Consider the following 72,089-nt stretch of genomic DNA (forward strand, 5'->3'; position numbering starts at 1 on the left):
AAAAGCCAAAGAGAGAAAGTGAAACCAATAGGAACTGTAGTATGGCCACCACAGAGCCAACTCAATTATAGAGTTCACTTTGTCCCCCAGTCTCCCGAATCCTCCATCATCTGATTCAATAGCACTGGAAATTCCATTAGGCTGTGTCCGTCCCCCAAATAAAAAGAAAGCCTTCATCTTTCTCCTCTCCCCATCTTCTTTTCTCTCTTTGCAGTGCTGAAAAGGTCAGAAGCAGCTGCAGAATTTGAATGAGAGAAAAGTTTGTGTCATTACACGCCTTTACTAGGCTGTGGGTGTTTGTGGTTAATGAAAATAGAATGTAAGCCTTGTGTATAATGAGAGTTCGATGTTGGCTTAGCATTAGCGAGCCTGAAAGAAATTAAACAAAGATTCTTTCGAGCAAGGAATTGGTGTTGTGTTACAATGGTCCGCCCGTCAGATTATTTAACAGAATGAATGTGCAGAGAACTTCATACAACTTTATTTGAATGCAAAGGTACAAAACAAAACAAGGCAAGGGCAGTGCAGGCACAGAACAAGGAGACAAGGAGAACACACTCAACAATACACACTGTGAACACAAGGGGAAGCTACACTGTCATTTACATTTTCAGCATATGCTTTTATTCAAAGCGACTTACAGTTCTGTGACAGAATATTGTCTTCAATACAATTGAGGGTTAAGGGTCCAACAGTGGCAACCTGGCAGTGGTGGGGCTCGAACCAGCGACCTTTCCATTACGCGTCCAGTACCTTAACCACTAGGCTACAACTGGCGTTTTTTTACATTTAAATCCAAAGGAACTTACAGTTATCACTAATTACAGTTTGAGCAATTGAGGGTTGAGGGCCTTGCTCAGGGGCCCAACATTGGCAACTTGGTGATGCTGGGGCTTGAACCGCCAACCTAATGTTTACTCGTGCAGTACCTTAACCACTGAACTACCACTGCTATCAATTTCATTGATGTCTATCAACATGAATGACTAGGCTAACAGCTATGCTAACACTACATGCTAACTAATACATGAATACATTCAGAATCAACCCCATAACTAATAATAATTCTTAACTAAACCACACAAGAAATGCTAAATCCAGAGCTAAAGCTAAGTGCTTAACTGAACAGGTGGGCAAGACAACATAGGGCTTCAAAGACAAGGATTAGAACAAGGACAAAACTAGGACCAAAATAAGACTAGGACTAAACTGACTCCTATCTTACTTAGACTTAATCGTTTGGTTGATTAATGGCAGTGGTAGCTCAGTGGTTATGGTACTGAACTACTGATCAGAAGGTAGCTGGTTTAAGCCCCACCACCAGGACACCGTTGGGCCCCTGTGCAAGGCTCCTTTTCCTCCTGTCAGCAATTTTTGCTGGATTAAGGTACAAGGTTCACATTTGGTATTAAAGTAAGTCTTTGAAATGAAATAGATTTACTCTTCTTCAGCTCTAACACAGTATGAAATTACACCAACCAGTTAAAGACTAAAGGTTTTGGGCCGCTCAGGTGGCACAGCAGTAAGAACACACGCTGGAACCAGAGCTGGGATCTCGAATACATCGTATCGAGTCTCAGCTCTGCCTACCGGTTGGGCTGAGCGGCCACATGAACAACGATTGGCCTGTTCTTCAGATAGGGGCAGGATATTAAAGCCGGACAGGGACTCTTTCATAACTAATGAAATTACGACCTCTGCTGGCTGATTGATGGTGCCTGCACAGAGACGAGAAAAGAGTGCTGTCAGGGTGTGTCTCTCCATACACAGTGCTGATCCGCATTGTACTCGTCAAAGTGTAGGTGACAAAATGCATGCGGCATGCTGCCCATGTGTCGGAGGGGGCATGGGTTAGCTTCGTTCTCCTCAAATCAGAGCAGGGATCGGCGTTGGTGGAGAGGAAAAAGACTAAAGGTTTTGTATTTTTATGTAGAAAATATACATTGTTCTGCTAGCTGTCTTAGACGTAATCATCTTGTTGATTCATGGCAGTGGTAGCTCAGTGGTTAGGGTACTGGACTAGTGATCAGAAGGTAGCTGGTTTAAGCCCCTACCACAAGGACACTGTTGAGCCCCTGTGTCCTCAGCACAAGGCCCTCAGCTCTCAATGCTTGTATTATATATGCACAGAACTGGAAGTAAAACTGTTAAGGGTGTAAATGCAGTGTGTGTTAGCATATATGGAAAACCTATATATAACTGACAGACAGGTTCAACACCTCAGTAAGGGTGAGAGATAGAATCTCAGAATCTCATCCGTATAGGCAGCAGCATTAATCAGATAAATGAACTGGGTTAAATGAGCACATCTCAAACTCATACATTTTAACCAGCTCTCCTTCACATCACTTGAGCTTCCATCTCACCCTCATTTCCTCCATTTATTACCTAAGGGCCTTATTCCATCTGCCATCATCAGGCAGCCGACAGGATGCACATATACACAAGTGCACACCGGCACACGTCTGGGTTAATCAGAGCCGTTAATGGAGGACGGTGCTCTCAGAGGGATGCCTATTACCAGGTGAAGAAAGGCTCACTGAGAGGCAAACGCTACCGTCAGGTAGAATTTCAATCAGCCACCTTACAGCCATCCCACCTCTCTGCCTCTTCACAGCTCCTTTTCTTCCTGCCAGCAATTTTTGCCGGATTAAGGTACAAGGTTCATTTGGTATTAAAGTAAGTCTTTGAAATGCGATAGATAGTCTTCGGCAGCTCTCACACAGTATGAAATTACACCAACCAGTTAAAGACTGAAGGTTTTGCAAAGGTTTTTATGGAGTAGCTTGTTCTGTATATTTATTCATTCATTAGGATTTTAACATCATGTTTTACACACTTTGGTTACATTTATGACAGGACAGGTAATTACTGGTTACCCAAGATTCATCAGTTCAAGTTTTTAATGTCAAACACAGTCATGGACAATTTTTGTATTTCCAATTCACCTCACTTGTTTGCCTTTGGTCTGTAGGAAAAAAACAGAGCTCCCGGGGGAAACCCATGCAGACATGGGAAGAACATGCAAACTCCACAGAGAAAGGACCTGGACCGCTCCACCTGGGACTCATCGAGCCACCCAGATTGTTCTGCAACATCTGGAGAACTAGTTTAAAGAAATATGGCAAATTTCTTGCTGCACCTGTAGTCTAAGAGTGATTTTCAACACATCACTCTTTATCACGCTCTAAAACAGTGTTTAAATGTGTTTAATTGTGTTTACTGGGTTCTTTTAATTACTACAAAGTGAATGTATATGAATGGGTAAGTATGTGATGACCTGTGATGTACTGGCAGCCTGTCTAGTGTGCCAGTAGATCACCAGGGTTCACCAGCATTCCTACTTTGCGTCTGTTGATACCGGGTGATATCGGACACACCTCTGACCAGAATGAAGCTACTGCTGAATAAATAAATAAATGACTTGGTGAGTAGCACTGCCACCTCACAGCAAGAACGTTCTGGGTTTATTTCCCAGGGGGAGCAGTTTGGGTTTTGTCTGCGTGGGTTTCCTCTGGGAGCTCCGGTTTCCTCCCACAGTCCTAAGACATGCAGTCAGGTTGATAACAGATAATAAAGTCCCTCTAGGAGTGCGGATGTGAATATGTGTGTTTGCCCTGTGATGAACTGGTGACTTGTCCCAGTTTTTCCTACCTTTTGCCCAGTGAATTGCAACCTCTGTGACCCTTTTAAATAAATAAATAAATATATAAAACCCTGACTATCTTTAAAGGAAAAAATAAGTAATCAGATTATAGTTATTATAGTTTTTTCCCTGTTGTCAAGATGTTTTCTTATTTATGTTTCTTCCTATCCTCTTCATCCTTCTTTTCATCCTCTCTCAGTTCCTCAGTGGCTGTGGGTGGGTAGAACAGGGCAGGAATTATTTTTACTTCAGAAGAGGTGTAATCTGTGTGATCTGAGACCCGCTGAGTCTGAGTGGCTTCATGTTGGCATTGTAACCATGGCAGTCACTACCTCCGAACATAGCAAGGTCAATGTTCTACTACACACGGTCAGAGATTATTTCACCAGCCTCTTTGTTTACTTTTTTCTTAGATGCTGTGAGATCGTTTCAGAAAGTTATCAAAATGGTCTATGGCAGTTGTTCACCAGGGGTTTTCAACCTGTGGGCCATGAATACCTTTAGAGAAAGGGAAAGTGGGTATTACGTTCTCAGATTACCTACAAAAAAGAAAAAAAAGAAGCATGGAAATAGATTCGTCCATTCCAGGGTTCTGATATGCTAACTTTTATTTAATGCTAATATGCTAATGTTACACAAAACACACACAGCTCAGAATATAAACAGCACTGCAACAGCATGTCACAGCTTTAAATAAGTTAAACATGTTTGTGAGAACACACTTGAAAAAAAAAACAAGACATGACAAAGCAGTGTGAATACTTTAGATGCAAAGACAATCTTACTTACTGATCTGAGTCTTTTAGTGAATTACAAATCACTAATCATAATTCAGATTACAAGGAATCCTCAAAAAGTTTCCGCTCTTTTATATTTTGGTTGGAAACGGTGAGGGCGAGAGGAGTCGTAATCGGTCGTGTCTGAGAGACACTTATAGTCCGGATTTAGCACCATCTAAATTCCACCTCTTTGGAAGAAGATTTTCATGTGATGATGATGTAAAAGCAGTGGTGCATCAGTGGCTACACGCTTAACCAAAAACATTTTTTGCTGATGGCATTAAAAAGTAAACACTATGCTTACAAAATGTTGCCTTATGGAAAACAAAGCTCTTATTTTATTTAGGAAAAAAAAACAAGCTGCTTAATATGGTGCAATCAGTTATTAAGATGGCAGCTGTTTAGTAGAAGTTCAATAAATTAGATTACTTGAGCAAAATACTGTATATAAAATTTTTAGTTACATAATATGTTTTGTTTATGGTGGTGCAGTGGTTAACTTGTGCTAACCCATTATCACTGGGATCCAGGGTTCAAATTCCCAGTGGTGCCACTGGCTGGTAAGGCATCTTTATAAAGACATGATTGGCTTAATCTGAGGGTGGAGGCCCTGCGATGGATTGCCATTCTGTGCAGGGCGTGTTACTGCGATTGCACCCTTTGATTCCAGGGAAACAGAACCCATCCTGAGCCCAGCTAGGACAAAGTGGTGGTAAAAAGAAAAAAGATGAATGTCTTATTTATCATATATACATACTGTATACACGTGTACAGTACAACAAACTTCCATTTCCGTGTTTCCCAGTTTGTTTTGGAAGCTGGGGTTAGAGCACAGGGTCAGGCAACTCTGGAGCAGACAGGGTTAAGAGCCTTGCTCAATAGCCCAACAGTGGCTACATAGCGGAGCTTGGATTCGAACTGACAATCTTCCAATTGATAGCTCAAAGCTTCTTCCACTAGGCTACCACTGTCCCAAAACCATGAAAATCATATTTAAAAAATAAATACAAGGCGCCCAGGTGGCGCAGCGGGATATTCCGCTAGCACACCAGCGCCGAGATTCTGAACTCCTCGGTTCAAAACTCGGCGTTGCCACCGGCCGGGTGGGCGCCATCTATCGGGCATGATTGGCAGTGCCTGCAGGGAGGGATGACCGGAATATGTGGGTGGGGTCTTCAAACGCTGTGTAAGAACCCTGATTAGCAGATAGAGAGGCGCCTGTGCAGAGTGCATGGGTGGAAAAGGGTTCCCTTAAGGGCTGTACACGGGTCGGAGGAGGCGTGAGCAGCAATATATCCACTTCGACTGCAAAAAATCGGGGATCCCCAGCAGCGGAAGACAAATTGACTACACTCAATTTTGAGAAAATGGGAGAAAATGCATAAAATATATATAAAATAAATAAATAAATACAATTATTTTAGTCTGACAAACATGTAAAAACAGGGGTAGGTACTTTTTCTGTAGTAAAGGAAGGTTCAGTGTATTCCAGCTAGTAGGTTGCAGAAGAAAAAGAGAGAACGGCGACAGAATGATCAATCTTTCTCACTTCAGGGGAGCTATTAGCTGATAAATCCACAGGCAATCTATCTCTCTTAGAAAATCAGTTGGGTGTACAGAGAGAGGACTGGTAAAGCTGTTCATGATGTTTAAACCTTTGTTTTACCCTAATAAATTAATTGTACATATTTAAATAAGAGTATAAGAGTAGATATAGAGTAGATAAGCCAACCCGTGCACACAGAGAACATCTGTACTGACAGCAAGATCACGCCGTTTGGGCTGTGCAGAACCCACAATGCATTCTACAAAACCTTCTGGCTCCATTTATTATTTATTTGTTTATGTTTACTGACTGCTTTATCCTGGTCAGGGCAAGAATACATTTGGCTAGGGGGGCAGTCCATCACATGCTATCACTAGTACACACATTCACATCATATAACCAGAAAAATGAATTTGTAGCACTGTCGCCTCACAGCAAGAAGGTCCTGGGTTCACTTCCCAGTTGGAGCAGTCTGGGTCCTTACTGTGTGGAGTTTGCATGTTCTCCCTGTGTGTTTATGTGGGTTTCCTCCAGGAGCTCCGGTTTCCTCCCACAGTCCAAAGACATGCAGTTAGGTAAATAGAAAATGCCCTTAGATACAGTGTATCACAAAAGTGAGTACACCCCTCACATTTCTGCAAATATTTCATTATATCTTTTCATGGGACAACACTATAGACATGAAACTTGGATATAACTTAGAGTAGTCAGTGTACAACTTGTATAGCAGTGTAGATTTACTGTCTTCTGAAAATAACTCAACACACAGCCATTAATGTCTAAATGGCTGGCAACATAAGTGAGTACACCCCACAGTGAACATGTCCAAATTGTGCCCAAAGTGTCAATATTTTGTGTGACCACCATTATTATCCAGCACTGCCTTAACCCTCCTGGGCATGGAATTCACCAGAGCTGCACAGGTTGCTACTGGAATCCTCTTCCACTCCTCCATGATGACATCACGGAGCTGGTGGATGTTAGACACCTTGAACTCCTCCACCTTCCACTTGAGGATGCGCCACAGGTGCTCAATTGGGTTTAGTCCATCACCTTTACCTTCAGCTTCCTCAGCAAGGCAGTTGTCATCTTGGAGGATGTGTTTGGGGTCGTTATCCTGTTGGAAAACTGCCATGAGGCCCAGTTTTCGAAGGGAGGGGATCATGCTCTGTTTCAGAATGTCACAGTACATGTTGGAATTCATGTTTCCCTCAATGAACTGCAGCTCCCCAGTGCCAGCAACACTCATGCAGCCCAAGACCATGATGCTACCACCACCATGCTTGACTGTAGGCAAGATACAGTTGTCTTGGTACTTCTCACCAGGGCGCCGCCACACATGCTGGACACCATCTGAGCCAAACAAGTTTATCTTGGTCTCGTCAGACCACAGGGCATTCCAGTAATCCATGTTCTTGGACTGCTTGTCTTCAGCAAACTGTTTGCGGGCTTTCTTGTGCGTCAGCTTCCTTCTGGGATGACGACCATGCAGACCGAGTTGATGCAGTGTGCGGCGTATGGTCTGAGCACTGACAGGCTGACCTCCCACGTCTTCAACCTCTGCAGCAATGCTGGCAGCACTCATGTGTCTATTTTTTAAAGCCAACCTCTGGATATGACGCCGAACACGTGGACTCAACTTCTTTGGTCGACCCTGGCGAAGCCTGTTCCGAGTGGAACCTGTCCTGGAAAACCGCTGTATGACCTTGGCCACCATGCTGTAGCTCAGTTTCAGGGTGTTAGCAATCTTCTTATAGCCCAGGCCATCTTTGTGGAGAGCAACAATTCTATTTCTCACATCCTCAGAGAGTTCTTTGCCATGAGGTGCCATGTTGAATATCCAGTGGCCAGTATGAGAGAATTGTACCCAAAACACCAAATTTAACAGCCCTGCTCCCCATTTACACCTGGGACCTTGACACATGACACCAGGGAGGGACAACGACACATTTGGGCACAATTTGGACATGTTCACTGTGGGGTGTACTCACTTATGTTGCCAGCTATTTAGACATTAATGGCTGTGTGTTGAGTTATTTTCAGAAGACAGTAAATCTACACTGCTATACAAGTTGTACACTGACTACTCTAAGTTATATCCAAGTTTCATGTCTATAGTGTTGTCCCATGAAAAGATATAATGAAATATTTGCAGAAATGTGAGGGGTGTACTCACTTTTGTGATACACTGTATGTGTGTGTGGCTGTATTTGTGTGTATCTCTGCTCTGTGATGGACTAGTGCCCTGTCCAGGGTGTTTTTGTGTGCCTTGCGCCCATTGAGAGCTGGGATAAGTTCCAGTTTTTTGCTATTTTTATTTATGCATTTTCTTGAACTTTTCTCCCAATTTAGCTCATTTGTCTTCCGATCGCTTCCGAGGAGGGCATATTTGCCTGAAACACACTTCCTCCGAAGTGTGCGCAGTCCACCGACCCATTGTTATTCGCCCATATCTGCAAGATGCTTGTCTCGCACATGAAGTGCAACACACTGATAATCCACATTCATCTACTTTTGTTCAGGCTCCTCTGGCTACTAACCAGAGTCCCTACACAGCATTAAAGACATCCCCCCCTTTCCAGTGCAGTCTTTGCAAGAAGGTCCTGGGTTCGATCCCCAGGTGGGGCAGTCCGCGTCCTTTCTGTGTGGAGATTGCATGTTCTCCCCGTGTCTGCGCTGGTTTACTTCAGGTGCTCAGGTTTCCTCCCACAGTCCAAAGACATGCAAGTGAGGTGAATTGGAGACACTAAATTGTCCATGACTGTGTTTGATATAACCTTGTGAACTGATGAACCTTGTGTAATGAGTAACTACTGTTCCTGTCATTAATGTAACCAAAGTGTAAAACATGACGTTAAAATCCTAATAAACAAACAAACAGTGCAGTCTTTTCCCACCCAGCAGACTTTTATTTATTTATTAGGATTTTAACATCATGTTTTACCCACTTTGGTTACATTCATGACAGGGCAGGCAGTCATTAGTTACACAAGACTCATCAGTTCACATGTTTAATGTCAAACACAATCACGGACAATTTTTGTATCTCCAGTTTACCTCACTTGCACGTCTTTGGACTGTGGGAGGAAACCGGAGCTTCCGGAGGAAACCCACACAGACACGGGCAGAACAAGCAAACTCCAGACAGAAAGGACCCGGACCGCTCCACCTGGGAATCAAACCCAGGACCTTCTTTATGTGAAGCGACAGTGCTACCCACCGTGCCACCCCATCCTTAGCAGACTTTTGTGGCCAATTTTGTCTGCTGCAGGCACTACTAGGGGCGTCCAGCCGACCGGTGACAGAGCTGAGATTTGAGATCGGAGAGAATCCCAGTGCTGGTGTGCTAGAGAAATATCCCGCTGTGCCACCTGGGCATCTAAAAGCTGGTTTTTAACCAAACGACAGGTCTGGTCTGGAAAAAGACTTTAAGGTCACACCGTGTGACCGTCACTTTGATACAACTTCTGATATGCTTTTTCAGTCTCATTTATCAGCAGCAAGGTCACACTCTTCCTCTGAGATAAGGCTGAAATGCATTAGGCATCTTACACTTTACCCCAAAGTCCTGCCCTAGACACTTCACCTCATTTATAATTCTTATCACCAGGACCATCAGATCTGATACTGCCTTATCTGTTAGGCATCATGCCTTCCAGCACATCTACTCACCTGACATCTAAATCCCTTTATGGTGGTTGTGTAAAGAAGAGCAAGACAGCGCTATACTCGTGTGAGTCTCTTGTGTTTCGTGTGGTCAACTCTGTCTGTGTGCGTTATCTGACTCACCCAGCTGTGCTCCACTTCTCGCAGTGAATGAGAGCTTGGCTGGAACAATTTAGTTTGCAGTGTTTAAAATTAGCAACAGCATTCTTCATTTCTGTCTGCCGAGCTGCTCTCGTGCCAGCATGCTGCAACGGCCATCCGTCAGCCTGTGCCCATCTGTGCCTGAGAGACACATCATCAGTCAGCGCCATGACCCTGTAAGTACACAACAAGAGAGCAGGCCGGGGAGAGACGCCTTGCCGCAGGAACAAGTCGAAACACTAGTGAAACAAAATGCTAACACCAACACAGTGCAACACATGCGGCGACCCAGTAAAAAGGAATAAAATAAATACCTTTTTGTGGATGTAATGAAAGAAGACCACATTATTGTAGGGAAACTGAATCATTACAGTGTGGTGGGTTGATGGCTGTGTCCAGTCATCAGCTAAAGGATGTAGCAATATTTAAAATGCTCTTATCATGGCAACTAGCTAATCGTTTGCAATTAAACTATTGGCAGATGCTTTTTGCATCTAGGTGAAGATAGGAACAGACCGTATTTTCCCCAATGTGAAAGCCTGCAAGTCAAGACTGTTGTGCCAGCAGTGCTGCTCCTGCTAGATATCCAGGCGTGTTTGCACCAAAAATGTCCAGAACTCACTACAGACTTTTTTACAGACTGGACTGAATAATAAAGAACTCAAATTGCTTGTTTACTCTTTTCAGTAATTATAACTTTTAGTTTGAATTCATTTTGTGTATGTATGCGGCACGGTGGCTCAGTGGGTAGCACTGTCATCTCACAGCAAGAAGGTCCTGGGTTCGATCCCCAGGCGTGGCGGTCCGGGTCCTTTCTGTGTGGAGTTTGCATGTTCTCCCCGTGTCTGCGTGGGTTTTCTCCAGGGGCTACGGTTTCCTCCCACAGTCCAGAAAAATCATGCAGTCAGGTTAATTGGAGACACTCAATTGCCCTATAGGTAAATGGGTGTGTGTATGTGTGTCTGCCCTGCAATGGACTGGCGCCCCGTCCAGTGTGTTACTGTGTGCCTTGAGCCCATTGAAAAGCTGGGATAGGCTCCAGCAACCCCCCCGACCCTAATTGGATAAGCCGTTAGGAATGAGAGTGAGTGAGTGTACGTATGATTTGTGTAAATCCTATTTATTTTACTTATTCTCCAGGCCACCCAAGGAGAATGGGGGTCCCTGCTGAATCTGGTTCCTCTCAAGGTTTCTTTCCATAATGTTAAGGGAGTTTTTCCTTGTCACTGTCGCCCTCGGCTTGCTCAACAGGGGTTTTTGGTCTGTTGGTCCTGGATTCTGTAAAGTTGCTTTGAGACCATGTCTGTTGTAAAAATCGCTATACAAATACACTTGATTTGACTTAAAACAGAAAATTTAGATGTAGCCTATACAATTTACAACCCGATTTTAGCATGTCTAATTGCTAAGCAAAGAGAGTAAGAGCTATCATTTTATGGGAAGTACTGCCCACAAAACATCACAGGACTTCTAAGTGAACTAAGAGGAGCACACTAAGTGCTATATTCTGTTAGACTATCAGGCTTCTTTGGATCAAAAGTCTGTAGTTTAAGGTACAACACTGTACCTACTTTCATGCATGGTGATGGTAATATTATGCTCTGGTGCTGTTTTGGGTGTTTGTGTCTGTCTGGGGTGCTAGCTTTTGCCCAGTGAATCGGACCCACTGTGACCCTGAATAGGATAAAGTGATGGGAAAATAGACAATGAATAAAGGGTGGCATGGTGGCTAAGTGGGTAGCACTGTCACCTCACAGAAAGAAGGTCCTGGGTTTGATCCCCAGATGGGGCGAACCGGGTCCTTTCTGTGTGGAGTTTGCATGTTCTCCGGTATCCTCCAAAAGACGTGCAAGTGAGGTGAATTGGAGTTATGTCTTTGTACGTTTGTCAGTTAAATAAGTGTTCAAGTGAATGAATAAATTGCAGATTTTTATTGTATTTTCCCAACTTTCCCAGAAATAGGGTTTGCATTTAATTAGCTAAAACTACTAAAATGACAAAAAAAAATTGTCAAAGTAGCGTCCACATGGATGGCAGGACCCAAGGTTTCCCAGCAGAACATTGCCCCAAGCATCACACTGCCTCCACCAGCTTGCCTTCTTCCTATAATGCATCCTGGTGGCATGTGTTCCCCAGGTAAGTGATGAACACGCACCCGGCCATCCACGTGATGTAAAAGAAAACGTGATTCATCAGACCAGGCCACCTTCTTCCATTGCTCCAGGGTCCAGTTCCGATGCTTACGTGCCCATTGTTGGTGCTTTCGGCAGTGGACAGGGGTCAGCACGGGCACCCTGACTGATCTGCGGCTATGCAGTCCCATACACAACAAACTGTGATGCACTGTGTATTCTGACAGCTTTCTATCAGAACCAGCTTTAACTTCTTCAGAAGTTTGAGCTACAGTAGCTTGTATGTTGGCTCGGACCACACGGGCTAGCCTTCACCCCCCACGTGCATCAATGAGCCTTGGCCGCCCATCACCCTGTCGCCAGTTTACCACTGTTAGATAGATAGATTAGATAGATAGACCGATAGATACTGACCACTGCAGACTGGGAACACCTCACAAGAGCTGCCGTTTTGGAGATGCTCTGACCCAGTCGTCTAGCCATCACAATTTGGCCCTTGTCAAACTCGCTCAAATCCTTACACTCGCCCATTTGTCCTGTTTCTAACACATCAACTTTGAGGATGAAATGTTCACTTGCTGCCTAATATATCCCACCCACTAACAGGTGTCGTGATGAAGAGATAATCAGTGTTATTCACTTCACCTGTCAGTGGACATAATTTTATGCCTGGTCGGTGTATATACACACACCTGCCACTAGGAACACCTGTATACTTCCTCATTTAGTAAAATACCTAATCAGAGAGTCATGGGAGCATTGTAATGCAAGGCTGAAATATTTTATCTGATTGACACTGGTGAAAAACATGCTGGTTGAGATATGTCAGAACCTGCTGATCTACCTGGATGTTCTCACCAAGGTCTCCTGCATTTTCACAGTTTAGTGCAAAAGAAAAAGCCTTAGATATGAAGCCAAAAATGCTGATAAAGGTCAAAGATTGGCTTTGACTGAAAGTATCTCAAATAGCCATTTTGTACAACTGCGTTGAGCAGAAAGGTAATCTAAAAATGCATCTCTGTTAATCATTGAGGTGAATGCGTTACAATAGTAGTGCACACATGCTCCTGCCAGCATAGAACAGAAGTCTGTGGCTAGAGTGGGTACTGGTCTAATCTCTGACATGTAGATAGTAGGGTCAGATTTTGAATGAAGAATTTATTCTTGTCTAAAATGAGTGAAATCTGAAGTGTTTTTCTGCTGTTGTAGTCCACCCACCCTATGTTTTGACTGACCAACTGCTCACCAGTCATACAAAATGGGTTTTTAGGTCATAGACATTCTGACTTCTAAACCAGTCTGGCTAATTTCCTTTAAGTTCTTATCAACAAGATTTTTCTGCCTACTGTAACAAAGGGTTCATAACAGGGGCGAAGGCAGACACACAGATGTTATAATGTAAGTTTATTTATTACACTTGACAAGACACACAAACATAATGAACTATGCTAACCGCTATGCTAAATGCTAATCTAAAACACACATGAAACTTGATCCTAAAAACTTACCTAAACTCTAAGCTAAGCTACACCCTACAAGCTAACACAATGTTCATGCTAAATCTGAATTAGACTATACAAGACAAGACATGGTTCTCTAAGAGTTCTAAGCAAAATACATAAACTAAAATACAAGACAAGATCCACTAAACAAGCTTTCTAACCAATATACATGAACTACAAAACATGCTGCTACTAGCAGAGTTCCTAGCAGAGGCGCCACTCAATTATCTGCAGCACGCTCCTTATATACAATAAGCACTCAATCTGCAATGAGGTTCAGCTGTGGTTCATCAGCTCTCTTGTCCAATAATCATGAGTGAAACTTTCAACTAAGTGGGATGTCAACTTGAAACTATAAACAATGTGAAACTTTTCATGATCTGTTTTGTGCATGAAAATGTATCAGTTTATCAGAGTAACAGATTAACAACTAAATAAAATGACCAGTAAAATGACACGACACAGTGAGAACTGCTAATTGATACATCTGATGATACAGTAAATAATTTTATTACACACAATTATTTCTGCCTTGAGTTCCTCTTCATGTTCATACCAAGGGTCTAACATGATTCTGCACTCAATCAATCCAGACACAGCGACAAGTACAATGTAGGTCGATGCAGAAAACCGGGGTTAAAGGAAGGGTCAGCTCTTTAAATCACGCCCTAGGCCTTCCTATTGTCAGCCGCCCAATCAATATCTCATTACTGCATGTCTTTTTTTTACACTCTTCCTCTCTCTTTCCTGCCTGCCTTAGAGAAACACACATTCACAAACAAAACATAGAATAGTAGCTTGATGATTTTATTGCTTACAGACACATAGTTAACTACACACAAAGAGCTCAGAGATTTTTATTCTAATTTGTATCTAACTCTTCAGCAAATAAACCATAAAGTTAATAAAGCAGTAATAAATGACCACACTATCTCTAGTATGATGTTGTGATTGTCAGGCAGTTTGTGTTATCCATATACTACTTTTACACCGATCAGGCATAACATTATGATTACCATCCTAATATTGTGCTGGTCCCCCTTTTGCTACCAAAACAGCCCTGCAACTGTGATGCACTGTGTATTCTGACACCTTTCTATCAGAACCCGCATGAACTTCTTCAGCAGTTTGAGCTACAGTAGCTCGTCTGTTGGATAAGACCACATGGGCCAGCCTTTGATTCCCCCGTGCATCATAGATACTGACCACTGCAGACCGGGAACACCCCACAAGAGCTGCAGTATTGGAGATGCTCTGACCCAGTCGTCTAGCCATCACAATTTGGCCCTTGTCAAACTTCTAACATCAACTTTGAGGATAAAATGTTCACTTGCTGCTCACTAATATACCCCACCCACTAACAGTTGTCATGATTAAGAGATAATCAGTGTTATTCACTTCACTGGTCAGTGGTCATAATGTTATGCCTAGTGGAGAGAAGCTGGAACTTTTGTTTAGCAGTCACATCACTGTCGTCCATCCTGACATTTCAACTAGTTAAATATCAGTGAGGTGATAGCAAGAAACGCCTTGAATTTTAATCAGTTGTATCCTGCATTTAATTTGCAATGATACAAGCTTGTAAAATGGCAAGCGTTTGTGTGTGTGTTAATGTCAGCAGCAACTGCATAATTCATAACTCATTAATTTCATTTCTTGTTAGTTGCCTTCTCCACTACTTCATTTCAAGCAGGTCATCTGTAGCCAACCAATTTTTTTACCCCAAATTAATAAAAAAATCACTTTGGGTAAATTAAATTCTAAATAAAAACTCGGACAGATTAAAGCACTTGCAGAGAGCAAAAAAAAAGAGAGAGAGAGGGAGGTTAGAATATTGGAGCAATATTGCCTTAAGAATGTTTATATGGTTTACATTTTTATAATATTTCTATTTATACAATCTTTGGCTAAGCTCAGCCTTGGCTATTCTTTGCTTGTCTCTGTTGAAAGGCTTTTTCTTTTTCTTGGATGTTTTAAACCGTTGTGGCCATGCACTTTACCCCAGCTGCTATTTGACACTATTTTTGTAGGTCACTTGATGTCATCCCATAGTTGTCGAATTAATTGGCGGTCTTCCGGGTCAGTGGATTGCCGTGGTCAGTGGTCAGTGGATTGCCAGCCTCTGTCGGTCTGTAGGTTTGTCGTCCCCAATGTCTGTGGCTTTACCTTGTTCTTATTACATCTGTCTTTAACATTTTAAGGATGGAAGCATCCTAATGCTCACTGTATTTCTTTTTAAGTCAGGATTATACTTTTCCTCTACTCACTTACAACTTTTCACTCTTTTGGAATGGTAAATATTTTTTTTAATTTAATTTACTTATGAGGTACTGCTAGCACTGTCTTTGCCACCCAGCTGCTCCAGTTGCAAGGGGATAGTGATGATCGGCAGTGTTTTTTTTTTCTTAAATTCTTTGGTTAAAATGATTATTCAATCACCTTCAATCAGTGCCTCATTAAGCAGAATACCTGTGCTATATATCCTGCAAATTAGGTGCAAATTAATGTTTGTTTTATGAGACTAAATAGCTAGAGATGCCTACTGTTCAAACGTTTAAACAATTTTACCTAATTTTATTAATACATTACCTTAAAAACATCGAACATTCTGATTCATTATAGTATTTATATTTTTTAATATTACAAGACAAAGTACATTTGTAGCTATAGTTTTGACAATCTAACAAACACAGAATCTCTGTGCATGACATTCACACAGTGGACGAAAGTTAGCTATAACAAAGCCCACCCATTTAAAGAAAAGATATGATTGGTCAGTCTCATTGAATGAAGATTGTTCATCCCTCTGTAAATTTATAGCTGGACCAGAAATCACCAACATTCTTTTTAGCAACAGAGGTGGTAAAATTCTTTTAGAGAGACAAAGGGACTTCTTTAATTTGTTTGAATTGCATAGGCAGGTATGAAGGATTTATTTGCTTATTAGATTTGTATTTGTTTAAATGGTGATTGTCAAATGTATGTGTTGTTAAAATAAAATTAGCTGCTTTTAAAATATTATTTTTAAAATCTCTCAGGCCCTCTCTGAGGGCGTAGAGGGCCATGACAGTTCCTTTCTGGTAAACAATTTTAAGACTTTTTTTAAGCACAAAAAAGTAACACAATAATTTAAGTTCATTAAAGGACATGCCAGCGTGTGGGCACCATACAGATGGGTACAGAGTCTTCCTGTAAATAAGGTCCATTTAACCGCAGGAAGATTGCTCCCTCTCAGCAAATTTTGCAGCCTAAATTTGCTCTGTTCTGAGTGGATTCAGGTCTCTGTAGTATCATGTGAGATTTCACTCATAGTTAATGTATCAGTAATGCACCATGGCAGGATAATGCTATAGCAACAGAAGCTGTACAACTATACAGATCAGATGGGAACAACACATGACACCTCCATTAGGCCAAGACAAGTAGATAATTGCCTTTTAGTCTACTTTTGCACAAAGACATGCCCTCTGCATTTGTGTTTTAATGCATGATGGATAAAACCAGTTTCTATGCTAAACTAAGCAACATTAATTGCAAATGTATGGTGAGTGTAATATTAGAGTTCAGATAACAGATAGATTACAGTTATATGCAAAAGTATCATTTTTTAATCATACTGAAACAATAAATATTTGTTTAATGTAATGTTCATGTTTTACCACCGTTTTATACTAGTCAGTGTCACGGTGAGTCTGGTTTCTCCTTAGTCACTGGGTGCAATGCAGTAACACACCCGAGGGGCTAACACTAATTATGTTAATGTTAGAATTTATCCACTATGACAATTAGTTTAATGTAGGACTCATATTGATTTAGGATTTTCTTTTACTTACAGAAAAGGTTTGAATGACCGGCTGCCACACAAACACATGAATTAAAAAATTAGAAGGGGTGGCCCAATACTTTTGTTCATATAGTGTAGATCCACTCCAGTTTAAAAACTGATATAACGTTTTTGCATTTATTTAATTTATGACTGTATTAACCTGTTTGAACTGGGCAGAGCTAAAATACCCAAATTCAGTTGTTCAAAGGTGTGTTCAAACCTGGAAAAGTAATCCCTCACCCATATGGTTATATCAGCTAGTGTTGAGTGGCGGTTCTTGAGTGCAATCTGAGCTTAAGCTTGCGCCCTTGGCCTTTACGCACTGAAATTCCTCCCGATTCCTTAAATTGTTTTATGATATTATGCACTGTAGAGGGAGAAATATGCAAATCCCTTCCAATTTTTCTTTCAAGTTTTTAAGCATTTCAATAATTTTTTCATGCATTTGTTGAAAAACTGGAGATCCTCTGATCGTCTTTGCTCATCAAAGACTCAGCCTTTCCTGGATGCTGCTTTTGTAATCACATCATTATTTAGTTTTTTTTTTTGACCTCATTACTAGCCCTAAATTGCCCCTGTCCCAACTTTTTTTGGAATGTGTTGCAGGCCTGAAATGCAGGAATGGATGTATATTAACAATTGAAATAAAGTTGAGCAGAAAAACATGAAATACCTCAGGTTCATCCTGTCTGCAATCAAATAAAAGTCAAAGTAAATGTAAGGAACTGTGTTTTTATTTTATTTGCATTTTCCATACTGTCCCAACTTTTTCTGATTTGGGGTTGTAAATAATAATGATTAAGTATGTTTGATAAAGACATGAAAACTGTTATTGTATATTCTCTGGTACAATGTGTTTTTAATTAATAAACAGAACAAATCACAGAAGCAATTAATGCAAAGCCTTGGATAATTCCAAAGGGCTACAAGATTCCTCCTTTTTAATTGTATTCATACTTCTTATTTATTGTGTTCATACTTCAGTATGTGTTAAAAAAAAACCCTAGTAAGGGATTTGTGTACATTTAACAAGACCATTCATTATAGGCTTCACTGAAGGTTTATTACAGCTAAAATCTGTTACGCACTGCTGATTTGTATGCAATGAACATTTATCAGTAACTGAATATTTCATGAGAGAAAAGAAAATGACAGAGTTAGCAAAGGAGTAGAGAAGAGCTGCAGTGTGCACTGAGCTGTGCTCTTCTGATTAACCCACCACTGATCAATAACAGCTCCATCTACTGCAGTCAGAGCATGATACACACTCACAAACGCATTTCCTCAGAGAAGGAAAACGAAAGCAAAGCTCATCATGATGACACGACAAGTTTTCTTTTACCTTAGTTATAGTTTTAACAAGGTAGATTTCATTTTTAATTTTACCACCACTTTATCCTGGTCAGGGTGTCACTGGGTCCGGCTTCCTCTGAATCAATGGGCGCAATGTAGTAACACACCCCGGACAGGACGCCAATCCATCGCGGGGGCTCAGCCATCTCACAGACATGGCCAATAATGTCTGTATGTTGATGCCAGACCGGCCGATAGCCGGCCAATCCATCTCATAGCATCTCTCTCACACACACTTTTAGATTTACAGCATTTGGCAGATGCTCTTATCCAGAGTGACTTACAGAAGTGCTTTGTGTTTTCCTCAGTGAACATTTTCATACTTTAGTACAAACAGACGACGGGGTAAGAACACAAATCTGATCAAGTCTGTTAGATTAAAATACAAGTAGATGAATAACAGAAGTGTTTGTGTTCGTTTTAAGTAGACATTGGTAAGCGTAATATTAATCTTTATGTAAGTATAACTGTACTCCACCACCTGGGTGTTTGTATAGAGAGAAGCCTTGATGTCTGTCTTCCTTAAGTCCTGACACATGAAACAAGACAACACAGACTTGTGGCGTAAAGAATAAGAGATACAAAATGAGGTGCTGTTAGGTAGGTCAAGGTTTAAATTGAATGAGGGCAGCTACATGAATTCATTGAAGAAAATGCAGCAGTGGGGTGATGTAGCTTTGATTGGTTTGGTTTGGTTCCTCTCTACTGATGTTGATCTCCACCCTGGTTGAGGGTTAGAGCCGAGACTGACACACGCCCCCTCTGACACATGTGCTGCATCTTTTCACCTGCACGGGGCAAGTTCATGTGCAGATAGCTTTGTGTACAGAGAGACACATTCTGACCAACGCATTATCCCAGCCAGCAGATGTTGTAACTGCATCAGTTATGAGGTCCCGTTTGGCACTCCCCTTGAAGAACAGTCAATCTGGTGGGCGCCCAGCCTGTTGGATGGCAGAGCTGAGTTTCGAACCGTCGAGTTTGAAATCTCAGCTCTGGTGTGCTAGCGTGTGGCTTTAATTTAAATCAGTTGCAGAGATCTAATGGTGGACATGAGTTGACCTGCCAGGAGGGGTTGCAGTAGTCAATCCATTACTCACTCATTACACATAGAGTAAATTTTAAACGTTGAATGGTTTAGAGAGGTGGAGGACAACCAGAATATCCAGTAAAACCCATGCAGACATACAGTACATGGTAAGAATTAAACTCTTCTGTGTACTAGAGATCTGTGGCACTCACACTAACTCCTGATGATCAAACCTAATTGGAACCTCAAACAGATGGTTAGTCCATGTATTTTACCAAGAAACCCACAACATATTTCATAATTTAGGATAGAACTAACAGCATATTTTGCCTTTTAAGCTATAAGGAGTTTGTTAAGCTTGTGAATCACATGCTACAAAGTACAACATGTGCAGGGCAGAAGCCATTTAATAATTTAATACGGCTCAGAAATACTTTGTACTTTAACTGACGAGACACCTTAAAATAAATGGGCCTCTAACGCCCTGGGCTTTTTCTGTGGCACATAATAGAAGGCCATTACAGAGTCCCTGCTGATACCAACCACTCTCTTCAGTGCAATACTCCTGTGATATTAAAGTCTATTTAACTTGTAAGCCTTCTGTGAGACGCCATTGTGTTGGATTATTAAAGCACTATACTGCACTCTACTGGGAGAAATCTGTTCTATCAGCTTCACTGATCTGCTGTCGTGGAGGATGTTTGGCAAGAAATAAACCTCCTTCATCATCATCATCATCATCATCATCACCAACATGAAACAGCTTTTAATCCCATGACCGTGTAAAGCTGACTTTACTGTGGACGACATTCCAGCAAACAGCTTCTAATTAATGGCAGACTTGTTTTTAGTGGATCATGGGTTACATTCAACAATTTAGAAGAATGCTCATTTAGCCATAGCATGTTTTACCAAAATAAACAGTCGAAAATATTTAAGATAGAGATAATTTTTTTAATAAAGAGGAGCATCATGTTATGGAATTGCTTTTAGCAGCAGGGACTGACAATCTGCTCAGGATAGATAAGATAAATTAGTGCCATACATTTTCTTAGCAAGATACCTAAACTAAAATAAAAGTTTGTCTTTCAGCAAAACAAAGACTCAAAATACACTACCAAAAGAACAGTAGCTCTAGTATAAATAAATAAATTTGATGTATTGTGGGGCCAAGGATTCTAATCCCTATTTAACAACTCATCTCACTGATCCTTAACCAAGCTGACAGGACATTTTTAAGGACAAACAGACCAAAATCACTTCACGTTGAACTGAATTTATTCAAAAATGCCTGTATCAAAACATTTGCCTGTATTAGCTACAAAGGTTGATTCAACCAGGTAAACAAAGCGAGTGAATAATATTACAATAATATTAGTAGTAGTGAATTTATAAGTTAACACAGTAGCACAATTTCAGCCAGAAAACATATTAGGTAAATATTACACACAAACGTTTGTATTACTGTGTCAATACATAATAATTATATAAATAATGATTAATATTAAATACAGCCTTATGTTCAAGGGACTGGAGTTACTTGTCACAGTATTTTTCTGTCTTAACTGAAAAATTGTGATTTGCATCTTGGACAATTGGTTGTTTTTCTTGGAGGCTAAATTCTGTGTTTGGTGTCAAAATGGCAAATTTATACTGTATATTTATAATGTATATCTACATTTATATTGTACTCTTTTACCACAGACACAGCCTCATAACACAAGAGATGTAAGGGTTTGACTTCTTGAAGCACCAACTTGTATTCACTTTCCCATCTTTTATCTTTATTTTTCTTGTACATTTTGGGATTATTTGTAAATATTTCTCTGCATCACTTAAACACTGATGTAGAAACACCGCCTAGTGGCGGGATGCGGTCACTTTGCGGGTCACAAAATCGGCATGCATTGTGGGAGATGCAGTTTATGTATGATTTTACAATGTATTTTAAGACAATCATACATCTTTTAAACTCCCGCAGGCCACATAAAGGGCCTTGAGTTTGACATGTGCTTTAGACCAATAAATAATAAAAAAATGGAGAATACAATGACAAGGGAATTTTGGACAGAAATGGAAAATATATTAATATATTTTATGAAAAGTATATTAAATATACATTATTTACATACAAATGATATGCATTACTTGTATTACTAAAATACTCCTAATACTTTAGATGACCTTACATTTATAAAATATTATACATTAAACAAAGTCAGTGCCATAACAACAAATAAACAAGAACAATTAGAAAAAGATGCAATAATTAAATAAATAATAAATAACATTAAGTACAGTTAATATTAAGCTTGTTGCACTATGAAAGTTGTGAAGCCACGGATAGCAATGGGATTGTTATTTAGCTCAAGAGTGGCATGCAGCATCTTCTCTCCTGCCATCCTTGGTGTAAAGCAAACCTGGACATTCATAGTCTTTCCGGGCTGCAGATGCTCTATGGGGCAACTGGGAAAGAGAAAACAGATTAGGAAGAAGCTCTGTGGACCTCAAGAGCATTTGTTTCTGGTTTATTTTTTATGGAATCAGGTTTTTTTTTACACAAGTGTGTCCACTGTCATAAAATTCCTCAAAATTTAGCACAGTTACATGTTGGTCATGCATTATTACTACTGGCAGATGGCATCATGCATTCAAATGGTACTGTATTGGTTTGGTGTTATCTGCCAGGGAAGCAGTGGATTTTTATATTCACAAGGTAATTCATACTAATGTTTTATTTTACTTTTAATGTAATATTATTTACCAATTAATAGTACCAATTAATAGGCAGATAAGAAACCAGTAAAGGAGACACAAAGCCTTCCACGCCCTTCAGACGAAGAACCAACAACAGTACCACACAACCAGTGAAGTTTCCAGAAACACAGTCCAAAATCTGCTGACAAATGACCTGCCAATCCTCACAAATAACAGTAGGTAATAAAGCCGGGATATAAACAGCCCCAACAGGATACATCATTTTAACACGTAATGAGGTGCAGAGACTTCCCTTGAAGTGCTGAATATAGGAACAGGCACTGCCATTCATTTGCACCTAAATCTGCGTTCCTGTTGATCTATATGGCAGGTAGGCCCCTTATTAATAGGCTTTTGATGTAATAATAATTTGACCTTTGATGTAGTATCTATCTTACTTTAATTTAATGTTTTGGTTTTAGTAAACAGTAACAATGCTGCTTTGAGATATGTGCAGAAGTACACAAACACAGAATAAGTACACCTTGTTCGAATGTTTTATGACAAATTGTTATTTGTGTTATTCACCCCGCTTATCTGATATACACACATGGCTTGACGCACACAAAACAAAGTACAGTATCTCATCACTCAGTAACCGCACCCTGTCCAAGTATGTACTACAGGGTAATTTAGTGAGTGGGAACTGGCAACATACCATTTTAATGAATGAAACTGGAATTTTCCATCTTTTATTATGTGGCCCAGACATGAAGTATAAACACGTTCATAAATAAAACTTGTGTCAGACTGCTTTTACTGAATCAGACCAGATTATTAACTGACTACCGGTATTAGTAACTAGTGAGTGAATTAAAAAGCTTTCTATGTACCTCAAGAGCAGTTTGTCCTTCAGCAGGCTTGAACCAGCCACTGTCAACACTCCACTTACGGGTGCCAGGAATGGGTTAGTAAACTTCACAAAAGCAACCTGCTGTTTGTGGGTAACGATGGCTTTCCTATAAGGAATCTGGAACATAATGGTATAGGACAAAACAAGATTACTTTCTGCATGTGTAATGTGGTGTGATTTAAAACAAAAAAACTTGTGGCTAAGAATAATAAACCATGTTCTTAGAATTATACAAATACCAAAATATATACATATTTATAATTATGTAAAGTGGTAATGCCTCCATATCTTCTTTCTAACCCATTATAGCATACCAGCAAGTCATCCAAGCTCTGCAGGAGCCTATCCCAGCCTTTCAATGGGTGCAAGGCACACAGTAACACCCTGGATGGGACACCAGTCCATCGCAGGGCAGACAGACACACATACACACACACATACACACACATACACACACATACACACACACACACACACACACACACACACACACACACCCATTCACTTATAGGGCAATTCAAACCCAGAACCTTCTACCAGCAAGTTCAGGAGAACTTTATTATTAATACCTGTTAAAACTATTCAAATTTTAACTATTATTAATACCTGAATTTCGATGGAGGGGGAACTGATGTTGAACTCTTTAAAAGCCAGTAGACTGTCATCGGTTTCCACATCAGTTATGACCGCTGAGAGATTAACTAGCTGCTCATTTCCCAGCACAGCGTACTGACTGTACGGTATTTGGTGTTGTAGGATCAGTTCTAAGTAGAGAGCCAGGTAAAAATGGTTATTACACAACAGATGTCTAGCAGTGATAGCTTATTAAGCATGATCAACATGTGATAGATGTACACCTCTTTATTTAACTCCTTATTATACTTACCTAAAAATGGCAAACATTTAGTTCTTACAAAAAAAAAATGTTTGTATGAGTGGCAAATTAGTCATTATCTACTGGATGGGCTTTTTTCTATTAAATGAATGATGTCCTGAAAACCTAAACACTGCTGAACACAATAGATTAATCTCACCCACAGGATTAACTTATATAAAAATAAAACACACAAAATTCATGTTAATATTTAAATAGTCACCTGAATTACACTTATGTTTTTTCTTTACATGCCCCATCTGTTTTAGATGTGAAAATATATAAAATGAGCATCCAATGAGCATATTGTAAAATTTTGTTTAATTGGCCAAATCATTCATTAGACTGCAATAAGTAAAAGTCTATGAATACAATACAATAATACAAAAAGCTTAGTTGAATTCTTAGTAGAGTTCTATTCAATTCAATAGTTCTGCTAAAAATATGTAAATTATGCCTGAATAAAGGTAAAAAAAAAAAAAAAAAATTAAAAAAGTCTTTGTAATTGAAAATTCAAGCAATAAACTAATGGATAACTATGTCATATCCTTACGTATGTATTAATTTGTGTCCAGTACATTTTTACAATTATGTTTATAAACTGGCAATTTCAGCTTCACTGCAGCTTGTTTGAGGTAAATCAATTTTAGTGCTTAGTGACACCCAGCAACTCAATTTACTAAAGATGTGAACCAAAGTGAGGATGGTAACTTTAGACCATTTGCGCAGATGCTGGATCATCATACTGACATGTGGTTAAAAGAAAGTTTACTAGCACATACACCGATCAGCCATAACATTAAAACCACCTCCTTGTTTCTACACTCACTGTCCATTTTATCATCTCCACTTACCATATAGAAGGTCTTCAATGGTCAGCACCCCCACAGGACCACCACAGAGCAGGGATTATTTGGGTGGTGGATCATTCTCAGCACTGCAGTGACACTGACATGGTGGTGGTGTGTTAGTGTGTGTTGTGCTGGTATGAGTGGATCAGACACAGCAGCGCTGATGGAGTTTTTAAACACCTCACTGTTACTGTTGGACTGAAAATAGTCCACCAACCACAAATATCCAGCCAACAGCGCCCTGTGGGCAGCATCTTGTGACAACTGATGAAGGTCTAGAAGATGACCAACACAAGCAGCAATAGATGAGCGATCGTCTCTGACTTTACATCTACAAGGTGGACCAAGTAGGTAGGAGTGTGTAATAGAGTGGACAATTAGTTTACATGAGCTCCATCAGTGCTGCTGTGTCTGATCCACTCATACCAGCACAACACACACTAACACACCACCACCATGTCAGTGTCACTGCAGTGCTGAGAATGATCCACCACCCAAATAATCCCTGCTCTGTGGTGGTCCTGTGGGGATCCTGACCATTGAAGAACAGGGTGAAAGCAGATTAAATAATGATAAAATGGACAGTGAGTGTAGAAACAAGTTTTAATGTTATGGCTGATCGGTGTAGTTTTACTACTTGTAGCAATCAGCTGCTTAGTACTAAATACACACATATGCATGCAAGAACAAACACATACACCTACCTTTATAAGGAGCAATCTGAACTATGTTGTGTGCCTCCCAGAAGGTAAACAGTATACTGTTATAACTCTTCGCCTGAGCGTTAACATGTTCCCGCACTGTTCTCGGCAAGCTGTCCTTGTTTGTGATGGTGACTAAGAAGTGAATGCTTTCTCCAATGATGCTTTTGTGAATGGTTAGACTCACAGAAAGACCTGATTCTATGCAGAAAGGAAACAAAAACCCCCAATGTTTAATTTGTTTTATTTAAATTAATTTCAATAGCAGTTTTACAGTATTAGAAAAATGAACTGTACTTACCAGAGCTCTTGGTTAAAGTAGGTCTTAATGCTAAAAGCAAATAATTTCGTTATTTTTTATATATACAGTTATATATATATATATACAATTACTGACTGTAGTCTATCTGTTTAACTACACACTGTTTTAGCCTGCTTTCACCCTGTTCTTTAATGGTCAGGACCCCCACAGGACCACCACAGAGCAGGGATTATTTGGGTGGTGGATCATTCTCAGCACTGCAGTGACACTGACATGGTGGTGGTGTGTTAGTGTGTGTTGTGCTGGTATGAGTGGATCAGACACAGCAGCACTGATGGAGCTCATGTAAACTCATTGTCCACTCTATTACACACTCCTACCTAGTAAGTCCACCTTGTAGATGTAAAGTCAGAGACGATCGCTCATCTATTGCTGCTGTTTGAGTTGATCATCTTCTAGACCTTCATCAGTGGTCACAGGATGCTGTTCACAGGGTTGGTGAACTATTCTCAGTCCAGCAGTGACAGTCAGGTGTTCAAAAACTCCGTCAGCATTGCTGTGTCTGATCCACTCATACCAGCACAACACACACTAACACACCACCACCATGTCAGAGTCACTGCAGTGCTGAGAATGATCCAACACCCAAATAATCCCTGCACTGTAGTGGTCCTGGGAGAGTCCTGACCATTGAAGAACAGCATGAAAGGGGGCTAACAAAGCATGCAGAGTAACAGATGGACTACAGTCAGTAATTGTAGAACTAACTGGACAATGTAGTTGTTGTAGATAAAATGGACAATGTGTGTAGAAACAAGGAGGTGGTTTAAATGTTATGGCTGATCGGTGTACATACATACTGTATATAAAATCATATAGTGAGAATACTTACTCGAATTTCGGGATCTGAAAGATGACCGATGGCCTGCAATGACAAAAAATACAGATTTTAACACTTATTCTTTAACAGGTCACATTATCACAAGTCCTCATACATTTCTCTGCCTGCTCCATCTGACACCATGGAGACAGAAAAAAAACTAATTTACAAAAACATGATTACTGGGAATATATCGTTAGTGGGTTGTGTAATTTACTTCTTTTTTTCACCCGAGCGCCCATACAAATAAAAATAAATGATTTCTTTATTTCTCCATTTATTTTAATACACTATTGTCATAGTTATCTGCTCAGTATAACAACGAGTTTTGAGTTTAATTAGTATTAAAATATATGAGAGTATTTTTTAAATGGGCAACTAAAATACATAGTATGACCAAAAGTATGTTGAAAAGTATCTCTCCTAATTATTAGACAAAGGTGTTTTAGCCACACCTCTACACCAGTTTGGTGCAGTGCATTTTCCTGTTTAAACTTGACTGTGCACTTGTGCACAAAGGAAAGAACGTGAAGACAGGGTTTGACAGGTTTCGTGTGGAGAAACTGTAGTGACCTGCACCCACACATTCAGGATGATTTAGAATGCTGATTGTGAGCCACACTTTTGCTCTTAACATCAGTGCTTGGTGCCACCAATGCTTGTGCTTGTTTCTTATATTAATATTGTTTGTTTGTTTATTTGGATTTTAACGTCATGTTTCACTACCCGTTACACAAGATTCATCAGTTCACAAGGTTATATTGAGCACAGTCATAGACAATTTTTTATCTCCAATTCACCTCACTTGCATGTTTTGGACTGTGGGAGGAAACCGGAGCTCCCGGAGTAAACCCACACAGACACGGGGAGAACATGCAAACTCCACACAGAAAAGACCCAGACCGCCCCACCTGGGGATCGAACCCAGGATTTTCTTGCTGCGAGGCGACAGTGCTACCCACTTAGCCACCGTGCCGTATACTAATACTGTAAAATTGTATTAAATACTATGTAATACAGTTACCTGGACCTTACTACACATCAACCATAAAAAAGAAAGACAAATTACTAGTTGCATTTAAGTAATTAATAGCACTAAAAATGTAGATCCATTGAAACATTGAAAGGTAATGTCACAAAGACACATACTGTATTATAGTTTAGTACACACAGCCCATCTCTTTACCTGTTTTTTTGTAGGAAGCGGTGATGTTCATTGGTTCGTTGGAGCCCGGACTCTTGGTACAGATGAGAGTGCCTAATCTGTCTTTTTCAACAATGTGGCTCAACACTTGTTTCCCTCGCCAAATGTTCACCTGCACACTGGCATTCATTTCAGCATAGACTAAAGGTACGTCATAGAGCTTGTCGATCCGACGCTCCCGAATGGCTTTTACAGGGGCAGGACCGCATTTGTACTTTCCTGTGATGGAATGAGATATGAGATCATTTAGCCAAAAGGTTTCCATTTAACTCCACTGTACACTCAATTACCAGTTTATCAAGTACACCTATGTTACATGTACACTCATGTACTATCAGGGTGTGTATTTAAACAATTACTGGATATAACCGGTTAACATAATAGTATGGTACCTACAGGATAATGGCACAGTGGTCTGGGAATTTAAAGTGTACTATTGTTTATTGCTCACTGGCCACTGCAGATGCAACTACCCTATTGAATATTAAAATATTAAAAAGAGTAGATTAATTGCTGCACCTAATGCATTTTGTACTAGTGCAGCTCAGACAACCATGCCACTGTGTGCTAGAAAAGTCATCTATCCAAGCAATATCTTGCAGTTTTGGTCCTATAGTGGTCAACTGTGGTCAGTTGTGCTTAGCTAAACTAAAGATGTGCTACAGTGCTACAGGTACAATAAGTATGCACTTTTTTTGTACTATATTCAATCAATAATTAAATGTAATAATATTTGTTTCAGTAATCTTTGTGGGTGCCATGGCAACAATATACGAGGGATCTTCAGAAGGTTTCAGATACTTTTATATTTTGGTTGGAAACTGGATGGGAGGAGTAGTAATTGGTCATGTCTGAGAGACTGAGAGAGACGCTTATAGTCCGGATTTAGCAGCATCAGATTTCCATCTATGGAACAGCAGTGCATCAGTGGCTACGTGCTCAATCAAAAACATTTTGATGGGGCCACTCAGGTGGGGCAGCGGTAAAATTCACAAGCACACCAGAGCTGGGCTGGGCGGCTATAGGAACAATGTTTGGCTGTTGTTTATCCAGGAAGAAAGCCAGATAGAGACCTCATAACTGATGCAATTATGGCTGATTGATGGTGTCTGCACAGAGTAGAGGAATAATGCTGATCAGGGTGTGGCTCTCCGGGCACAAGGCTGATCGCATATGAACGTTTGGACTACTTTTAAAGTCGCCCTGTTGTGTAGTATAAAAGTATACTTTTAAATATTTAAAATATTTAAAATATTTTTTAGAATTTACCTACCTAACCCTACTACCATTGGTTAAAATAATTTGTATACATAGGTGGATTGTCTACTCTCTTACAGATGTTTGATCTATTGCCAGAAATTGGCTGGCTGCCCTGCGTTCTCTGTAAGCTAGTTTCAGCTAGTTCAGTATGTATTAGCAACGTGAATAACATAAACTGTCTCTTCAATATAATTGGTCAATGAAATGACGTGCATTGTTTTAGCCAGTTCTGTTGATATAGGTATAATAAAAAACATGGCATGTCATCGACCAATTATATTAAATAGTTGTATATTGTTTGTTTGTTTGTTTATTAGGATTTTAACGTCATGTTTTACACTTTGGTTACATTCATGACAGGAACAGTAGTTACTCATTACACAAGATTCATCAGTTCACAAGATTATATGGAACACAGTCATGGACAATTTAGTGTCTCCAATTTACCTCACCTGCATGTCTTTGTAGTGTGGGAGGAAACCGGAGCACCCAGAGTAAACCCATGCAGAGAACATGCAAACTCCACACAGAAAGGACCCGGACCGCCCCACCCGGGGATCAAACCCAGGACCTTCTTGCTGTGAGGCGACAATGCTACCCACTTAGCCACCGTGCCACCCATTTGTATATTGAACATCATTCATTGATTGTCTGTTTTGCCAGACACACCCTGAACAGGTCCTCAGTCCATCAGGGCACACACACACACACACACACACACATTTATACACACACTTACTCTCAGGGCAATTTCTAGTAGCTTCTAGTAGCTTTGTAGGAGGAAACCCATGCAGACACAAAGATACCATGCATACTGTACACAGAAAATTGAGAATCGAACCCAGGCCCTTCTTGCTGTGTAATGACAGCGCTACTCAATACACTCTTGTGCTAACAATTTTAGTAACCGTTCAATGCAACTATTTACAAACTCTTGTGGAAACATACGTCATGACAGTCTTGGGATTTAAATATGTTCTTTTTCTGTTCTCGCATTATATCTAATCACCCTGTCCAGTTTTCTCTCAGCCAAACCCTGCAAAACGACCACTGTTCCAGGTACTAATAGATAATTGTTAGTACGGTTCATCCCTGGAACTTGAGGTTACTTAGAAATGGCTCTACATGATATTGGCTCTCTATAAAAGAATAGTCTCAGTTCCTATGTGCTCTCTAGTGTCATTAGGTATTGTAAGAGAAGACTTGAAGATGTTATCTTAGCAAAGAAAGGCTGCACTGTTAAATAAAGGGATGGCAACAGTTCTAAAAAGGGAACTTAAAAAGTTCTCACAGCCCTTTTTATTTATGTTTTCCAGGTACGCCAACATTTTAGGAGGGGACTAAATGAGTTCATCTGTAAGCTGTGCTTAATAATAATCAACGTTTCTGCGAGTACTTCATGCAGGAAATTGACAGTACTGACCTTCACTTTTCTCCTGTGGTGTAGGGTCGAGCACCTGCCAGCCATCGAAGCCTGATCCCAGATCCCCCCGTTTCATCCAGCACTCCACCCACACATGAAAATTCCTGCAAAGAAGATACAAAAGGTGTAAAGCTCCAGATTTTTGCCCTTGGTACTGCTAATACAAGATAGAGTATAGTATAAGGATGCATTCACATGAGAAGCGGCAAAACCATTTTTTGCACTGACTGTTCCGTTGTTTTTTATGGAGTGTGGTGGTGCTGTTTAGCTTGCCGCTGCACTTCCCTAAGCAATGTGCACTGTGCTATTCTGCTGCACTGGGCTCGTGATTTTTGCGCTTGCTGTGCCACTTAAAGTTCACCAGTTTGCCGCTGACCTCAAAGCGCCTTCAATTAGACGAACTGATTGATATGACATAGTAAAATGACAGGCAGTAGGAAAAATGCTTAATGTGAACAAAACTTAACGTTCAAATAGTGGGGAGAACATATGACCAGTAACAATTAAGAGAGGTTTAGTGTTCCTATGTTGTTCTTTTAGTACATTAAATCACATTAAGCTTTTTTAACAATAAGTGTTTTAGACTCTCTTGGAAAAGCTGATTCTCACAATTTCTCAGCAACCCGAGCTATAAAACAAGTTTAAAAGTGAAACAGTGAAAAAAATATAACTTAACATATACATATGTGGACGTTTTCAGAGTGGATTTGACAGTTATTTTACACAAATGCATATTCATGTCGTGGTGCACTTTGATGATGTTTTACCGCACTGCTCAAGCCAAGCTCTGAGACTCGCGGTTTTGCCACTTCTCATGTAAATGTGCCCTAACAGTCCAACAACTGTTCTAAACTCACCAGATGCTATCACTAGGAAGCTTTTCACCTTTCTCAGTGTAATGCTCCTCAATCACCAGGTTTGCATTGGTGTCGTGACCTGAGTTATAGTTTGTGACTACACGAGTCGGGATGCCAAGGACTCTCATTACTGATAAAGACACACCGTGACGTGTTAGAACACGGATATAAAATCTGTTTAATAACAGCACTTAGGAAACATAATGTAATACCTGTACACATAACAGCTGCAAAAACCCAGCACTGGCCATACTTAACGGGTTTGCAGCCTGACCCGGCCCACTGTTTTAGGATGTTTCCACTTCCTGTCCACGTCGATGGGTTGACACCATCCCTGAAGTCAGCGGACCACCTTCCATCTAGCACGCCAAGGTCATCGTTAGCGTTGATCTGCTCAATGAAGATCAATGAATGAATGAATGAACACAACTTTTTTTTTTTATTCAATAAATAATTAAAATAAGAGAAAAAAGGCAGGACTGAGAAATCTCTCACCATAGCCGAGACCACTCTGCTGATGTAGATAGGATCTTTACGATGAGCATAATCAGTTTTTTTGTTTGTAATGTGTTCTGGACTCACATTCAGGATCCTCAAACAGATGTCCAGGATTTCACTCTCATACTACAAACACACACCCAGTATAATATGTAAGCTTATTTAACAGCCACTTACACTGATCAGGCATAACATTATCACCACTAATATTGTGTTGGTCCCCCGTTTGCTGCCAAAACAGCCCACTAGACCCCTGAAGGTGTGCTGTGGTATCTGGCACCACGATGTTAGCAGCAGATCCTTTAACTCCTGTAAGTTGTGAGGTGGGGCCTCCATGGATTAGACTTGTTTGTCCAGCACATCCCACAGATGCTTGATTAATTTTTAAATAAATTAAAAAGTATATTTTCATGGGTATGGGTGTATTAATGTGTAATTATGGTGTGGACAAAAGGTTTTTTTTTTGTTTTTAAGTTACTAAATCACAATTATATACACAGCTGCACTGTGCAGCTGTGTGTTTTATTAGGATTAGTACCAATTAACAGTATATATTAGCTATAAAATCTTAGATAATTGGCACTTTTCGATATGAGATTTATGGCAATTAATGCATAAATTAATAAATAAATAAATGCAATTTTAAAGATGCAAGTGGACACCCAAACTGCTAGAGCATCAGTGACAAAAACTGGCAAACTGTCAAGGCATCAGCAAAGCAAAACATTGGTTGCCAGTGCAAATTATAAGCTTTAAAATGCAAAACGTTGTATCAATTTTGCAATTTGGTAACACTTTGGTTACATTCATGACAATAACGGTAGTTACTCATTACACAAGATTCATCAGTTCACAAGATTATATTAAACACAGTCGTGGACAATTTAGTGTCTCCAATTCACCTCACTTGCATGTCTTTGGACTGTGGGAGGAAACCGGAGCACCCGGAGGAAACCCACGCAGACACTGGAAAAACATGGAAACTCTACACAGAAAGGACCCGTACCGGAAGTATTAGTCTTACCAGATCAAAGCTCCAGGGCCTGGGGATGATGTTTTCTGCCGTTCCTTGGTATAGCACACCAAAGTCTTTCCTCACATACTCTTCCCTCTGACTCTCATCAGGCAAGAAGACAGAGTCAGCTAAAACGTAAACAAACATCATATCCTGTTAATGTTTCCCATTCACATGAGTGCATTACAAATATTGTAACCACTTTTTAACTTAAAAAGTAAAACTGTAGGCTTACCACTGCACCATGGGTTGCAAAGGAGGGTGACGTTGCCGACTGTGCAGCTATATTGCTCCGAAGATGACATGAGCAGCAGGTTTAGTCGATACACTCCCACAGTAGCATTGGCCGGACTGAGCACACACACACAGACTTTGTAAGGATCCACTGTGTTCTTCTCATAGTAGGCACACCACTGGTCCTGCAAACGCTCGCTTTGAAAGGTCATAGGAATGTCATACTGCATAACTGTACCTGTAGGGAGGGAGAACATGTACATTATAGTTTTACACATTATACTTTAAATGCAGGTGGACAGTTTCAATGTTGTTGTTTCAATGTTATTTATTTTTACCGATAGCTACATTCTGTTTGGGGTTGTGGTGGATCTGGTATCTCTGGGTGCAAGGCAGAAATACACCTATGTGCCAAACCATCACTGGGCAGCACACTGTTACCAGCCATTTACAAACTAATTTAACCCCCCCAAATATATCCACACAGACATGTGAAGAACATTGAAATCCCTTTACCAACAGTGACCAGATACAAGAATTGAATCCAAGTACCCATGTTGATTTGCGGCAACCACATTATTATTTATACAAAGCTAATACATTACTTAGATAAAGGTTATTAATAGCAGCACAGTTTATTAATGTCATACAGACTGATGTTTACATTAGATAGCAGAGTGGTGGACAAAAGGTGTGTCTGTGACACATTCTTCAGTGCCAGACTCATCTGAGTATGTTCAAAACTGTTGATGCCCTGGAATTTTCACACACAATCTCAAAGGGTCTCACAAAGGGCAGCTGTGACTGCAGGATTTTATAGCAACCACACAATAGCTTTATCTGAAAAGGCTGATAAGGTGTTTTAAGACCAAAATAATTAAGGGCCATTTCCATCCCCGAGATATAACATGTATTAATGTATACAACTTTAAAATGCATTTATTAATTAAGCAAAAATATAATGACTAAAATCTTTAGAAATGCTTTTTTCCGCCGCTCAAGTGGTGCAGCGGTAAAACACACTAGCACACCAGAACTGACATTTCGAACTCGTTGGTTTGAATCTTAGCTCTGCCATTCAGCAGGCTGAGCAGCTACACGAACAACGATTGGCTGTTGTTCATACAGGGTGGGAGCCAGAGCCGAGACCGAGAAAGATGCAGTCTTACTTTCCTCAATCGGAAGTGGAGATCAGCATTGGTAGAGTGGAAGCGTAATGCATTCGGGTAATTGGATTTTAGCATGAACTCCATGCTGCTATATTTCATGTATTTACTAATCAGTCTTTACTTTCAGTCCTGTTACTCATATAGCCTACAGCTCTTTCACTTATGACCAATACACATTCTGAGTGGTTAAGTATGTATTACTAGATTCAGTGTTGAACAAAGATAAAAAGTCGAATTACTACACACAAATGGCACCCATTCAGTGAAATGGCCCTTAAACAGGTCATTTTGGTTGGTATGAAAACCCTTTGTGGATATGGCTGGTCACTCCTGCTCTAGAGTTACCACAAAATAGTGCAGAAAACAAAACAAACAAACAAAAAACATCCAGTGAGTGTCAGTTCTGCATGTGAAACACCTTGTTGATGAAATAAGCTGAAAGATACCATTATCTTGTTTTCAAGACCGGTTTGAGATAACAGGACAGCTATTTTAACTTTGGTGAACAGAAAAGCATCTAGGTATACAAAGCTCATAAACCCTTTAGGTGAATGGGCTACTAAAATACACCAGATTTACTATGGTGAGTCTAATAGAGTAATTGATTTGACTAGTCATTTTAGGAAAACAGCATGTGACATGTACTATCATAGCATCACATATTATTACAACTGTCATGACAAAATACAAATAACATAACACCATCAATGTTTTAGCCAATTATGACAGCATACAACATCCAGTATTTTATCCATTATGTAGTTTCATCATCCTTAATGACTTTATTTTTCCAAGATCTTCCTAGAAACTAAAACTGTTTTTGGTAGTGGATCTTACAGTATAAATGAATAAAAAGATAAACACCACAGTAAGGTTGTACCAAACACACAAATGAAGACAGAACCTTATATGTAAGAATCATAAAATGTTATCAATATTAAATGTAAACTATGTAGATGCACATTTAGATGAGATTTGAACATATTAAATAATGGTCCAATTAAAAGGCACAGTTTTTGTATACACAAAAATCTTAATTCAGATACCCGTCCACCCAACACACACACACACACACACATACCTAGCTGTAATCTTAACATCATTTCATTTTTTCTTGGACTGTAGGGTCTATTGAAGACCAGAGTGAGCTGAAACGGCTGTCCTCTTCTCACTACCAGTGAGGTGGATTTAAGCCCTTCTGTTCTGTGGTTTGCATGGTTCTGAGTTAGATCCATGCTAACATACTGAAGCTTTATAGCTGCACACATAAAAAGACAGATCCAAAATCATTTGTTACAGTAATAAAAACATGAACATGGAAATGTTAAACTGTGAAGCAGATAGATTTTAAGCATTAATTTTTTTTAAATTATACAGTTCTAGTTTCTACAAATCTAGCATGTATTTGAAATTAAAACATATGCACAAGTACGTGACTCACCTGACATTTTTTAGTGCGTCTGTGTGCCGTTGAGCGTGGCTTGGAATGAACTCATCATTCATTTTTATATACTGGCTCATAGACACTCCTGCCAGAAAAAAAAGTTCTACCTAAGAATTTGCTTGGTAACAAAACAGGTTCCGTTAAACATCAAAACACCAGCAGTACTACAACATAGCACATACTGATGCTTTCTCCAGTGCTTACGCAATATAGTGGGTATGTCTTTCGGTGGAAATCCAATGGGGGTCAAAGAGCTCAAGGGTGACTAAGTGAGCAGTGTGTGAACCAGTCTCTGACGGGCGAAAAAAGCATTTGACAACTGCATGTGAGTGTGTGTGTGTTAGGTATGCCATCCTTGGTCAGTATTAGAGGCGATTTGACTAGGTTATTAGATATGAATAGATTGGAAAAAGGGAAAAATACATACATTTAAGAAAACAAAGAAAGAGTCTGGGTAAACTATGGCAAACATGAGAAAGTTGCAAGGCAAACAAGGAGGAACAGGCACGTTTTACTAGTATGGATTCTGAAAATAAGTATACATATAAAAAGCCCAAGGGTGGATGAGACGACATGCCCAGAACTTGAACAGACAAGTGTATATCCTAAAAGAAAAGCTGAAAATACACGTCAGCACCTAGGTGAGGCAACTGTGTGTTAAAGGGCTTGTCTAGGTTTCACTTGCACTGAATTACTCGTGTAATTTAGCCCTGAATAGTAATACTTTGGAATTCATACTTTCACATGCAGTAGCCATAATAGACATGACGTGGAAGTACAGTAATAATTATGTATGTCATGGAATACTGTCGAATATTATGGTGGTAAGGGCTGTGGGAAACAGTATCTGAAAACATTAAGAATACAATCTACACATTATATGTGAAGTGTCTGACCATGTGCTTGTTGGACATTTATTTTAAAACCATAAACATTAGTACAGAGTTGCCCATACTTTGTGTTTAAAACAGCCTCCATTCTTCTTAACAGGCTATTTACATTATTTTTAAGTGAATATAATAATTTGTGCCCTTTTTGACAAAAGAGCACTCTGTGAGGTCAGGCACTTATGTCGGACAAAAAGGTGTGGCTGTAACACCAAAACTTTTCAACCCATGTGATTTGTGAATGGTCTTTTACAGGCATTTAATTGAAAACAGTGTAAAGATCATCATAATGGTTCACCTTATAAGCCTTAATGATTTCTTTACATTTAAGCTAGTTCCTAACCTAATGCCTCCATATTCCAAAAAAGAAGCAGTGCATGGCTATTAAAAACGTTTAAAAAGGGTGAATAAAAACTCATATAAATACGTAACACTGAAGATTGTGGTTTGTTGTTGTGAGAATGAGAAAATGAGAAAAATGAGAAAAATGAGAAAAATACACTTTTACAATTAATACAGTAGGAGCCCTTATGTCCCAGGTGATAACAGAAAATTGTTAAATAAAAATATGATGGAATTTGAAATGAGTGTATATAAACGTAAAAACAATAAAATTCAAAGTTCAAAATTAATATATATTTCGCAAAATTATTTCCAAACTATAACTGTACTTATTTTGTTTTACTTTTCCAGCTTTTTTGGAATTGGTGTTGAATCTCTGGAGTTCACTTTGTGCCATGAAGTTTGAAGCATTTGTTTTATGTAACTGGTGACTGATTTTATACAAATATTAGCTATGTGTGTAGCTACACCCAAAACTAATGATTAAAAAGGGTGTCCACATACCTTTGGCCATATAGTGTACATGTCTCTAACAGTTGTATGTAAACGTTTGACTTTAATTAAATAATCTAAGTCACATCTATCTAACATCTAATTGTATGAAGTCTGATCTTGTTAGCAGAAGTTTGCTTTGCTAAAACAATAAGGTGACATCTAGTGGCAGAGCACGCTAAACACAAACACTGGTGTTTACATTTTCTAGATAGGAGCATTGGGGTGCCTAGTGGGGGGTCAAGGCCACTATAGGGGTCTGAAGTATATAAACACAAATTATTTTAATCAACTGGTTATGCATGGGCTAACTTCAAGTATACTACTATAGTATACTATAGGATGCTACTATAGATCTAAGCGCTAGCCACCATTAACATACAAGATGCTCTGGCTAGCAATGTTTTTTAAATGATTACATTAATGTGTAATGTAGTAAACGTAAATAAATAAAATATGTCGTGCTAAGCAATCAATTTTAAAAGCAACATTTAGTGTATTAAAAAATGCAATGAAGCGATCAACCTAGGGAACTAAGCTAACTACACTACAAGCTAAACAACAGAAGCAGCTTTACTACTCTGAAGCTGCATCTATTTTTACATGAAGCTGACAAATATAGTTGGATCAAATACTTTGTCAGTTTTATTGATTTCAATAATAAAGAAATATAAAATTATTGAAGATAAGTCACTTGCGTTATCAATTTATGCCCATGTGTATAAGCTTATTTATTAGGAATTTAACATCATGTTTTACACTTTGGGTACATTTATGACAGGACAGGTAGTTTACAGGTTACATGCCGTGTTAGACACAATCACAGCCAATTTTGTGTCTCTAATTTACCTAACTTGCAGACATGGGGAGAACAACTCCACACAGAAACACAGCAATAACCCATGCCACACCACCTGGGAATCAAACCCAGTACCTTCTTGCTGTGAGGCGACAGTGCTACCCACCAAGCTAAATGCGTTAAAGTAAATTAAACCAAGTTTACAGCAGTAAATTACTCATAAACCCCCAATTATATTACAAAACTTAATTACAGTTCTAATTTAGGGGGAGGGGGTCAGAACTGTTAATACAACATTTTACTTAAAACTAACTTACCCAACTACTTTTTGTGATTTTTTTTTAAAAACAACAAAATAATTCATATTGAAGCCCCACCCACAGGTCACAAACAAAGTCACAATTTTAATGCCACAACTTGACACTATACTGTATATTATTTAATGTACAGTACATTGGTGAGTGCAGGTAACCATAATTGACACAGGAAAACCATACCAAACTCCACACAGACAGGAACTTAAGGTGAAGAAGTAAAGTTAAACCTGGGTCCCTAAAGCTGTGCAGCAATACTACTGGTTTTGCCACCATGCTACAACTTCAGAAGTAAACAGAAACAAGGTCTTTTGAGAGCAGGGGCACTATATGCCCATTTATTAATTAAAATACATGTATAATAAATTAGTACAATCGTTAACAGTACTGTAGTTAATACAGCATTTAAAATGAATGTTCTCCCTAATCCACATAGATTTACAACTGCAAAAGTAATAAAATCAAAAGTTATGTAATGTATACACACTTGTTTCACTAGGCCAACGGCATGTAGATCACTCCACAAAACAATAATGAAAGCATTACACATTCAAAATAAACCATACAAGATCTATGGATTAATTAAATCCAATCACCTTTAAATAAATTAAATCCAATCATAAGCTTATCTTGTATAAGAATGACTCCTGCATCGATCAAGTGAGGGAATGATAATTAGGTATAAAAGGAGGATCCACTAAAGGCTCATTCTGTGTAAGCAATGATGGGTCATGGCTCACCACATGGCTCAAGAGAAACAGTCAACCAGTTCAAAAATAATTCTCAACACAAGATTGCAAATAATGTAGGTGCTTTACCATCTGCTGTATATAACATTGTGAAAAGATTCAGAGAACCCAGAGAAAAACTCAGTCCATATAGGTCATGGACAGACACCACTGTTGAACGTGCATGATCTTGAAGTGGCATTGTGTGAGAAATGTCATGCTACAAGAGAAACTATATTAAACAAAGAAAAAGCCAGAGATCAATTTCATACAGAAACACTGCTGAGTTCTCTGGGCCAGAACTCATCTCAATGGATCAAAAGACATTCTGCATGTGCTACAACAGTATGGCTTTATAGACACAGTGTGTGTGTGTGTGCTTAAGTGGCATGCCTGCAGTCCAGATCTATCTCTTTATGAAAATGTATGGCACATCATGAAGAGGAAAATTGGACAACAGCAACCACAGACTGTGGAGCAGCTGAAGTCTCGTATCAGGCAATAATAGAGAAAAATTTCCACTTGGAAAACTGCAACAATTATTGTCCTCAGTTCCCAAACCATTATGAAGTGTCATTAATAGGAAAGTTGATGGATCACAGTGCTAAACATGCCTCTGGGTGTGTTGTAGGCATCAAATTCTAATTGTGTTTATATTTACAAAATACAATGAAACTGATCAGTGAAAACATTAGAAATATTTTTTCTACTTTTGTCAGTTCAATTTTCATCAGAATTAACAAATCACAGATTCTTCTTTTTACGACATTAAAACAAAAAATGTTTTCCGGAAATGGGGTTAGTAAATGTAGAATGTTTTTTGCTCAGTTCTTTGGTTTGTTATAAATCAGAAAATCAGAGACATCGTGCCATGTGTTGCTGTCGTGATAGAGGTAGGTCATGGAGGACTGAAGTGAAGGCTGCAGTGTGTGAGGGTAGTACTCGAACAGCCAGAGCACGATGCCCCAAACCAGTGTTGCAAACAGTGGGAAGGGGTCTCTCTTGGGCTGGGAGATGTAGCCTTTCTCTACAGCCAGGCGGCTCAGTGCAAAGAGAATTCTAGACAGCAGGTACATGTTTATCTAGGAAACAGTAGATGGGAAGCAATGGGTTAGATACGTGTATAACAGAGCACACAATTTTGTTTCAGGAGCTAATATGGTTAATTAAAACTCAAAAAATTAAAACATATTGGTCAACTAATAAAGTACCAAAAAATCAATTAAGAGCTACAAAAATAATAGCAGCGCTACTGGCTGGGCAACCAAAAGAATCAACTGACTGAGGCCGCTCAGGTGGCACAGCGGTAAAGTACGCTAGCTCACCAGAGTTGGGGTTTCGAATACATAGTATCGAACCTCAGCTCTGCCTTTCAGACTAGGCTGGGCGGCAGTATGAACAACGATTGGCTGCTGTTCAGGGTTGTTAGTCGGATCATAGGTCCTCATAGGTGCAACTGCGGCCCCTGCTGGCTGACTGATGGCGCCTGCACAGGGCTGATGAATAATGCTGATGGGGGTGTGGCCCTCAAGTATATGAACTCGACTCGTGCAAGTGAAAAATGCACTATCTGTACTGACTGTGCGTACCGGAGGGGGCGCATGTCAGTTGAGAAAAAAAAAAAAGAATCAACTGACTTTCTAAAAAAATAAAAATTAACAAAGGGATTGTTTATTTATTTGGATGTCAACGTCATGTTTTACACACTTTGGTTACATTCATGACAGAAGCGGTAGTAACTCCTTACACAAGATTCATCAGTTCACAAGTTTATATCAAACACATTCATGGACAATTTTGTATCTCCAGTTAACCTCACTTGCATGTCTTTGGACTTTGGGACCTAAGTTCCAGGAGAAAACCCACGCAGACACTGGCAGAACATGCAAACTCCACACAGAAAGGACCTGGACTGCCCCACCTGGGGATCGAACCCAGGACCTTCTTGCTGTGAAGTGACAGTGCTACCCACTGAGCCACCTCACAAAGGGATTACTCATTGCTGCTGCACAAATAAAACCATCGCTGTATTGTCAAGGCACCAGCATGATTAGAGGAGGATTAACTTAATGCACAGTGTAAGTACATGTAAACAATGCAGATCTCGATAAGAATCGACTGCTGGTTGGTGTAAAGAAGCAGCCGGTGACTGCACAAATGTCGGAGCGGCTGAGTGTTAGTCTGCAGCTCTCCTTTTTGGCTAACACTTTGACCTTAAGACCAATTGAATAATTATTATGTATTATTGTAGCATTATGAGGAATATCTGTGAGAAATAAGTGTGAGGTTACCTCTTAACACTGTAGTGGTGTTAAACAGAGGTTTGAAAGATTACACAGATTGGAAACAAAAAGTTACACCACTTTACATTTACAAGTTTACAAAAAAATACATTAAATCCAATTTTAAGGTCCCATCTCCTCGCAGCATGCATTTTTTTAACCATGATGGATTTAGAGTAAAGTATGAGATCAAGTATAAAAAAAAAAACTCACAAACAATGCAGAAAAGAGACCAAAATGTGCATGAACCCCCCTTCCCTGTGAATCCTTCACTTACTTGGCTATTAATATTGTTATTGTCCCCAAATACCAGCCAACCACCAAGGCAGGCAGCCAGGAAGGAGTGAGACTGAAGACTCTTTCCCTGAAAGTACTTCTGAAGAGCCAGCAGTCCTTTATATGTGAATACAAAGTAGCCTAGATTCCTCGAGTGTGTATAAGTGGCCTGGGCTATAGCTTTTAACTTGGATTTCAGGCTGGAAAGCAAATAGAATAAAAACAGGAAATTATAACCACTGACAGTTTACTAAAAATGATGTAGGTGCTTTTTTTTTTTTATTACAGTTTATGTATGCTATTTCTGACTAAAAGCATGAAAGAAATTTACTTAGTATTGTAAAGAAATAGCTTTCTTTCCAAATGCAAAAGACTTAATAAAATCACATGCCTTATTATACTAAAGCATAGTCGGATTTACCTGCCACTTCGAAAAAGAAACGTCATCACCAAAGCATGTGGAGCTCGAATCTTGGCACCGTATCTGTAAGATCAAAGATTGCTATAGATGAATGGCAAACACCAGATTACATCATTTTGTAACTGGTAATTTCCTCACAGTATCACTGGACTGCTTCCAACCTGTAAAATAAGGGCTAGCATGGACTTTCCCCTACACACATGAAACCAGGGATTGTTGAGCCAAGAATGGTCCATCAACACCACAATACATGTTCAGTGCTTTTTTCTATGGTTGTGTTCTCAGTAACTCTACAACCATAATATACACCAGTAGATGATAGATGTATCAGCTAAAAGTAAATGCAGATCAAGTTTAGGTGCACTTTATATTCAGATCATGTTTTTTTTTTTTAATTAGTGCATTTTTTAAGTAGTTGGGTTAAAAATACATACACAGCAACTTTGTCTATTCATTAATAAATTTGTGACATGCCTTTCTAACTTCTCAAAGATGAATTTAATTAACTACAGCTTGTGACTAACTTAAAAACAGAAAAACCCATACAAAGTAGGTATGTCAGTCATTTTACGAAGGAAGAGTTTTCAATTTGACACACATTTGGTTGTAGTGTACATGGGGATAAACACATTCTGGTACTTAAACAGCTCAGGCATATCTTATGTTAATTCCTTTAATTTATAGTTAAAATCAGTAAACCCATTATACTTTTATAATGGAACTAATAAAATCTATTAAACTCTGATATCATTTAATTTAATAAACCCAAACTATTTTTAATATACACATATTAATGTCCCTCACATCTTACAAAACTTGTTTTTTAAATAATACTTTTATTTTTAATTTACTTTAATTTATAGTTAAAATCAGTAAACCCATTATACTTTTATATTGGGACTAAAGTAATCTATTAAACTCTGATATAATTTCATATAATAAACACAAACTATTTTTAATATACACATACTAATGTCCCTCACATCCTACAAAACTTGTTTTTTAAATTAAACGTTTATTTTTAATTTACTTTAATTTAGAGTTAAAATCAGTAAACCCATTATACTTTTATATTGGGACTAAAGTAATCTATTAAACTCTGATATCATTTAATCTAATAAACCCAAACTATTTTTAATATACACATACTAATGTCCCTCACAACCTACAAAACTTGTTTTTTAAATAATACCTTCATTTATTAATTTTTTTAATTTATACTTATGATCAATGAATACATAATACACTTATATTGCAACTACATAAATCTATTACACTCTTAAATGATTTAATATTAGCAACCCAAACTATTTTTAATATACACATATTAATGTCCCTCACAACCTACAAAACTTGTTTTTTAAATAATGCTTTTATTTTTTTATTTTTTTTATTTATACTTATGATCAATGAATTCATAATACACTTATATTGGAACTACATAAATCTATTAAACTCTTAAATGATTTAATATAAGAAACCCAAACTATTTTTAATATACACATATTAAATGTCCCTCACTACCTACAAAAGTTGTTTTATAAATAATGCTTTTATTTATTCATTTTTTTAATTTTTACTTATGATCAATGAATACATAATACACTTATATTAGAACTACATAAATCTATTAAACTCTGATATCATTTAATGTAATGAACCCCAACTATTTTTAATATACACATATTAATGTCCCTCACTACCTACAAAACTTGTTTTTTAAAAAATACCTTTATTTATTTATTTTTTTAATTTATACTTATGATCAATGAATACATAATACACTTATATTGGAACTACATAAATCTATTACACTCTTAAATGATTTAATATTAGAAACCCAAACTATTTTTAATATACACATATTAATGTCCCTCACAACCTACAAAACTTGTTTTTTAAATGATGCTTTTATTTTTTTATTTTTTTTATTTATACTTATGATCAATGAAATAATAATACACTTATATTAGAACTACATAAATCTATTAAACTCTTAAATGATTTAATATAAGAAACCCAAACTATTTTTAATATACACATATTAATGTCCCTCACAACCTACAAAAGTTGTTTTATAAATAATGCTTTTATTTATTCATTTTTTTAATTTTTACTTATGATCAATGAATACATAATACACTTATATTAGAACTACATAAATCTATTAAACTCTGATATCATTTAATGTAATGAACCCCAACTATTTTTAATATACACATATTAATGTCCCTCACAACCTACAAAACTTGTTTTTTAAATAATACTTTTATTTATTTATTTTTTTAATTTATACTTATGATCAATGAAACCATAATACTTTTATATTGGAACTACATAAATCTATTAAACTCTTACATGATTTAATATAAGAAACCCAAACTATTTTTAATATACACATACTAATGTCCCTCACAACCTACAAAACTTGTTTTTTAAAAAATACCTTTATTTATTTATTTTTTTAATTTATACTTATGATCAATGAAACCATAATACTTTTATATTGGAACTACATAAATCTATTAAACTCTTAAATGATTTAATATAAGAAACCCAAACTATTTTTAATATACACATATTAATGTCCCTCACAACCTACAAAAGTTGTTTTATAAATAATGCTTTTATTTTTTTATTTTTTTTATTTATACTTATGATCAATGAATTCATAAAACCCTTATATTAGAACTACATAAATCTATTAAACTCTTAAATGATTTAATATAAGAAACCCAAACTATTTTTAATATACACATATTAATGTCCCTCACAACCTACAAAAGTTGTTTTATAAATAATGCTTTTATTTTTTTATTTTTTTTATTTATACTTATGATCAATGAATTCATAAAACACTTATATTAGAACTACATAAATCTATTAAACTCTTAAATGATTTAATATAAGAAACCCAAACTATTTTTAATATACACATATTAATGTCCCTCACAACCTACAAAAGTTGTTTTTTAAAAAATACCTTTATTTATTTATTTTTTTAATTTATACTTATGATCAATGAAACCATAATACTTTTATATTGGAACTACATAAATCTATTAAACTCTTAAATGATTTAATATAAGAAACCCAAACTATTTTTAATATACACATATTAATGTCCCTCACAACCTACAAAAGTTGTTTTATAAATAATGCTTTTATTTTTTTATTTTTTTTATTTATACTTATGATCAATGAATTCATAAAACCCTTATATTAGAACTACATAAATCTATTAAACTCTTAAATGATTTAATATAAGAAACCCAAACTATTTTTAATATACACATATTAATGTCCCTCACAACCTACAAAAGTTGTTTTATAAATAATGCTTTTATTTTTTTATTTTTTTTATTTATACTTATGATCAATGAATTCATAAAACACTTATATTAGAACTACATAAATCTATTAAACTCTTAAATGATTTAATATAAGAAACCCAAACTATTTTTAATATACACATATTAATGTCCCTCACAACCTACAAAAGTTGTTTTTTAAAAAATACCTTTATTTATTTATTTTTTTAATTTATACTTATGATCAATGAAACCATAATACTTTTATATTGGAACTACATAAATCTATTAAACTCTTAAATGATTTAATATAAGAAACCCAAACTATTTTTAATATACACATATTAATGTCCCTCACAACCTACAAAACTTGTTTTATAAATAATGCTTTTATTTATTCATTTTTTTAATTTTTACTTATGATCAATGAATACATAATACACTTATATTAGAACTACATAAATCTATTAAACTCTGATATCATTTGATGTAATGAACCCCAACTATTTTTAATATACACATACTAATGTCCCTCACTACCTACAAAACTTGTTTTTTAAATAATACTTTTATTTTAATTTTATTTTAATTTATAGTTAAGATCAATGATTACTTAATAAGTGTGTATAAGAGATAAATCTATTAAACTCTGATATCATTTAATTTAATAAACCCAAACTATTTTTAATATACACATATTAATGTCCCTCACATCCTACAAAACTTGTTTTTTAAATTATACTTTCATTTTTAATTTACTTTAATTTATAGTTGAAATCAGTAAACCCATTATACTTTTATAATGGAACTAATAAAATCTATTAAACTCTGATATCATTTAATTTAATAAACCCAAACTATTTTTAATATACACATATTAATGTCCCTCACATCCTACAAAACTTGTTTTTAAAATAATACTTTTATTTTTAATTTACTTTAATTTATAGTTAAAATCAGTAAACCCATTATACTTTTATAATGGAACTAATGAAATCTATTAAACTCTGATATAATTTCATATAATAAACACAAACTATTTTTAATATACACATACTAATGTCCCTCACATCCTACAAAACTTGTTTTTTAAATTATTTGTTTATTTTTAATTTACTTTAATTTATAGTTAAAATCAGTAAACCCATTATACTTTTATATTGGGACTAAAGTAATCTATTAAACTCTGATATCATTTAATCTAATAAACCCAAACTATTTTTAATATACACATACTAATGTCCCTCACAACCTACAAAACTTGTTAAGTAATACTTTTATTTTTGTTGTATTTTAATTGATACTTAAGATCAATGAATCAATAATACTTTTATATTGGAACTAGAGAAATCTATTAAACTCTGATATCATTTAATTTAATAAACCCAAACTATTTTTAATATACACATATTAATGTCCCTCACATCCTACAAAACTTGTTTTTTAAATAATACTTTTATTTTAATTTTATTTTTTATTTATAGTTAAGATCAATGAATACGTAATAAGTGTGGATAAGAGATAAATCTATTAAACTCTGATATCATTTAATAAAAAAAACCCAAACTATTTTTAATATACACATACTAATGTCCCTCACATCCTACAAAACTTGTTTTTCAAATTATACTTTTATTTTTAATTTACTTAAATTTATACTTAAGATCAGTGAACCAATAATACTTTTATATTGGAACTAGAGAAATCTATTAAACTCTGATATCATTTAATTTAATGAACCCAAACTATTTTTAATATACACATACTAATGCCCCTCACATCCTACAAAACTTGTTTTTTAAATTATACTTTTATTTTTAATTTACTTTAATTTATACTTAAGATCAGTGAACCAATAATACTTTTATATTGGAACTAGAGAAATCTATTAAACTCTGATATCATTTAATTTAATAAACCCAAACTATTTTTAATATACACATACTAATGTCCCTCACATCCTACAAAACTTCTTTTTTAAATTACACTTTTATTTTTAATTTACTTTAATTTATAGTTAAAATCAGTGAACCAATAATACTTTTATATTGGAACTAATGAAATCTATTAAACTCTGATATCATTTCATATAATAAACACAAACTATTTTTAATATACACATACATGTAAGAGTTTAATAGATTAATTTAGTTTCAATATAAGTGTATTATGGATTCATCGATCATAAGAATAAATTAAAAAAATAAATAAATAAAAGCATTATTTAAAAAACAAGTTTTGCAGGTTGTGAGGGACATTAATATGTGTATATTAAAAATAGTTTGGGTTTCTTATATTAAATCACTTAAGAGTTTAATAGATTTATGTAGTTCTAATATAAGTGTATTATGGATTCATCGATCATAAGTATAAATTAAAAAAATAAATAAATAAAGGTATTATTCAAAAAACAAGTTTTGTAGGTTGTGAGGGACATTAATATGTGTATATTAAAAATAGTTTGGGTTTCTTATATTAAATCACTTAAGAGTTTAATAGATTTATGTAGTTCTAATATAAGTGTATTATGGATTCATCGATCATAAGTATAAATTAAAAAAATAAATAAATAAAGGTATTTTTTAAAAAACAAGTTTTGTAGGTTGTGAGGGACATTAATATGTGTATATTAAAAATAGTTTGGGTTTCTTATATTAAATCACTTAAGAGTTTAATAGATTTATGTAGTTCTAATATAAGTGTATTATGGATTCATCGATCATAAGTATAAATTAAAAAAATAAATAAATAAAGGTATTTTTTAAAAAACAAGTTTTGTAGGTTGTGAGGGACATTAATATGTGTATATTAAAAATAGTTTGGGTTTCTTATATTAAATCATGTAAGAGTTTAATAGATTTATGTAGTTCCAATATAAGTGTATTATGTATTCATCGATCATAAGTATAAATTAAAAAAATAAATAAATAAAAGTATTATTTAAAAAACAAGTTTTGTAGGTAGTGAGGGACAATAATATGTGTATATTAAAAATAGTTTGGGTTTCTTATATTAAATCACTTAAGAGTTTAATAGATTTATTTAGTTCCAATATAAGTGTATTATGTAGTCATCGATCATAAGAATAAATTAAAAAAACAAATAAATAAAAGTATTATTTAAAAAACAAGTTTTATACGTCGTGAGCGACATTAATATGTGTATATTAAAAATAGTTTGGGTTTATTATATTAAATGATATCAGAGTTTAATAGATTTATTTGTCTCCAATATCAAAATATAATGGATTTTTTTTATCTTAATTCTAAATTAAAACAAAATAAAAATAAAGGTATCATCTATAAAACAAGTTTTATAGGTTGTGAGATACATTAATTTGTGTTCATAAAAAATAGATTGACATGAATCCATTAATACATTACAAGACTTTAATGGATTTATTTCTCTGTAATAAGTGCAGAGTAAATGTTTCCTACGTTTTTCTGTTAGTTTGATGACGCTCCCTAACACTTTAGCTGAACTTGACGCTTGATCAGCGGTTTCATTTTAATGTTTCTTTAAATAAATGCATTTAACCTCAAAATTGCTACAAAATAATTTTTGTAGTATGTTGTCCACTTAAATCTGTGCAAGAATTCGTAAAATAAGTAGGTGTTAGGTGTTTTTTGAACCATTTATATAGATCGGAATGGCGAATGTTAAACGAATGTCGAATATAAAACTAACTTTACCGCAGTACAACCGATACGTTTATACTAAACTATACACACACATATACATCATTAATAAGAGAAGCAAAGCCCGGGACAGTATGCAGAGCAAACGCGATGATACTCACACAATGCCATTTCTGAAGCCTTTAAGCACGGCGAGAGCAGCTTTGTGTTTCTCCTGCTGTAATAAAGTGTTTATTGTATAAAGTAAAGTTTTAAACATGTCAGATGTCGGCATGATTCTGTATCAGATTATCTAATGCTCTTACACATCTAAACATGCAAGCTTAGCTTTATGTGCTTTACGTGACAATGCATCGGTAAGAAACATGCGCTAAAATAAAAGTTCCGCATTTCTGTACTGCAAAGTGCTACTAGCGTTACCTGCTAAAAGTTTATGTTTGGTTATGAAAATAATATAAAATTGCTTCTGTATATGGCATAAAAATTGACAAAAAAAACCCACAACAACATATTCATAAATAGTAAAGCTTTTTTTAAAAATAGTGAGGAATTATAGTGAGGTAAAGTGCACAAAAATTAATGTAAGTGCAATTTTAAAAAACAGCTTTCTTTACTGCATAAAATATGTAATTAATAACATTCACAATATATTTAATACAAGAATTATATTATGTCAATAGGAGCAAAGTAGCAAGTTTTATCACACAACCCAGGGCAGCTGGTTTTCATTAGGCATTTCTGGATGTTGCTGCTATGCGCTTTTTGTTTTGCGGAGCAGAGTCTCTGGCTTAATAGTTAAGCTATTTTGTAAAATGCAATAAAACAAGAATGTGTGATTTGTTCATTCTCTTGGACATTTATTTAACTGACAAAATACAATATTTAATTACATTTCTAAAATGGGTGATTCTTCAATTGCGGGCTCTTTTTACCATCTTAACTTTTGAAAAATAAAATTAGTAATAATTTAGTTTTAATTATGTCAAAATAATGCTTACATGCTTTAGATCAAAGACTTAATGATGGCTACAATTGAGCTCATATAGAATTTTAATATTTCATATTTATTTGTGAAGTGGCATAGCAAAATGTCATTATGTGTTGGTAATGACATGTTGCGGTAATGACAATTTTTACTTTTTTTAAGAAAAAAACTAGCTAGGCCATGGATTTGCTAAAGCTAGTCAACAGCTAGTACAAGATGCACTTTAAATCCATGTAAATAATGTGTAAATTTCTTTTTTTTTTTGGTGAAGTACTGCCATATTGATGTAAATGATAATGACGCTAAATAAATATACTCTATGATCAGGAGGAACATGATTAAATTACTCACATTTCCAGACATCAAAACGTCAATCTTCTCTCATGGCTGGCATGTGCTTCCTTGCGAGTCTTTGTTTCCATGGTTACAACATAAACAAGAGTTACCTTCAAATGATTCCCTACAGAAACCATACACTGTTGCGGTAATGATGATAATGCTGGGGACAGTAATATATTGCTCAAAAATATGCATAGGTTGTACAAATATGAAAAAAACATTTTTGTTTCTTTTTAAGTTATTATAAAACTCATATTGTGATTTTTATAATGAATTGATCACTTTTTAGCATTTTATTAGAGCAGAGAAGTTTTAAAGTCTGGGTTGGGGACAAGGCCAAAGTAGCAAAATATTGATGTTTAAATCATGATAAAAAATTAAAATCATAATTATTTTGGTATGTAATTTTTTTGTGATGCAATGAATGATCTTTTTAATACCTAAAATATTTGTTTTGTAATAAAGTATTTTTAACACAAATTAGGGACGTAAAAGTTCCCCAATTGAAGAATCACCCAAATATAATAAAATTTTGAATTTTCCATATGAAATATTTGCCACAAAGTGGTGAACCACAGCCCATCTTTTCTAGTAAAGTCTGAACCCTCACCTGTCCTCTTTATACCTAATTATGATTCCTCCACCTGTTGCCAATTCAATGGCTTTTTGTTGAATGTTTCAAGACAGTGTAAGCTGAATATTTTAGGAGTTTATTCCTTATTTTGCCCTGTCCCATCTTTTCTGGAGTGTATTACGGGCTTCAAATTCAAAACTTACTTATATTTATAAAATATAATCAAGTTGATCAGCCAAAACATTCAAACTCTTTTCTATGAAGGATCCTTTATACTGTATATAAATATTTCTCTGGATTATCTAAATATTTTAACAGTGTTTTGCACTGTAGATGGTAATGCATAATATACTGTAATGACAGCAGGTTGCCCCAACTTCTTTGGATTTGGTTTTGCAATTTGATCGACCCATACACCAAATATGGCTCCAAATAAAACTACTAGCCACATAACAGCATGCAAGGAAGCCAGCAGAACTGTTTTTAATCTCATTCAGATGATCTTCAGATACAAAATGCTGAATATAAATTTGGTTTTCCATTTCTGTCAATAAAAGACCCCACAGGTATTATTATTGGTGAACTGTTTTCAGCTCAGTCACACTGACCTGGTAGTTTAAGTAAATTATGATTCTAATTTTGGCAACAGTTTGGGGATGGTCTTACCTGTTTCAGCGAGGTCGAGGTCCGCAAAAAGGTCCACAAAAAATAGCAATACAACAGTCCGAAGATTAAATGTCAAATAAATGTTGATCTGTTGATTTGTGCCTATTTTTATCATTTGCATTTTCCATGCTGTCCTAACTTTTTCTGATTTGGGGTTGTATTTTAACAAGACCCAAGCCAATCACTAAGCCAATTACTTTTTACCTGATTAATGTGGTTGACAGTCGCAAATCATTCAGGTTTTTGAATTTTTAAGCTGGATTTTTATTATGGTTAATAACCTCTGAACAGCATTTTGGGTTGTAACTTGTTTCCATAAAATTTTAAAACAATGATCCAGGATGGGATTGCTGGGCAGATCTTATAAAAGTAAGAACTTGAAAGAATTTAATAAGTGCATCAGAGGTTGGATGCACATAAGCTTGTCTGAGATCAATCACTCTTTTTGCTAAGCCTCACTTAGGTGTGACTCTCATACAGCACAGCAGGCAGTGCATCTACCCAGAGAACCCCACTGTGATATATAACTGGCACGTTCAGTGCAAAACAATCATCAGTGGTGATATATGTGCTATTATGTTCATGTGACAGCAATGTTCTGTGTGTAGGCTTTTGACTCACTGTTTCAGTTTTTCCCTGCTGACAGTAAACATCTGTACGCCAGCATTCTGATGAACCCACACTGATGCAAATTACTGCAAGCAGAGCTTTGTTATACTTGTCGGCTCCTTGAAGAGACGTGAGCTTTCTCTTCTCTAAGAGTTATCAGCCTTTTTTCCACTTCAACCAGCATGAGAATTTAACTACATACCATAATAGCACTGAGCGACGACACTTGAAAAGAATACAATTGAAAAAGGAAATTTCAATATTCTTAAGATTAAGTGTTTAGACACTTAGAGCTTTTACCTGTTCTGAAAAGTGTATTTGACTGACACTTTTGAATGACCATTGTTGCTTTAAAATGTGTGATGTACAGCATCTAAACTTACCTCACCCTCATCTGAGGAAGAGGATAATGACATTTTTTTTTCAGACACAGCTTTGCTTTTGCAGTGCTTTTAAGCTGTTTAGTTTTATCTTAGAGGGCCCTGATGTGGTATTGAAAGTGTTCAAAATATTTTAAGCATAAATAGCAGCATGTTTATAGTTCCTGTACCAAGCAGAAATTTTCCTGTGCAAGGTTAGCATTCTTCTCCAACAGCTTATTCAACAGTAAGCAATGCCATTGTGTAAACACCTGCACCGCTCCTTCAATGTTGGTTTAATTCATCATTTATTTAAGGCAGTATATGTTTTACCTTTCATTCAGACTGTATAACATTTGCCCAAACCCTCTTTAGAATTTAGCATTATTAAAAAAGGCCAAGGGGACATATGGATGGGAATGAAGTGCCATAGGATCCTGATTAGTTTTTAATTGTTTTTAAAGGACCCATAACCTCTGATGGAGACACAGCTTTCTGTCACTGAGTCCTACATTGCACTATAAAATTATTTGGTGCCAGAAGCAGCAAAGCAACCCCAAAACATCTGTGAACCTCCATCATGTTTGACCGTGTTTGGAAGAGGATATTTGACTGACACTTTTGAATCACAATTGTTGCGCTAAAATGTGTGATGTGCAGCATCTAAACTTATCTCACCCTCATATAAGGAAATGGATAATTATGGTTTTGTTTCAGATTTGAGAACACAACTTTGCGTTTACAATGCTTTTTAAGCTGTTCAGTTGTACCTTAGAGGACACTGATGCAGTATTGGAAGTATTCAAAGTGTTTTTCTGTGCAAGGTTAGAATTCTTCTCCAGCTTACTTATGAGTAAGGAATACCATTGTGTAAACACCTGCAGCGCTCCTTTAATGTTGGTTTTATTCATCATTTATTTAAGGCAGTAGAACATTGCTCCCAAGTCCACATATGTCCTTATATATTTTTATCTTTCCTTCAGACTCCTGTATGACATTTGCTCAAACCCTCTTTAAAATTCAGCTTTATTAAAAAAGACCAAGGGGAATTATGTGTCATACGATCCTGATTAGTTTTTTTTTAATTTATTTAAATTTAATTTTCATTTTACCACTGCTTTATCCTGGTAAAGGTTGTGGTGGGTTAGATTTCCCTGGAAACACTGGGTACTCTGGGCCAAGGCAGGAACATTTGGAACATTTGGCCATCCCTGTCTCCCTTATCCCTTGCTGGCTGCTGACCACTTCAGAACTCAGTGCTTCGTCTTTATTCAGGTCATTGTTCTGCTGGAGGACCTATTACCTCTGATGGAGACCCAGCCTTCTGGCACTAGGCCCTACATTGCGCTATAAAATTCTTTGGTGCCAGAAGCAGCAAAGCAACCCAAAAACATCTGTGAACCTCCATGTAATGATGGGCCCCTATTTTGGTCTCATCCGTGCAACAAATGTTCCCTCAAAAGGTACGTTCTGGCAAACTGAAGTTTCAGGTTACTAAACAGCTTGTTAATTTTTCTTTTAATTGTATCCCTCCATCTTGTAGCTGGCTGTCCTCTTCCTCTGTTACCTTCAGCGTTTCCAAGCATAATACATTCGTTTATTTATTTTTTGTTTTATCACCACTTTATCCTGGTTAGGATTCCGATGGGTCAGATTTATTTGGCAAAAGGTAGGAAACACCCTAGACAGATCACTAGTTCATAAAGGGCATCCAAGCATAACTGTTGTTTTTAATTAATTTCAATTCAGTTGTTTTTTGAGCTTTAAGTGACAGGTGTGTCATCAGCATATCAAAGGTTTTTGATGTTTCTTCCACCAATCTTAAATCTTTGATTGTCTTCCTCCAGTTCTGTGTCTCTTGTTGTACTGTATGTTCAGCAAAGTGTAACAGAAATGGAAACAGAAAGCAGTCTTGTCTAGCAGTCTGGTCTCCTTTGGCAATGTGGAACCAGTCTGTCAGTTTTCTGTCATGTCTGTGGCTTTATGATCAGTGTAGAGATTCCTCATTAGAATAATGAGATGTGCTGGTATTTCTGTCTTCCAGAGAACACTTCTTTCTTAAATTCTCGTACATCTGCAATGATTTCTCTTGCTCTTGTACCTTTTCTAAAGCCTGATCGTTCTCTTTTAATGTAAGGATTTGGTCTGTGTTGATTAATCTTTGGAATGGTATGAGGAAAGTTGTACAATAGTTTGTACTGTGATAGAAACTGACCTCTTCCAATCTGCTGGCCATTGCATGGTTTACCAGATTCACTGGCTTATTTATCTTATTTATCTAGTGGTTTTCTCTGATGTTCTGATGTACTGTCTGACTTCATTTTCAAGCACTGAAGGTTATTCTATGAAACAGAGTAAAAAAGTGTCTTGGCAGCTGATGTCTTGTTTGCAGAGATCTTTTGTGTATTCCTTTCATCACTGTTCGAACAGTGCTAGGTGAGTTATGACTTGTCCTTGGACATCACTTTACATAGCATCTCGAGGTTGAAATGTATCCTTGTGTATGATGTATGTACCCAAACCATACTACATTTACATTTACATTACAGCATTTAGCAGATGCCTTTATCCAAAAAGACTTACATTACAGTTACAGTATACAGTCTGAGCAATTGACGGTTAAGGGCCTTGCTCAAGGGACCAACAGCAGCAACCTGGCAGTGGTGGGGCTTGAACCAGCAACCCTCTGATCACTGGTCCAGTATCTTAACCACTAGGCTACAGCTGGTCCATACTAGCATAATGTACCCATTGCATCTGCAACTCAAGTTATCATTTTAAAAAAATGTTGATAAGTTACAGCTCTAAATAAAAATGTTGATTTAATTTATCACCGAGCTGTATAAAGATGTTTCCATTATTTTGTCCCACGTCTGTGTTCCCCTTTATAACTAGTTGCACCAGCAGATGGCAATGTGTACTACTTATTGTTTTAGTTTTGGGTTTCCTGGCTCTGTTGTCATTCATGACATTCATTTATTACACACAAAAACTATTCACACAGCTAATCTGAAAACTTGATGCTCATGTATCAACAACATGACTCCAAACTGCTTAACTTTAAGCACAACACCATTTGATCTCACTCAAATCTCATTCTAAATCACAGTTTTGCAACTCTCTGAACACAACCTACATCATTTAGCACACTTTGGTCACCCAGGCTTCAAAATCCTCATCCCATCCTGATTACCAATTAGTCTCACTCATGTTGCACCTGTGCAAACTGTATTGGAAGAATACTTCATAAATTTGTCAGAATATACAGAAGTTATAGAGAAGTTAGGCAAGACGATGGAGCAGCAAGAATACAATTCAGCATTTTTCACTTCTGCTGAGAACATTTTACTTTACTGCAGTAACAATAATAACAATTATTCTTTGTTCTTTGTTATTCTGTGCACTGATTCTCTTTGTAGTTTGTTTTATTGTACTTACATAGGTGAAATGTATGCATTTTGCTACATACTACGTAAGACGGGTAACATTTGTATTGCATAAACATGTAGTACTATACATGCAATTTTGGGACAAAAAACCCTACACTTCACCAAATCAAGAAGAGGAAAACTTATTTACACACAGTTCTACGCAATTTAATATGTAACATGGCCTCATGAAGCCAAAACATACATGACATAGCACTGAATCTATAACATTAGTGTTTATTTGATGCTCTGTAAGGGATTTTTATTTATTTATTAGAATTTTACATTTTAGGCATTTAGCAGGCACTTTTATCCAAAGCGACTTACAGTACTGTGACAGTATACAATCTAAGCAATTGAGGGTTAAGGGCCTTGCTCAAGGGCCCAACAGTGGCCACCTGGCAGTGGTGGGGCTTGAACCGGCAGCCTTTGAATTACAGGTCCAGTACCTTAACCACTAGGCTACAACTGCCTTTTACCATCAGATTTTACACACTTTGGTTACATTCATGACAGAAACGGTTATACAAGATTCATCAGTTCACAAGTTCACAGTCATGGACAATTTTGTATCTCCAATTCACCTCACTTGCATGTCTTTGCACTGTGGGAGGAAACCCACGCAGACACAGGGAGAACATGCAAGCTCCACACAGAAAGAACCTGAACAGCCCAATCTGGGGATCGAACCCAGGGCCTTCTTGCCACCCCTGTGAAAGATGAGCATATGATAGCTGATAGTTTTAAGAAATTGAGCCACTGGCAAAAGCTATAACCAAAAACTGCAAGGCAGGAATACACTGTGGACCGGGAGCCTACCCATCACTGGGTACTGCATCCTTAACCATCCATTTAGTTCATTAAACCTATGGGAAATTTTAAAGTAGCCAATGTGCCTTTTGCATAGAAAGAGGTGCTAAGAAACCAGAGAATCTAAGGAAAACCCACAGAGACATTGGGATAGTGTAAAACTTTAAGCAATGATTGAAACAAGGTTCTCAGACCTGTGTTGCTGTGCAGCACCCATCACAGTAGCTGTGCCACCATGCTGCCTCTTCCCAGAAATGTAAATACATGAATTTAACAAGTCCTAAATATCATTGACATTTATTCACAAATCTATGAACTACCAAGGTTCAAATTGTGTGTGTGTCCTAATAAATTCTTGAACCTCTCAAAAAAAGGTAGGACAGTCTGGGGGGGTTGTTAGTTGTTAGCATTCATCAATATGCAGTTGACACAATCTAAATCAGGAACTTAGAATAGTAATCTTTAATTGTCACTGTATAATTCACACTCTGTTAAAATTAAATGTGCATGGGAATGGCTAATTCTTAACCACTGTGTGTGTCATTCATGAATTAAATGTTTAGCTAATGCAGTAACTCATATTATCTGATGAATGCAACAGATATTATTAGGCATAAAGACCTGAATGATTTGGATAATAGACAAATCAGATGACTGGGTTGAAATACTTTATCTCCAAAACAACAAAGGGTGCTCACATGGAATCAGGTCGAGTGCCCATCAACAGTGGTTCAAAGATGGACGAGCCACAAATGGCCAACAGTTTGTTGGGTGGTCAAGAATTACTGATGCCATAGGACATAAAGGCGATGGTGCCTGGTATGGTACTTTTTTTTAACTAATGATGAAGTTTATGTGCTTCATAACGCACAGTGCATCTAACTCTTCTGTGTATGGGGCCTTATAGTTGCAGGGCAGTCAGAGGGCTCATGTTACCAAATGTGAACTGCTAAAAGCATCTACAACAGCCATATAGGCATGGGAACTGGAATCAGAGCAGTGGAAGGAGGTCGACTGGTTTCACTAATCCTTGACAAATGATTGCTTCGGAAATCTGTAGGTGGACAAAAGCTGTTTAAACTCTCCCTGCTCTCCATTTGGATTTTGTACTCGTGAGCCTTTTCTGCAATCATACGCTCGTCATTAGTGCCTCATGGTTCCAACACAGTAATTGCTGGTTATCGTCTGACCAATCCTATATAATTGGTATTAAAAGTGCCACTAATAACAAAAGAAACTACAAGACTTACAAGGTTGAGTGGTTAGATCAATAAAACAGAAGCCGAAACCAAGTAACCTGAGGTAAATCATATCATGTGGATCATGTGGACTGATTCACTGTTTTGACACCAGTGTCAGAACACCAGTGTTTCAGCTTTATGGTGTTTCATTTTTACAATTTCTCAAAAGCTTTTAAACTGTTTAACTTGTTTTTTTTTTTTTTTTTTTTTTTTTTTTTTTTACCTGTTACCAATAAGTGTAGTGGAAACATATGAACTTACCAAGGGGTGTCCACATACTATTGGCCCTATAGTGTATATATGATTTACTTCAGGTTACTTGGTTTCAGCTTCTGTTTTATTGATCTAACCACTTAACCTTGTAAGTCTTGTAGTTTTTTTGGAGTTTCTTTTCTTATGTTTTTTTTTTTCAGTGTGTCTATCTTAGAGTAATTAACATTCACGGACTTGAGTGTACAAATTCACTGCGGAATTGAATGATCAAGTTCGGGTGCTAATTGCACCTAGGGATCAGGGGTGGAAATCCCAGTGGGGCAGTGACCCGTTCCTTGTAAAAACATTATAACATAGACACATAGACAGCATTTACGTCATCCTATGTGTGCTCCCGAGAAGAAGGCTGTTCGAATTCTTAGAAGCCTTAAAATGCTGCCTAGTAAGGTACCTTAAATTTGACCTGTATTTTGACTGAATAACAAGGGAACATCCGATGCTTCCTTAGCAGTGAAGGCAATCCCAGCATTCAGTGCGGTTATGACTTTTCTCACAAAAAAAAATTACAAATATGGCGGACAAATGTGGGGCAACAAATGAAGTTATTTTCAAATGTAAATAAATTATCATTGTATTTTTATTGTATAAACATGTACTAGTGTTTTTATTTGCAAACTCGGACAGTTTAACTGTTTACACGGTACATGGAGGGAGATGTTAGTTGACATGCTAGCCTGCCACCTCATCCCACTGGTTTGAATGGCAGGATGCTAACTGTGTTAGCTTAGTAAACGAAACCCGATGTTATTGCTGTCTAAGTAGTGCATTTGAATAACTTGACTTACTGTATGTGTCGATGACTTATTAGAATCCTCTCTACTGAGGCAGCTGCCTATGTAGGCAGTATAAGACAGCAAGGCAGCTCCCTAGGTTTTCGAACACACCCATGGACAGCATTTACATCATCCCATATGCGCTCTCGAAAAGAAGGCTGTTTGAATTCTTAGATGTCTTAAAATGCTGCCTAGTAAGGTACCTTAAATTTGACCGGTACTTGGACTAAATAACGAGGGAGCACTTTTGAGGTGAAGGCAATCCCAGCATTCATTGTGGCACGATTTTTCTCACAAAAAAATTAAAGAAATGTGGGCAATGAACTGAGTTATTTTCTAATGTAAATAAATTATTATTATTTTCTTTTTATTTGTATAAAGGTGTACAAGTGTCATTTATTTGCAAATTTGGGCTTGTCAGTAACAGTTTAACCATTTTCTGTACACAGAGAGAGATGTTAGTTGATATACTAGCGCGTTGTGCCACCTCATCCCAATCGCTTGAATTTCATGAGGCTAACTGTGTTAGCTTAGTAAGCAAATCTCTGGGTGTGTTCGAAAACCTACGGAGCTCTCTACATAGACAGTATTTTATGTCATCCTACGCACGCTCCCGAGAAGGAGGCTGTTCGAAATCCTAGATGCCCTAAAATGCTGCCTAGTAAGGCATTCTAAAATTTCAATGCTATTTTGACTCAAGAACGAGTGAGCATCCGATGCTGCCTTAGCAGCGAAGGCAATCCCAGCATTTAGTGCAGCACAACTTTTCATAGAAAATAGAAAATAGACAATCATAGAAAACATAGAAAATCATAGAAAACATGGCGCACGGTTGTGTTATTTTCAAACTTAAATAAATTATTATTGATTTTTAATTTGTATAATTGTGCACAAGTGTCATTTATCTGCAAATTCAGGTTTGTCAGCGAATTTAACCATTTTCGGTACACGAAGGGAAATGTTAGTTGACATGCTAGCGCGTTGTGCCACCTCATCCAATTGGTTTGAATGGCATGAGGCTAACTGTGTTAGCTAAGTTAGCGAAAACTGATGGAATCACTGTCTAAATAGCGCGTTCGATCAACATGCCTTATAAGTCAATGGGTGTGTTTGAAAAGCTAGCGAGCTCTCTACATAGACGGCATTTTACATCATCCTGTGCGCGCTCCCGAGAAGGAGGCTGTTCGAAATCCTAGATGTCTTAAAATCCTCACTACTGAGGCATGTTAATATTTCAATGTTATTTTGACTCAAAAACGAGTGATCGTCCGACGCTGCCTTAGTGATCAAGGCAATCCCAGAATTCATTGCGGGTCAGGTGCTCTTCTCTCACAGAAAAATAAACATGGCTGACGGTGCAGAGAAACAAATGGAGTTATTTTCAAATGTAAATAAAATATTACTGATTTGTCTACATAGATGACTTATTAGAATCCTCTCTACTGAGGCAGCTGCCTATGTAGGCAGTAAGACAGCAAGGCAGCTCCCTAGGTTTTCGAACACACCCATTGTCTACATAGATGACTTATTAGAATCCTCTCTACTGAGGCAGCTGCCTATGTAGGCAGTAAGACAGCAAGGCAGCTCACTAGGTTTTCGAACACACCCATAGTGTGACATCTACAGGCCATTCTTGTTGTTACTGGTTGAGCACTCTTAACTTGTAGCCTATTTAATGAAACAAATGAAATTAACGCCCCTGCGCGCAGTTCGCTGTGTGGGTTTTTGTAAGAGTCGTAACAAACCTTGTGTTTAACATTATTCCCCCTCTTACACTGGAACTGCACTGGTTTTACTGGATCAGCGCGATTCAGCACAGGTTCGTATTTAGATAAATGCAGAAGGAAGAGGAGAGGAAGGAAGAGGAGAGGAAGGAAGAGACTCTGAGAGACGAAGTGCGCGCGAGAGAGAAAGAGAGCGCGAGAGTGAGCGCGAGCGCGCGCGTGGATGTTTCAGCACCGCTGCTAATGGACAGAAGAACAACAGCGTTTCATTCCTGGGTGGATTTAAAACATTTTAGCTACTATTTAACTGAAAAATGAGAAGTTGTTGGTTGAAGTCGACGGTTCGAGTGCAAACAGCGTTAAATTTGATCAAACACTCGGAATTAAGTTCGTAAGAAGAACTGCAGAAATCAGAAACGGTGAGTGAAAAACGAGGAACTTTGTAATACCACAAGCACACACCTTCACAATGATTAGCTTATATTTTATAAGTTTACATTATATACTATTTGTTTTACTGTTTCAAATAGGTTGAATTAGAAATAAAGTGTTTCCTATATTGTGAGGAAGAGTGCACAGTTGCAGTAATATTCGGACCATTTAGACGAAACGTGCTGTGTTACTAATGCAGATAATTGGCTTGTTAAAACGAGTGTAGGAACAACCAGTAAAAACAAACAATTCACATCCGAACGTGAACGCAGCATCTAAACCTGAATAACTACATTAATGCTTTTAAAGATGTCCACGTTTCAAGTGACAACAGGTTTATTGGTGCTCTATAAGAGCAGTGCATCAATGTAAGCTGCTGTTTGGGAAACCCTGGGTTAACAGAGAATCTTTCTACTGCATTGTTTAATGAAATAACATGTCTGAAAATAAGTGAGTCTTAGAGAAAATGATCTAATACGAAAGCCCTATGAATGCTGTAGTGGCAGTTTTTGATACACTGTTGATATGTAATTAAATTGAAAGATTGAAGATTAGGAGAGGAGAAGCATGTGTGGAAGTCTGAGCCAGCCAAGATGTTTCCTTCTGATGTTGATGCCAGAATCTTTGCAATTATACTGTTGAAGTCAAGAATGCACTTGTAATATACAGTGGTACCTTTAAACTTTAAGGTATTTGTTCCCATAAGGATGTATGGGAAGCCTGTTAATGCATTCCATGGTCCGGTGGAACTGCATATATTTTAGGCTAATGTAAAATAATGGGGCTGTTTTTGACATTTATACACAAGTATAACATAAAAACACTGAAATACAATAAAAAAAAAAAACAGTTAAAAATCAATCAAAAATACAATAAAACCTGCTCTTTACCTTTACTTCTTTGTTGTTTTCTTATGCATCTTAATTAGTGGAGAGAACAAATAAGCAGTAATAATTAAGAGAGGTTTAGTGTTTCTATGTCGTTTTTTTAATACAATAAGTTACATTATTTTTTAAATAATGAGCATTTTAGACTCTCTTGGTAAAAACTGATTCTTACAATTTCTCAAAACCTCGAGCTAAAACACAAGTTTAAAAGTGAAACAGGAGAAAAATCCAGCTGAACACAGATACATGTGGAGCTTTCAGAGTAAATTTGACGGGTATTCCACACAAATGCAGATTCATCTCATGTTTGCATGACGCTTTACCGCACCGCTCAGGTCGAGAACTAAGCAAAGCAGCAGTCGCACACACATTTTAAGGGTTTAAGGGAAATGTTCAGTTTAGGGGTATAAATTTCCCGACGAAGGGCGTCACGTTTTAAAGATTTTACTTTTAGGGGATGTTGAGTTACAAGGTACAACTGTACATTCATTTGCAGGGATTTGGATATTTTTATATTTTTGAATATGCTCTGTTTCTGTGATGAAATGATGAGTCTTATTGTTGGGTTTTCTAAAAATATGACAACACATGTTAAGTCAAATAAATACATAGAGAACCTTAAATTATTCATTTGGTTGTGTAAAAAGTCTGTTTTACTGCCACTTTATCCGGGTCACTGTGGGTACGATTCACTGGGTGAAGGGTAGAAAACACCCCAGACAGGTCTTCAGTCCATCACAGCGCAAACACACACAATTTGTCAGCAGTTCCAATTTACCTGACTGCATGTCTTTGGACAGTGGGAGGAAATCGGAGCTCATGGAGGAAACCCACACAGACATAGGGAGAACATGCAAACTCCACACAGAAAGAACCCAGACCGCTCCATCTGGGAATCAAACCCAGGACCTTTTTGCTGCGAGGCAACAGTGCTACTCACAGAGTCACTGTGCCGCTTCATAACGTAATTTAATTTAATTGATAATTGGTCTTGTTTGACCTTACCTGTCAGACTGAGTCACGTTACACTGAGAAAGTCCATACAGAACAGACAAAGAAAATGATAGATTCCTAGTCCACAAACAATATATACCAGGTATATAGAACAGTGGTCTCTTTACCAGTGTCAGGAGAAAACTGGAGTATTTGTCCGGATAGTATGATATAATCCAAAATATCTGAACTACTGGAACAGGAGCTTGAAACAGGTTGCTGTGCAAGAATAAAACCCTCTTCTTTAAAATGTACTTTTTAAAACTGTATGTTGCTTACTTTGCTGATTGATAAGGGGAGAGTTTTATTGTCCAGTGAGACAATAATTAAGTTATTTGACGACAACTTCTCATTTAATGAGCACATATTTTGTGGTTGAGGATCCAACCACAGCAATGCCCAAAGTTTGTTAAAGGCTATCAAAACAGCTGATAAAAAAAAAAAACAGGTGATAAAAGCTACGAGGTACACCGACTAGGCATAACATTATGTATGACCAGTGACAGGTGAAGTGAATAACACTGATTATCTCTTCATCACAGCACATGTTAGTTGGAGGGATATATTAGGCAGCAGGAACATTTTATCCTCAAAGTTGATGTTAGAAGCAGGAAAAATGGGCGAGTGTAAGGATTTGAGTGAGTTTGACGAGGGCCAAATTGTGATGGCTAGACGACTGGATCAGAGCATCTTCAAAACTGCAGCTCTTGTGGGGTGTTCCTGGTTTGCAGTGGTCAGTATCTATCAAAAGTGGTCCAAGGAAGGAACAGTGGTAAACTGTGCAGTGGCCAAGGCTCACTGATGCACGTGGGGAGCGAAGGCTGGCCCATGTGGTCCGATCCAACAGATGAGCTACTGTAGCTCAAACTGCTGAAAAAGTGGATCGCAGTTGCAGGGCTGTTTTGACAGCAAAAGGGGACCAACACAATATTAGGAAGGTGGTCATAATGTTATGCATGATCGGTGTACAAAAGCTAATATTTGGTGCATTGAAGTACACTGTATGGCCAGAAGTGTGTGGACACTTGAACTTAAGGTTGCGGGGCATTCCATTGCAAATCCATAGACATTAATATGGAATTACCTCCTCGCTTCCTTTGTTTTAAAACCCTTCACTACTCTGAAAAGACTTTCCAATCATCGATTTTAAAAGGTGTCTGGGCTAATTTGTAGCCATTCAGTCGAAAAGCATTTGTAAGATCAGGCACTGTTGATGAATAAGGCCAGCTTACAAACAACCTTTTAATTCTTACTGGAGATGTTAAATAGAAACCAACCGTTTACCAATGAAGGACAAAATGTATTTTATTTTAGACAATAAAGTGCTTTACCCACTCTCAGAAAAGAAGTTACAGTCAGATTTTATTAAAATTCCTTACAAGTGTATGTAAACTTTTGTTCATAATTGTATTCTCTCGTCAACTATGCCAGAGAGTTTAAATGGCTTGTTTTATCTTTTTTGGATGTTGTACATGTGGCATTGATTCAGAAACAGTGTGCATGTTAAACTTACAAGCTAGTAGCTCAGTGTTTGTTTTGATACCAATACACATAATTTGCATGTAACCATGTAGCAACTATTGGTAATTAAAGATAAAAATAATGCACTAATTTAAATTCATTTGTAAGATCATTATTATCTTGTAGACAGCGTAACCTGCTGTTTAGTAAATCAGGAATTAACAGTAATCACAACTCAATCAGGGTTTTACTGTAGGGATTTCCTAACCATGTTGGGTTTGTGGAGAAAAAAATAATGGCTATGGAGATGAAAAACACATGTGAAAGTCTGAGTCAGTCAAGATGTTTTCTCTGCTACAGATGCTAATTCCTGGGGCGCTCTTAAGCATATGTTCCTGATTACAGCTCATGTTGGATAGTGAAAAATTGCTTATTTTACCATTTTAGTTTAATACAAATGAATATTACATTTTAACTCTTAGATGTAGATCCTCCCATTCTAGCCAGCATATCGGGCCGCCGGTGCTCTCTATTGCTTTAGGTCTTGGGTGGATGTTTCTGTGTCATCTTACATGATATCCAATGCTGTCAGGTGTTCTATGAACGTTCTTTTCCAAATAACTCTGAATCGTTCACTTGGACGTCTTGCACCAGGCAGTACCCAGAGTATAACCATCGTCAGGATCTGGTAGCTCTCCATTTGAAGGATGTGGATGGCTAATTGAAGTCTTTGTTGGGTAATGATGTTGCATATTTATCTGTGTTACTTCTTATATGGACCCTTACCCTTACTGTTACATTTTGTAGCTTTGCTCCCGAGCTGGCAAATCTAGCAGCGACCAGTCGGGCAAAAATCATGTAGTGTGAACTAGGCAACTAGGCATAGGTCCAGTCTACTCTTTGTTTTGGTTGCCGTCACTGCAGAAAATCCCTCTTCATAAAGATAGGATGTTGGAAATGGAAGCAGTGTGTTCATTGCTTTTGTTGCGATCTCTAATTATTTATTCTCTGTTGAGGACCACTGATTTAGTCTATACATGTTGCATACATTTGTGTTATCACTGATACAATTTATTTGAATTGACGAAAACTACATGTAATTGATGCAGTAAATACAAGCTTTTTTTTTAAGATGCCATGTCCTAAGTGCCAGCAGGTTTGTTTTTAACCAACTATGCTTGGAACAGTGTATTCAGTATATTTTGCAGTTGGTGACTTAACATTGATCACTCAGTCAAGTTTTTGCCCTGCATTTTACAATGTGAAGGAAATATGTAATTAGGCTGCATAAATAAAATGGTAAAATGTCAGAGGGATTTTCCACACTATGGTAATGCTTCTAATGGCAGTTCTTGTAAGGCATGGGTAATGAGAAATTAGAGCCAAGCACAGTGAGATTACACACACGAGATTACATTCTGCTTTTTAAATGAGTCTTATTACTGTTATAGGGCAAATGCCATTGATAAACTAAATGGAACGTAAATTATGCACTAATTATACAGAACTTTCAGAAGGATTTTTCATGCAGAAATCTAACAATGGCATTTATGCTGCATTATGCTGACTAATCTGAATTGGGTGGCATTAATTCTGAGCTACACAATTTATGACCTGTTCACATTTGGGTTCAGAGGGGGCAAACATGAATGCCTTCACCCAAGCTTGTCTTTAGTTTTGTCTGTCTGAGCATCAAAAGCTTAATAACAGATTTGTAGTCATGTAACCACAATTGCATCTGTGTGCTGATTGGTCTAAAGCAGGGGTGTCAAACTCATTTTCACAGAGGGCCACATCTGCATTATGGTGGCCCTCAAAGGGCCGATTGTAACGTATCCTGCTGTGATTGCAGTCTGCCTTTTAAGTCTTGGACAATTAGTTGTTTTTCTTGGAGGCTAAATTCTGTGTTTGGTGTCAAAATGCCAAATTTATACTGTATATTTATAATGTATATCTACATTTATATTGTACTCCTTTACCACAGACACGGCCTCACAACACAAGAGACGTACCGGCTTTTCTTCTTAAAGCACAAACTTGTATTCACTTTCCCATCTTTCATTAAATTACCTTTATTCTGCTTCAATTTTCTCTTCTTGTACATTTTGGGATTACTTGTAAATATTTCTCAGCATCACTTGTTGGAAAACCGCCTCAGTTAAACGCTGATGTGGAAACACGGCATCTAGTGGCGGGACGCGGTCACTTTGCGGGTCACAAAATCGGCATGCATTGTGGGAGATGCAGTTCATGTACGATTTTACAGTGTATTTTAATACGTCTTTTAAGCTCTGGTGGGCCACAGGCCTTGAGTTTGACGCATATGGTCTAAAGTAAATATTCAATGTTAACAGTGTGTGCAATCATTTTAATTGATGTCATATCACTAACCTGGGTTTTTACCTATATTTACCCATTTTACCTAGTAGGAAGTCCTATTAATATTTTACTAATCTAGGGTCAGGAATTTAGAATAACAAGCTTGGGTTAAAAGCAGCAGAGAATTGTAAGTGGCAGCACAATGACAAAGCAGGTAGTGTTACTGTATTGCTGCCCAGCCCACAGCTCCTGGGTTCAATTTTCATATATGGTTATTGCCTGGGTTTTTACCCATCCCCCTTAACCATGCCAATACATGAATGGGCTGCTCTGAATTACCCAGAGGTATCAATAAACGCATCAAAATAAAACCCTTTCCTGATCATTGTAAAGTGATTATTGAATACAGTTGATTTAAAATAACTATAAATTGCAACATGGTGGCAGCTGTCCAAAAGCCGCTTCACATTATGAGCCTTGTCTGTTTGGCCGGCACAGTTGCGTTTGGTCTCTCTTGATTGACTCGCACCTGCGCCTCATAAGCTTTAATTCACTTCACATGAAATGTTTCCTATATATCACAGCTTCTTTTCTTCCTCCTCTTCGCCAGCTTCTTGGTTGGCATACCTGCATTTCTCTGAGGCTGTGATGCCTGAGAGCTTGATCCTCTCCGGTTGAAAAAACATGCAGATATGGGGGGAATTTGCTAACCTGCTAAACAGACAATAACAGCCAAAAGTAAAAATGATGCTCAGGACCTTAGAAACTATGTTGCTGTACCACTCCCACTTTATCAGCTGTACCACAGTGCCACCCTGATCAAATTATGCAAATCATGAAAGCAAAAAATTGATGTACAACCAATTCAGTACTTTTTACTGCAATTTATATTTCCTAACATCAAGGTAACTACACAGACTAATTGCTCTGTATGTTAAATTCATGCTCTTTCTATTGGGATTAATTATTCATTACTAAGTACACTTATTGTACCACATCAGCTTAGAGGTGGCCGGATGTAGAAAAAACCCTCACAATGTACTGCTCATTTAATTCATGAGAATCATGAGGATATTTACTATGCTGAGGTTAACACTGGGTAGGCTGGGATGTGGTTTGATTTAAATGCCTGTTGGCTTTTTAGCATGTTAATGATAATGAGAAGGGGTCCCATTTAAGCAAAACATTTAAATGAGGAATAATTAAATGCAATGATAAAATTGAGCTGATTGTCTAACGCTGGATTTTGTACACAAACTGTGTCAAGTCCTCCGAGTAATGAATGAAAAATCTGGCACCTGCTTTAGAATTTAAATTGCTTGGCCAAGCTGAAACAGTGTGTGTGTGAGAGAAAATGATTGGTTTCAGCTAATGTTTATTAAGTACTGAATACAACTGAACAGAACATCAAGATTTTTTTCCTGAGGGGGATTAGAGTGAGATTATATGGTCAGAAGTAAGTGGACCTGACTACAAGCTTGTTTGACATCTTATTCCAAAAGGCTGGCCACAAGACTTGGAGTGTTTTGGAGTGTTTCTGTGGGATTTTGCTTCCAGTGTGATCATTTGTAAGGCCCAGCACTGATTTTGGATGACAATGCTTGGTCTGGATACCTGTTAAAGACACTCAACTCAAACTCAAACGAAGCTTTATTGGCATGACAAATAAGGACATTCGTATTGCCAAAGCAAGTTACAGGGAAATATAAACAATAAAAATAAGAAAGAACAAAAATATACAGAACAGTTACATGTGCAAAAAATATAGAATAGAATAAAATATTAATAAAAACAGTGCAAAATAATAACAATAAAAAGTATAATATTTACAATAATGAGGTAGTAAAACAATCAGTTTGTGCGTGTGTGTGTATGTGTGCTTGTGTGTGCGTGTGTGTGTGTGTGTGTGTGTGTGTGTGTGTGTGTGTGTGTATGGGACATGGTCACCCACTGTCCCTCACCTGGTGGCAGGTGTAAGTATAGAGTGCTGCTAGTGTGCAGCTCTCTCTGTGCTCCCCCAGTAGGTGGGGCAGTTTGTCGAGGTCTGGGAGGGAGGTGAAGTTGGGGATGATGTTATTAAATTTAGGGAAGAATTGGGAGCGGACGTGGTGGTACTTGGTACACCGGGTGAGGAAGTGCAGCTCCGTCTCTACTGTACTGAGAGTGCAGTGCTGACACAACCTCTCCTCCCGGGGCAGCCAGGACCGGGTGTGTCGCCCCGTCTCCACGGCCAGGTCGTGTGCGCTCAGTCTGTACCTCGTCAGGGTGTTTCTTAATTTATGGTCGGATACTGTGCTCAGATAGTCTGCTGCACTGTAGTGTCACTCTTTCACAGGGTTTAATATGAGACCCTCCCTTTTCAGTTCTAAAAGCCTCCACTCTTCTAAGAAAATCTTTGGCATGATTTTGGAGTGTGTCCATTCAATGAAAGAGCATTTGTGAGGTCAGGTCTCTGATTTTGAAAGAGAAAATTCACCATTCATACAAAAATTATTCAGTGGTGTTATGGTTAAGCAGGCCACTACAGTTCCTTTACATCAAACATGTCAAATTAGGTATTTATAAACCTTGTTTTGTGCACAGGGGCAAAGTCATGCTGGGATCTAACCAAATTAATCAAACCACAAAGTTAGAAGCATAAAATTGCATTTATATAAATTAGCAATAGGTGTGGCTGATATTACAGCACTCTTTAATGTACTTTTGCCCATAGTACACTGATCAGCCATAACATTAAAACCACCTCCTTGTTTCTACACTCACTGTCCATTTTATCAGCTCCACTTACCATATAGAAGCACTTTGTAGTTCTACAATTACTGACTTTAGTTCATCTGTTTCTCTACATACTTTTTTGGCCTGCTTTCACCCTGTTTGGCCTTTTAAGGCATTGATGATGAGTGGAAGCTGTTAGAGGCAAGAGAGATACCTCCATATTAAAGCCCATGTTTTTGGAATAATCAGGTGTCCACATAATATTTTTGTATTTTTATTAGTAATAAACACTATTTTTTAATTGTTATTTTTAGAGATGGGAGGATCGATCGGCTATGTATCGAAATCGGCCGATTTTTAATCAAAATATGCGATCGGTCGATATTTCCTAAATTCAGCAGATCCGATCGTGTGATATATAAACATCACCTCCATGTTAAGCTTAACAGCTCAGTGGATTGATCCAAACTTTGAGCTACAAAGCGCCAACCATCGCATCACCATTCAACAACCATCGCACTTTACAACCTAAAATTATAACGAGGTCTGTGGTAGCTGGTGAACGTGCCCCGGGTTCCCAGCGAAGCAGACATTACAGAGCTCAGAAAACAAAGGCCTCTTATACCAGGCCTCCTAATTAGTGCTGATCACCCGCAGCTGTGGGGCTGACTATTTAAGCCAGCTCCACACAGCAGCGGGTGTCGCACCTTTGTTTGTTTTCGGTCCTTTGTGGCAGCTCGTCCACACGTTCGTAGCCTTAGCTGGTAGCCCTGGTGGCGTATGCCATTCGGGCATGTAAAACCGCAAGGTTTGAGGTAATTGGTATGTTCTTTCGGCCTCTTAGATATAGTGTGGTGCGACGCCGCGCAGTCCTCGAACTGCAGTTCATTTTCTCGCTAGCATTTAGCATTAGCGGTTTCACTCAGCGCTGTTCTAACGCTGATGGTAATTCTGGCACCAGTGCCTTTTAGTTAATCTGAACATTGGATTCTCCAACCGCTGGGTGGCGACTCCGTCGAGCAAGCGGTTGTCATGCCAAATATCCCCGGTTCGAATCCGCAGTCTACGCCTGTCTAACTTTGCCTATTTGTTTCTTTCTTGTTTCAGATCGGTGTGTGTCAGCTCCGCGACCCAGAGCGCGCCACCCGTCACTGCTATAGTTAATCGCGGTGGTGGGTCTAGCGCTCCTCGGAGTTCTCCTTCTCTCCCCTCGCTCCTAAACATATTAGGGGTTCTCGCGTTCCCGTTCCCCAGCACCGCTTCAGCGCAGTGGTAAAGCTCCCTGCTGTCACGCGGCTGATCGGGGTTCGCGTCTCGCGCTCTTCAATTTAGTTTTCCTTTTACCATTTTTCATTTAGTTGCGGCAGCAGCTCCGTCGGAGTTTCCGATCGGGTTTTTGTGTTCTGTTTTTCGTTTGCTGTTTATCTTTCTGTTGTCCTTTATAATTAAATAAAATAATATTATTATTATTTACTTCTGCATTTGCGTCCTTTCTTCCCACGTGACAGAAAGGTGCGACCAACCATGTACGCAGCAGAAGAGCCACCCCCTATCGACGTACTACGCCACCAGGGTGTGGCGTTAGGCAGGCACGAGGTGGCCATCAATCAATTGGCGCAGCAGGTAGCTGCGCTTACTCAGCACCCCCCACCCCACTCTGGAGGGTGTGGAGGCCGCGACACCCCCATCCCTCCTCCTGAAAGATATTCGGGAGAAGCCAAGAGGTGCCGTGGCTTCCTCCTCCAGTGCGCCCTAGTCTTCGAGTTGCAGCCCTCCCGCTACCCCACAGAGCGGTCGAGGGTTGCCTATATCGTATCTCTCTTGACTGGCCGAGCCTTGGAATGGGCTACCGCCCTCTGGGAGCAGAACGCTCCAGAATGCTCATCCGAAAGCGCCTTTAAGGAGGCCTTAAAGGAGACCTTCTTCCACCCCTCGGGGGGTCGTGAGGCAGGCCCACGCTTACTTGAGCTAACCCAAGGTAATCGGCCAGTCGCAGATTATGTAATTGAATTTAGGACACTAGCGGCGGAGTGTGGGTGGGATGAGGGCTCTCTCACCGCCATCTTTCATCGTGGCTTATCTGAAAAGATAAAGGATGAGCTGGCCAC

At 37.7% G+C, this 72,089-nt stretch overlaps 2 protein-coding genes across 3 annotated transcripts; both read right to left on the minus strand.

Moving 5' to 3' along the window:
* Window positions 1-21,891: 21,891 nt before the first annotated feature.
* Window positions 21,892-35,952, minus strand: tgm5l (transglutaminase 5, like). The gene is given in 14 exon segments (XM_062996956.1): window positions 21,892-22,087; window positions 23,212-23,348; window positions 23,838-23,995; window positions 25,661-25,858; window positions 25,959-25,981; window positions 27,919-28,222; window positions 30,687-30,790; window positions 31,544-31,673; window positions 31,756-31,933; window positions 32,039-32,167; window positions 33,066-33,184; window positions 33,292-33,514; window positions 35,533-35,717; window positions 35,901-35,952. Coding segments are annotated over 14 exon segments (2,055 nt in total). The 5' UTR covers window positions 35,908-35,952; the 3' UTR covers window positions 21,892-21,927.
* Window positions 35,953-39,062: 3,110 nt separating this feature from the next.
* On the minus strand, window positions 39,063-50,783 carry pxmp4 (peroxisomal membrane protein 4). Of its 2 annotated transcripts, XM_062996958.1 has the most exons (5): window positions 50,730-50,783; window positions 49,555-49,610; window positions 42,445-42,507; window positions 42,025-42,223; window positions 39,063-40,547 (listed from the first exon to the last, which is right to left on the minus strand). In XM_062996958.1, exons 1-5 carry the CDS (start codon window positions 50,739-50,741, stop codon window positions 40,290-40,292), a joined length of 588 nt encoding a protein of 195 aa, XP_062853028.1. In that variant the 5' UTR covers window positions 50,742-50,783; the 3' UTR covers window positions 39,063-40,289. The 2 variants fall into 2 exon arrangements, with proteins under 2 accessions (XP_062853028.1, XP_062853027.1); XM_062996957.1 differs by lacking the exon at window positions 50,730-50,783 and having other exon boundaries at window positions 49,555-49,688.
* Between the last annotated feature and the right edge of the window lie 21,306 nt (window positions 50,784-72,089).

The sequence above is a fragment of the Trichomycterus rosablanca genome, chromosome 6 (assembly GCF_030014385.1).
Source record: "Trichomycterus rosablanca isolate fTriRos1 chromosome 6, fTriRos1.hap1, whole genome shotgun sequence".
Lineage (NCBI taxonomy): Eukaryota > Metazoa > Chordata > Actinopteri > Siluriformes > Trichomycteridae > Trichomycterus > Trichomycterus rosablanca.

What these genes read in the sequence shown, in the direction of transcription:
- pxmp4 (XM_062996957.1), bottom strand. Translation starts at nt 49,667, where the DNA reads ATGCCGACATCTGACATGTTTAAAACTTTACTTTATACAATAAACACT. An exon ending in TTTCTTTTTCGAAGTGGCAG is followed by an intron (nt 42,224 to 42,444) that starts GTAAATCCGACT and finishes TTTGCTTTCCAG; the next exon opens with CCTGAAATCCAAGTTAAAAG. An exon ending in ATAACAATATTAATAGCCAA is followed by an intron (nt 40,548 to 42,024) that starts GTAAGTGAAGGA and finishes ACTGTTTCCTAG; the next exon opens with ATAAACATGTACCTGCTGTC.